General features: G+C 37.5%; 1 protein-coding gene across 4 annotated transcripts; it reads left to right on the top strand.

Annotated features, from left to right (window-relative positions):
- The first annotated feature begins 25632 nt into the window (after positions 1-25632).
- LOC127791452 (receptor-like protein 13) lies at positions 25633-52584 on the top strand. 4 transcript variants are annotated; one of them, XM_052321343.1, is made up of 4 exons: positions 25633-26166; positions 26746-26901; positions 50234-52003; positions 52090-52254. In XM_052321343.1, exons 1-4 carry the CDS (start codon positions 25773-25775, stop codon positions 52113-52115), a joined length of 2346 nt encoding a protein of 781 aa, XP_052177303.1. In that variant the 5' UTR covers positions 25633-25772; the 3' UTR covers positions 52116-52254. The 4 variants fall into 4 exon arrangements, with proteins under 4 accessions (XP_052177303.1, XP_052177299.1, XP_052177300.1 ...); XM_052321340.1 differs by lacking the exons at positions 25633-26166; positions 26746-26901 and adding exons at positions 41138-41374; positions 43312-43473; positions 44177-44335 and having other exon boundaries at positions 50234-52584; XM_052321339.1 differs by having other exon boundaries at positions 50234-52584.
- Positions 52585-72089: the final 19505 nt, after the last annotated feature.

Below are 72089 nucleotides of genomic sequence, written 5' to 3'. Positions count from 1 at the left end.
CCAGTGAACTTATACTCACCAACAAGCACCCGTGTACTAAGTTAGATATCCCATAGCCATAGTCTCTAAGATCAACTACACCTTTCCCAAAGGTAACAACATAGCACACACTGTTCTGTTTGTGTCATTGATGTCCTGTCTCAATAACACTTTTTACCAGGGACAGATTTAAGGTTGTACTCTTAGGTGTATCAAGTACCTTACAATTGAAGTCACGCCTCAATTCCTTTCTACACAGAGTAAACCTAGCTACTTTGTCTTTAGGTGATCTGTCACAGGTGTCACATTCAATGGATGTTATCTAACACCCATCCACATGTCTACTATATGCATCCCATGCAATGTGGCATGTGACTCACCACCCGATTCCTATTAGCATCCCATGCTAACAATTATAGTAGCCTATGTGTTGATCCACTAATTGATGTACCATATTCCCCTTATGATAAATCTAAGGACCGGGAATTGATGGTTTACACTTGTGTTTAATTTTGATGATGAAAAACATCAATTGGTTTTGATCCCCAAGTCATGAGTCAAGTTATCAGTTGGAGATTTGCAAAGTCAAGTATTTAGTCTTAGAAGAATCTCCTAAAATGATTTCCAAAATAGCTTTGAAGTTGTTGGTCAACATAGATGTGTTTGATGAAAAGTATGAAAAATCATTTATGTTAATCTCATATTTCAAAATAAGCTTTTCATATTTTGAAACATGCCTGAAAGGTTTTGGCTCGAAATTTAAATGTTTGAAAAATCCTTTAGTTCATGCATCATGTTTTGAAACTTCTTTTGATAAGGTTTTAATATTTTTCTAAGTCTAGAAGATTAGTATCTTATAAGGAGACATATAAGAAAATATTTTCTTTTTAAAAAACTATCTCCTTGTATTTCAATAACTAATATCCATTAGTGTTAAAATGATTTTTAACGAATTTTTCAAGAAATAGAAAGTGTATATTTTGGAGGTGGTAAAATTGCAAAATCCTAAGTTTATACTAAAACCCAAACTCTACTTTTTTATTGTTATGGATTTTGATTTTCTAGATATTTTTATTGAATCCAAATGGGGGCTACTTGAACTAAAGAAATAGAAATAAGTTGTGATGCATACATGCTATGAATTGTATCCTCAAGCAATTCTAATATATATATTCTAATTTGTCGACCGTTTGTTCCTACATATCGATCGACTATATGAACCTACCGACCGGTTGCTTGACATGCTCTCAGTTGTATGCTATCGACTGCCTCTACATCACAACCTATCGACCAGTATTATGAACCTATCGACTGATTAGATGAAGCTGTCAATCGGTTCATCGCAAATAGCATGTAAAGGCTAGTTTTTCCACTCACCTAAAGTGGCTTTTCCACTACCAACAGCAAGATTCGTGAATGGGCTCTCAAGGCACTATAAATACAAGACAAATGGGTGATTCAAATTAATCAAGAGGATTGATTTCAAGCTTACAAGTGTTCATCCTTTCAAGAGCTTAATTGTTTCATTTCTGCTTCATTTTTCTCTCTAAAAGCTTTGATTATCATTTGTATTATTTTGTTCAAGTCTTGTATTTATATTGATAGATCTTGTAACTAAGAGTGTCTACTCTTAGATCCTCTCCTTTTGTATTATTCTTGGTTTTCCTAGCTTGTTGTGCTAGAGGATTTGCTTGTTGAAGCAAGGGGTTAAAATACCTAACTTGGTGCTAGAGGGCTTGCTTGTCTAAGCAAGAGGTTGTAATCTCCTAGTTTATTGCTAGAGGGCCTATCCGGAGAGATAGAAGGCTTTTAGTGGATTGATTGAAAAATTCTTAGTGAGAAGCTAAGGTAGTAGATCAGGCTTAGTTTAAGCTGAACCACTATATATAGTTGTGTCTCTTATTTGCTTGTGCTTTTTGTTTCATTTATTGTTCCAAGCATTTCATTAATCCTCACTTTCACTAAAATCTCATTTTTCATCAAAAGGATTTTCAAGTTCAATCAAATTTTTTAAAACAACCCAATTCACCCTCCTCTTGGTGTTAATGTCATTGCTATTCTAATCTAACAGGAATACCTTTAAAAAATCCTGAACTAGATATCCATGTCACACAGTCTCAACACCTTGAGAGTGGGAACTCTATCAAGAAGTCTAGGGACTCATTCATTAAGATGAAAGGGAGAGATATGACCTTATATTAATATCAAGAATAATTAATAGTGTCATTCACATACATCCAATGTAATGTAAATCTAGCATCTAGGGCACTATCTGTAATGCCCCACTTTTCTTTTTCCAAGGTACACATACAAAGATGCATGATGACGCTAGCAACCACATGGTAATCAAAGGGCATTTATGGAAGCCTTTGCCAACAGAAGCAAAGGATCAAACCCGAAAGCTTTATAAAAACTATAAGCTAGATATTTAAAACTTCCACTATATGCTTTTAACACAAAAATCACCTGATAATCCATAATACAACTTGGGAATCTAGGGATCATTTAGGCTCCCTTTTTACAACAATTAAAACTCACACTAAAGGCACAATACAATACTTTTACAATTAAAACGTAAAAAAGCTAGCTATCCGAGAACTATTTCCTTTCCTTTCCTTTCCTCTGACTTGATTCCGAGGAACCTGTCACGACTAACCCACCTGGAACGTTGAATGTTCCATGGGTATGAGACACGCAAGTTAGATAGTTATATCTAAATGAGTGCAACAAGAAGAGATAGCATGTATGTAATGAGATATGCAAAATGATATGAAACTGCCTGTGTGGTAGTGACGCCGAGGTGTTGCAATCACCCCCGCTGATTAATCATGTTCTCACATCTCCATGAATTTTCACCAGTCTAACATGAGATCCTGATTTCAGCTAGCCACACACACCAAGTGATGCATGACAAAGAAAGAGAAAATGCTTGGTTTAAAGGAAAGTCATGCTTATGCAAGTAATCACCCTTACCCATGTGAAGACAACATGTTCGGTATGTAACATAAAGATGCAAGAAGCACTCACCTTGTTGGTTTGGAAGCACTAAGGTACTGTTCACAGGGTTCGGGAAAGCTTTTCTACAAAAATAACATAACTTCGAAACTCAAACGTAAAATATTTTTATATGGGGTCCTAGGGAAAAATTTAAGGACCAAGTATACAAAATTTGAGCCCAAGAGGGCCCCTCACGCGCCCTTATGCGCTGGGGGAAGGACCCCATGCGCTGCACTCGCACCAGTCAGGTGGCGCATGAGCTGCACGCGCCACCCCTCCAGCTTTGACCTCTTATGGATTTTTGGCCCGTTCTCCCTCGTCTGGACTCCGATTTGACTTCCATTTGAACCCACGCGACCCTTATTCAATTATCTATCGAACTACAGAAAGAAATTAGAATTACCTTGCTGTTTTGATGATGTTTAACTCCTTTTATGGTGGCAGTCCAACTTTTCCAACGAAGTGTTTTACCACTCTATTTTTGGGCAAAGTTTCTCCTCTCAACTCACCTCCTCTTTTCCTCTTGATTAATGGTGATATTTTCCCTTCCAAGGCCTTGGTATTTATTGGCATTTATGGCCAATCCAATAGTGCCATGTGTCACTTGCCATGTGTTACTTAGATAAGGTTGTAATCATTACTTTTTGTAGGATCACGCCACGTGTCCCTTGTGATTCGTGCCATTTCTCCCTCTTGAGACACGTGTCCTTTGAAACATGTGCCACCACATGTTAATTAGGTTTTTCAAGATTCCTCATGATTATGTCTCCTAACTAAGTTAGCTTATTTGGTTCCTTTAACTAACTAGTCACAAGATATTTTTAACTTCTTACAAATAACTCTTTAACCCAACACTACTTTGCACTTATATCCCTTGAGCCCTATAACTTCTTAAACTTCTCCAAAATACCTTAAGATGATGCCCCATTGCGGTAGTTTTCATGATTTTTCGAAAAACCCTTCATTCGTTCCTCGGCGATTACCTCGGAACTTCACATGCATCCTTCGATTTCCAAGGAAATGTTTTATTTCTTGAACAACAATGCCTAGGAAAACTTCGGGTATTACACTATCACTAACAAACTCCCACTTTCACTGATGTTAATCTACAAACTACAACTACTGAATCATCGCATGGTATCTAATACTCATTTTTTGAAGATGGCAATCCAATTGATCCTGCGTTAAAGCCTTTGTCAGTGGATCGACAATATTCTCCAATAATGCCACCTTCTATACGAATGAGGTGGAAGCAACACTCAATGTGCTTGGACTTCTAGTGAGATGCAGTGGTCCCCTTGTTGTTGCAATACAAAGGTATAGGCAACTCGATGGTTGGAACCACACCTAGTTTAGAAACGAACCTCCTCATCCAAATAGCCTCATTGGTTACATCACACGCTACCACATACTCCGCCTCCATGGTGGAATCCGTAGTTATATCCTGCTTGGAACATTTCCAGCTAACTGCTCCACTATTCATAACAAAAACAAACCTAAATGTGGATTTCTTATCATCTACATCAAACTAAAAGTCTGAATCTGTGAATCCATTTACATGGAGATCACCTCCTCCATATGTCAGAACCATATCAATAGTCTTTCTCAAGTACTTCATGATATGTTTCACGGCTGTCTAGTGCTCATCACATGGGTTGGATTGATGACACTCACCGTATAGGCTATATCAGGCCTCGTATATAGCATAGCGTACATGAGGCTTCCCACTGCCAAAGCATAAGGGACTCTTTCCATACACTGCCTCTCTTCTAGAGTCTATGGAGACATCCTCCTAGAAAGTGAAACTCCATGTTGAATAAGTATCAACCATTTCTTGGAGTTCTCCACGCTAAACTTATTTAACATCGTGTTTATGTACTAGTTTTGGGAGAGGCCTATCCATCTCCTTGCTCTATCTCTATAGACGTGGATTCCTAAGAAAAATGTCACATCTCCCAAATATTTCATGGAAAATTTACTGGATAACTAAACCTTAGTCGACATCAACATGCCAACATTGTTCTCCATAAGGAGAATGTCATCCACATACAAGATAATATAGGTTGTTGCATTCCCACTTTCCTTCCTTTTATATACAAGGCTCATTCGGATTCTTTATGAAACCAAACTCTTTGATTTCAGAATCAAAACAAATATTCCATGAGTGCGATGTCTGCTTGAGTCTATATATGGATCTCTTAAGCTGTCAAATCTAATTAGGATAAGCTGATTAGAATCCCTACTACTATTCCATGAATATATCTTCCTTAATATAACCATTCAAGAACGTTGTCTTAACATCCACTTGTCAGATCTCATAATCATAATGTGCGACAATGGTTAGCATCACCCTAATGGACTTAAGCATAGCGAACGACAAGAAGGTATCATCATAATCAACACCTTGGCATTAGCAATATCCTTTCACCACTAGTCTTGCTTTAAAGGTTTGTACCTTCCTATCAGCACCAATCTTTCTCTTATAGATCCACTTACAACCTATGAGAAGTATTTCCTCAGGGGGATCTACCAGAGTCCAAATCCGGTTGGAATACCTAGATTCCATTTCCAACTGCATAGCCTCCAACCATTTCTTGGAATTGATATGACATATCAATTATTCATAGTTGGTAGGATGAACCATTAGATTACCCTCACCATACATGAACATATCTTGTATCACCTCCATATAAATCCATATCGTTTTGGAAGGTAAGGTACTCTACCAGACCTACAAAGTGCCTCAAGGATGACATTTGATATATTGACCAGCTCAACCTCCTAATTAGGTACGATTTGTGCCTGGGAAGATTTCGCTTCCAAATCTATCTTCCTCCCGACGCTATCTTATTGAAGAAACTCTTTCTCCAAGAACATAGCATCTTTACTAACCAAAATTCTATGATTACTAAGAAAATAGAATTGGTACCCCATTAAACCCTTGGGATACCCCACACACCTACTTCTGTCAGAGCGGGCCTCCAACTTATATGATTTAAGCTTCTTTACAAAAGCTGAACAACCCCAGACCTTAACATGCTCAAGACTGGGAGGTTTCCCGTACCATATCTCATATGGCTTCATCTTAATAGATTTAGTTGGAGCTCGATTTAGAAGATAAATTACAATCTGAAGCGCATAACCCCACTAGAAAATAGGCAAATCTGTATAAGTGATCATCGAAATCACCATGTCCAACAAGGTACGATTCCTACACTTATAAATTCCATTTAATTGTGGTGTGGCATGAGGTGTCAATCGAGAGATTATACCATAAGACTTGAGGTAGTCACCAAACTCTGTACTCAAGTATTCCCCACCCCGATCCAATCAGAGTGTCTTAATACTCTTTCTAGTTTGGTTTTCCATATCAGCCTTAAACTCCTTGAACTTCTTAAAGGCCTTGAACTTGTGTTTCTGAAGATACACATATCCATACCTTGAAAAGTCGTCAGTAAAAGTGATGACGTAAGAGTACCCACCTCTAGCCATTACCGAGAATGGCCCACATACATCAGTATGAGTCAGACCTAGCAAGTCATGGGTCCTTCCACTTTGTCTAACAAAGGGCTGCTTAGCAATTTTCCTAAGTAGGCAAGATTCGCAAGTTGTCCTTGGTTCAGAACCTACTGGATTGATAAATCCTCTTTTGGCTAACTCATTAATCCTCCTTTCACCAATATTACCCAGCCTAAGGTGCCACAAATGCTTAAGATTCATACCTATATCGCAAGAATGCTTCCCATTGCTTGTGGTTACAATATTTGCATTTCCATCTCTCATTGACTCATGTATTTCTAAGACATAAATGTACCCATTCCAACACTTTCATTTCAAATATGAATATAAAACATATTGTTGGAAAATAAAAATTCATAGTTTTCTTCTACAAGCTTAGGAATGGAAATAACATTTTGGATAGCTTTTGGTACGTACAAATAGTCTTTAAGTCTTAATACATGCCTAGTAGACAAAGTAATAGAAGAAGTTCATATAGCTACTGGATCAATAGATGCTCTATTCCCCACTCTAAGGATGACATTTCAAATATGTCGACAGATCCGCCATTTGGATTATGACGATTCAACTTTCCATTCAAAGAATGATCATCTTTGCTCCACCGAGACCTTAGCCGCTAACTAAGAGGTGGCTAAGGTCGATATTGAGAAATGGAAGGTGGAGCTAGAGAGCAACAATAAGACTTATCAGGAGTTGGTGATTTCTTTTTGAGACAAGGAAAATGAAGTGTTGCGCCTTCAAACGGAGTTGGCCATAGCCGAGAAACAAGCAGTAGATGCACTTCATGAGGTGGCACAGGTTAGAGTGGCAGTTGACAAGGTCGAAGAGAGAAATCACAGAGAAATCAAAGAGGCAATGATGAAAGCAGTCAAAGAGTACTTCCACTCAGAAGATTGCTTTCGTCGCAAGGACGATTATGCCTCTTTCTACTCTAAGTATGGCTTCTATCTTTCCAGAAGCTTCTTGGAATCCTGATGACCCAACAAATCCTTCCTGAAGCTAATTTTTGGAGATGTTACCTCCTCCATCATTCCTCCAGACTGGCATAAGTACGAACCAAACGATATCGGGCCTAACGAGTGCGTTAAGCAAGCTTTGCAAGATGACCTTAGCAATATGCTAAGTCCTTGGGATCCTTATGCCCCTAATGGGGAAGATGGAGAGGGCACACTGGAAATGACTAATAAAGCGGGGCTTGGAGGAAGACCTTCATGCTAGCACCCTCAGGCTTCATTTCTAAGGGATTCAAGGGTGCTAGATCAATTATCCACCGATAACGAAAGTCGATGAGTTTCTTTGTAAATGATTTTTCCAATCTTGGTTATGTAAGATGACAACTTTTTTTATGTTGGTATAGATGTTGGACCCTTGAAACATTATCTCTATGTGTATAAAAGTTTAGATTTGCTTATGCATTATGCTTATGCTTATGTTGTGATCGCCCTTTTTTTTTTTTTTCTCAATATCTTATGTACTTGTTTGTCTGTCTAAGTTGAATGTACTTGTTATCTTTCCTTCTAGGTCAATCATTTAAGCACGAACATTTGAACTATACATTGTGGAGTCAACTTGTTTAAATTTAGGCTTTTCTTTAACCACTTTTGCGATCTAACATCTTCCGCTCTCCCTCACAACCCATATTCAATAGCCATTCAACACGAATTTAGGATGAGCATTGCGTCCCCGATTTGACTGTGAAACCCATGATATAGCATCGGGTTCTCTAGTTGCTCAGAGTCGAGGGGAGGGGTGCCTTATCATCAAACCTTCGTGAGGCGTCTTGAGGGAAAAAATGAAATTTCTGAGTGGGCTACTTTCTGGAGGCGCCTGCCTTCTTCTTATAGGCTCATCTACCATAGGTAATCTAGGTTTGGCCCAAGGTTCGACACTAGATTCTTGTCAAGCAATCGAGTGTGCTGGGAGGCCTAGGCGTAGGATCGACCAAGGAGTCGGGTCTAACTTGGGGACATAGCATCAGACTCAATTGAGGGATCCAGGTGAGCCTATCGGCATGAGCGTCAAAATACCCAAAGATCCTACGCTAGTCCGAGGTCATAGGCACTAGATTATCTCTAGGCGACCAGATCCTCAGGGGCAGAGTCACCACCATTCATTATTTATTTGCCATTTTTTTTATTTTTTACTAAGGGTCCAATGTAGGATTCCTGTTGGGGGTCCGAGTTTGTTGGGAGTTCTAGGCGCCAGATCAACAAAGGAGTTAGGTCTAGCTTGGCGGCATAATACTAGACTCAACCGAGGGATAGGGGTAAGCATTCGATTATAACTGAACCGAATCCCCTAAAAATTCTTAACCAAATCGAACCATTTGAAAGAGAGTAACTGAAACAGATTTAACCGACCACTATTGTCGCCAGTCAGGGATTTCGATAATCAGAATCGATCATCAGATTCCCATAACAACGATGTCTCATGTATTAAAAAATAAGGTTGATCCAAAGGCTAATTTGTTTATAGATCTAAAAATTAATTTTATAGTGAAAAATATACAAAATAAAGTTTTTGGAGAATTTACCTGACAAAGGGCTGAGGTGGAGTGACTGGAGTCCACAGCGTCAGTGTCTTCATTGGAGAGAGCAATGGCAGCCGCCTCTACCGTTGCGCCAGTGAGTTTGTGATGAAGTGATGAAGAATAGAAGGGGAAGGGGAAGGCGACAGTCGAAGGGAAAGAAAGGGTAGGGAAAGAGAGATGTGGTGGGGGGTGTGGTGGGGGGCTAGTTGCTGCCGTGGAGGGGAGAGAACCAGAGAAGGGGAAGGGAGGGCCGAATGGGGAAGGAAGGGGAGAGAAAGAGAGATGGAGGTTTCTGGGGGTTTGTGATAGGTTTCTGGGGGGATGGGTTTCTGGTCGTGGCAGATAGGGGGTGTTGGCAGAGAGAGTGAGAAAGAGGGTTGTTTAGGAGTTTGTGTTTGGGGGTAAGGGGTAATGCCGCGTGCAGTTCGGTTAACCAATTTAACTAATTCTTTTATAAATTAATAACCAAACTGAACTGGTTATTAAAAGTAACTGAACCGAACCAATCAAATCGGTCGGTTCGATTCAGGTAATTCGGTTAATATGAACATTTGCTCACCCCTACCGAGGGATACAAGTAAGCTTGAGGGCATAGGCGTCAGAGCATTTGATGATCCTGAGACGGGTCATGGCACGCTGGCTACTGCGTCCTTCACGTTCATTTTTCAAGGTTAGTCTACCTTAGGGAACCTAGGTTTGGCCCACAGCCCGATCTGGGATTCCTGTCGGGTATTCAAGTTTACTAAGAGGCCTAGGTGCTAAATCGACCAGAGAGTCAAGTCTAGCTGAAAGATATAGCACTAAACTCAAATGAGGGATCTGGGTGAGCTTGCGGGCATAGGCATCGGATCATCCGATGATCCTGGGTCGATCCGAGGTTATCGACGCCAGATTACAATCTAGCAATTCAACCCTGGTGGGTGGAGCCATGCCAGAATTATCATATGGTCACTCTTTCTTTTTCCATGCCTTCCTAGGGCTAATGTAACTCAAGAAATCTAGGTTTGACCAGTGGTTCGACATGGGATTCTTGCCAGACATCCGAGTTTGTCGAGAGGCCTAGGCGCCAAATTGACTAGGGAGTTGGGTCTCGCCAAAAGGCATAGCATCGGACTCAAATAAGGGATCTGGGTGAGCTTGCGGGCATAGGCGTTGGATCTTCTGGTGATCTTAGGCTGGCTTGTGGCCATTAGCACTGGATTGCACTAGCTGACTTGACCTTCGAGAGCGGGTTGTGCTAAAGCCGTTGTACCTGCATCACATTCCATAGCGCATTCAAATAATCGAGACGCATTGAGATTTTATGTGGCTCGACTTATAGTTTTTCCTACTCCACATAAATACAGGGGTGCATTCTTTTATTCGCTGGGGGATATTATTATAATGGAAAATTTAAAAAGAATCTTGACCCTTGGCCTGATCGAGTAATGCTTCTGGTGATAGGGTCGCCCTCGTGTCTCGTGCTTTCCACTAGCAACCATGATGGGTAAATCTAGGAAGTACCTCTTGAGGTGCATGGTGTTTCAAGTTTTGCCTATTATCTCGCCTTGTAGTGTCTTTAGTATGCATGTATTTGCCTTTACATCTTCTAGATTTTGAAGGCCCCTTCCCAATTCAGCCTGAGTTTGCCTTTCTCCCTGAGGGTATTTGTGATGGTCATTTTTTTTAGCACCAAATCTCCTTCTTCGAGTTTACGAGGGCAAACCTATTTGTTGTAATAATTGGAGACCCTACTCTAATAAGCTGCTAGCTGCACAACTATTTTCTTTATTAACTCATCCTATAGTTCTAGATTCTCTCTTCGGTGATTAGAACTTTCATCCTCTTGGAAGGCAATGACCCGAGGTGAGTGGAGATCCACTTCTACAAGTATTAGTGCTTCTATCCCATAAACCAAGCTGAATGGTGTCTCGCCAGTAGGCACCCGGCTGGTTGTTCGGTAGGCCAGCAAGATGCTGGGGAGTTCATTGACGCATCAACCTTTTGCCTTTTCTAGATGGCTCTTTAGCCTTCCCATTAGCTTGGGGGTGTGCTACGGATGCCATTCTTAGACTGATCCCTTACCTTTGACAAAAGGCTCTGAAGGCATCAGAGTCGAATTGCATCCCGTGGTCTGTGTTGAGTATGCAAGGAATATTGAAGCAGCAAATTATGTCCTTCCATACCATCCCCTTAACCTTCTTGTTGGTTATGGTTGCTAGAGGCTTTGCTTTAACCTGCTTCATCAAGTAATCTGTGGCCACCAATAGAAATTTCCTTTGAGATGATGTCATAGGAAATGAATCTAGTATGTCTAGCCCACTATGCGAATGCCAACAATTGGAATATTGGCTAGATGGACGAGGGAGGCCATGCTATCATGGGAGCGTGCTTCTAGCATTTGTCACATGTTCGTACTTTTTGGCTTGCATCTTGTCTCAAGGTTGGCTAAAGAAACCAACGCCATATGATTTTTTTGGCTAACACCTTCTCTTCGAGGTGTTCACCACAATTTTCTTCATGAACCTCTTCTAAGGCAAGCTATGCTTCCTTAGGCCCCAGGCAGTTTAGCAGTGACATGGAGTGTCCTCTCTTATACAACTCCTAGCCAATTACTGTGAAACGAGCTGCACTGGTTTTCAACCTCTTAGCTTCCGTGGGGACTTCTAGAAGCTCTTGGTTGAGCAAGTACTTCAACAAAGGTGTTCTCTAATCTTCTGGCCTTATGACACAGTGTACCACAACGTTCCTATTCCCCTCATCTATACTCGGCCATTGCAAGACCTCCATATGAATCAACCACCCCGGGATGTCTTGGGTGGAGGCTAGCTTACACAATGCATTAGCATATTGGTTGAGAGATCTGTTAATCTGGATCTGCTCAAAGCATATGAATTTGTGTGATAATTCTTTCCCCTTCTGCAAATACCGGGACAACACTGGTTCTCTCACCTCATAAGTTTCCTAAAACTGTTGCACGACTAGTTGCGAATCACTGTGGGCGGTCAGGTTAGTCACCTCCAGCTTCCCTGCCAACTTTATCCCTGCCAACAATGCTTTTGTAACACCCCAAATTTTTCGAACGTGTTATAACATAGGATTTTTGAAATATAAAATTTTTTCCATATCACAATAGCTGACATACATCACACAAATTTCCAAAAACCATAATTTCACCTTTTTAGTCTAACAAACCCGATGATCATACAGCTAAAACAAGTGATATCATTATAAATGTGGAAGCTAAATCGAACCTAATATGATACATAACCATAATGATTTATTTATCATATTGAAAACTATTCAAGACGTCTGCAAAATACATTACAAGGATATCATCTCTCGCAAGTGATAACCGAACGTCTTAAACATATTCAAAACATACACAGGTTTGCAAATAAATAAAGATATGTTAAACATGCTACAGGCAAGAAATTAAGCTTATTCTTCAGCTACCTCCTTTCTCTTAGAGCTATTTGTCAAATCTGGAACGTCGAATATTCCAGGGACATAGTCCAATTAGAAGATGAATCTTCTAGTGAGAAACTCCAAAACAGTTTATATAAATGCATGAACATGTATAAAATGTATGAGGAAATAACGAGGACTACTCCGAAGTGCCTTGTGAACATGTCAGCCTTCTCCAACGAGAGCTTTCTCAATAGCGCATGCATAGCGCCTCTCGAGAGGTCCCTAACCATGTCACATCGGCCCGACCTTATAGAACTCATGCAAACACCATATCCGTTGTTCCTTAGACTCACGGTCTTCCCTATGAAAGCTTTCTCGATGGCACATGCATAGCTCCTCTTGGGGGATATTCGACTTTTTTCCTCGGCTAACAATAAATAGATGCAACATTATGACCACACAAATTTTATAAATGCAACAGTTAAAAAAACTAACAGCATATATTTTTAGAAAAATATATTTCATATATGCAACATGATTTCACGTAAGAGAATAACAAAAATTTACATATTGGAACTTCACAAGACACGTTTCATGCAATAGAAGTCTCTCATAAGAGAACAAAAATAGGATTTGGAGTATAGAAGTCTCACCTTGAAGGTTTATCTCTTGGAAGATACAATTTCACAGCAAACGGCCTAGGTTTCTATAAAAAACACACGTTTTGGTAAACCTAACCTCCAATATTTTTATATAGGGTTGAAGGGCATTAAATTAGGGACAAGATTGGAAAATTTGAAGAAAAATGGGCCCCTCACGTGCCCTGGGAAGGTGGCCCATGCGCCTTCACGTGCAACCACTTCTCAGCGTGTGTATCTTACGCGCGGCCCCCCAGTTTCAGACAGCTTTGCCTTCTTTTTGTTTTTCGATCATAACTTCCTCATTTTAACTCCGATTCGACCCCCGTTTGAACCTATGCGACCTTCTCTTCCCCCTCTATAGGATTATCAAAAAAAAGGGACTTACCTCACTTTTTTTTTTTTACTGTTTGCGACTAGCTTTGGCAGAGAACCGAAACTCCGACGATGCTTGTTCTCCCTCGCTTTTGCTCCGATTTCTTTTCCTCCCCTCTCTCAAGAGCAAGCTCCTCAACTTAGAATGCCTCAATCCTCAAACTCCCTTGAATGATTTGAGAACAACCCATGGTCTCTATTTATAGATTATTTGAACCAATCACATGGTGTCACTTGTCTCAAGATAAGCTTTGGACTCCAAAGACTCAAAGCTATAATTGAATGGGTTTTCAAATCCAAAGCTAGAATGGATTTACTTTTGAAATCCAAAGCTAATACCCTAAACTTCTTCCAAATGTCATTTTAGCCCTTATTTCAAGTTTTCAAACTTTGATATTTTACCACATGAACTCCTAATTTCATCCTTATTTCATTTGGATAATTCTCTAATTATAATTACACCCTCAAATATCAAATTAATTGTCATCGAGATACTTAAAATCTAAAATTAATAATTTAAAATTACTCGATAAGTATGATTTCATCCCAGTGCCCTCACAGGACCTTTGTTTCATCCCGAAACCATCTCAAGGTTGTTTTATTTACAAAATTAGAGCCTCCTCAAGCTTCCATCGCTTTTTTGGAAGCCCCTTACCATCATTCAATCTTTTAGACTTCAACTTAGCTGAATCGAAAATCGTTTCTGATTTGATTTCTTTTAGCGTCATAAATCTTGCCTCAAGACGCCCGTCAAAGACATACCTTTATCCTTAGGTATCTAAGCTTCGGGGCTCTCCTTGCAGCTGATTCGATCACTTATTGCCATTTCAAGCATATTTTTTGATATTTTAAATTCACTTAAAATACGTGGCAACTTCACGAAAATATGGGGTATTACAGCTTTGTAGTTCTTTGTATTATTGGAGCTAGGGAAGGTGAAGCGGAAGGAATATTGCAAGATTTCCTTCTTGGAGGATATTAGGAGCACCCCAGCTCCACTCCCTTTAACATTTGACACCCCATCAACGAACAACATTCATTCTTCACTAGGGGGGGTTGCCTACTACGGGCGAGTGAGTGAATTCCCCTATGAAGTCTGCTAGCGCCTGGCCCTTTATCGCCTTCCTAGGCTTAAAACTAATGTTGTACTCGCTAAGCTCAATGGCCTATTTGGTCAACCTCTTCAAACATTTAGGCTTCTACAAAATTTGTCTCAATGGTTGGTCAGTCAATACTGTCATAGGCTTGGAAATAGGGTCTCAACTTCCTCGTTGCTGTGATCAATGCCAAAGCCACCTTTTCAGCTTAAGGATATCGTGACTTGGCCCCTTGCAATACCTTAGTCACGTAGTAAACTAGTTGATCAACTTGCCCCATCTGCTTGATCAAAACTATATTGACAGCTTGGTGATTGATCCCCAGGTATAGATATAGAGGCTCATTTTCTTCTGGTCGGGTCAGTAAAGGTATTTCTTTTAAGTAAGTCTTCAATTCCTAGAAGGCCTCCTCACACTCTTCAATCCATTGAAAGTTATTTCCCCCTTTGAGAGCTTTGAAAAATGGGAGCCCTCGTTTGACCAGTTTAGAGAGAAAATGCCCCAGAGCTGCCAAACGCCAGGTCAACCTTTATAGTTTTTTCACTGACGAGGGTGCATGTCAATCACAGCCTGCACCTTCTCTGGGTTTTCTTCAATCCCTCGATGTGTGATCATGTAACTCAATAATTTGCCAGACTTCACTCCGAATGTGCACTTGCTAGGGTTTAATCACATTTGGTTTTCTCAGAGTACTATGAAGACTCTTACCAATTTTTCAGCGTGTCGTTCCCCAAGCTTGCTCTTCACGATCATATCATCCACATATGCCTCCATCCACATCTACATTTTTGGGCAAGGAGGCCTCCCTACGTTAGCCCTTCTTGGTTCTTCTTTCCTGCCTTACTGATTCTTGAGCTTATCTGGTATGAATCTATCCAACTTTCCTTACTTGATCAATTTCTCAATCTGATTCTAGAGTTCTTAACACTATTATGTAGTATGCCCTGGGGACTCATGGAATTTGTAAAAAGCGTCTATGTTCCTGCCCATAGGCTGGTTGGAGTAAGGGGGAAAGTTAATAAGCCCTATGTGCGCGATGGATGAAAGGATAGCGGCACTCACTTCATTAAGGGGGGTGAAGCTTCGAAATTGCGTTTTTGGGGGTTTTTCTCTTTGTTGTATCTTTACTGCCCTTTCCGACCCAGCATCACTCGACCTTCCTATTCTTTTACCCTCCCATGCATCTAAAATTTTCATTTGGACAATAAACTGTTCTGCATAGGCAAACAATTCAGCTATAGAATTCAGCTCGAAAAAGGTTTAGGATCTTCTAAGTGGGGCGTAAGTAGTTCCATTGAGCAGAGATGACACTGCCAGTCCGACTAGGAGATCCCTTACTTCCTGTGTCATAGCTTTGAATCGCTCTATATATTGCTTTAGGAATTCATTAGGCTTTTGCTGTAAGCTCATCAGATACACGGCACTCTTTTTCTTCGGGATGTAGGAGGAGAACGCCTCTAGGAATTCCTTCTTCAATTGTTTGAATGATCGTATTTGCCCTCCTAGCAATTTTGTGAACCACTATTGAGCCTGCCCTGTTAGGGAGAGAGGGAAAGTTCAACAGTTAGTGACCTTGTTCCGCCCATGTAACACGGTCACGACAATGAAATGTTGTAGATGCTTCTTTGGGTCCTCTATTCCAAAATATATCAACAATTGTGGCAGCTTGAACCCCGATTGCACTAGCTGCCTTTGGATAAGGGGAACCCTTTTGTGGGTGTATCCTTTGGCACCATCATCACTTGCTTATGCTCCAACACTTCTTCTATGAGGCGTTTAATGTTGGATGCCTTGAGTGTTTTTTGTTTCGCTTAATTTCTATCGGGAGGCAGGATGTAAAGAGCTCTCGAGGGGATGTTTTCTAGTGTCTCTTTATACATGGGAGCTTTCCCTACCTGCCTGTCATATTCCTTTCTCGAGTCTGCTATTTTTCGAACTTGGTTATTCAGCCTTGGAGTCCCAATCCTTATCCCCTGTTGTGCAATCATTGGAGGGTTGTCTTAGAATCTCCGGTGCTCTACCCATGTGCCTGTTTGTCCCATGTGGGGAATGTGAATGTTAGATATTAGTTCATGTAGTAAAGCAGTAATTCCCTATAGTCTTCTCATGCTCTTCTCATTATTCATCCTGAGCTCATTGTTCTGGTGCTTCAACTCCTCAAAATTCTTCTGTAATTGTTCATAATCCAAGAATGGGACTATAAATGGAGCTATCCCAAAGGGTCTAGGAGGTACTGATGTTGTCACAAGGTTCCTCATTAGAATTAAAGACTGTCCAAGGAAGTGTTGTTCCTGACTTGCAGGCGTTGGGTCTCTCCGAGACAAGATAATCCTTCCAGAAAGGCTACAAAAACAACAAGAAGGTTAAAGGCTTGCGGGGAATGACCACCCATGAAAGTCCTCTGATGCTCAAGTTAGAATCCCGAAAGAAATGTGTTACGAAAAGGAAATTCGAAAGAAATTGCTTAAAGAAAAGAGAAGGTTAGGTGTACCAATCAAGTTGAGGTCCCATTTCCATGCATTGTAGCTCGATTTATATAGGCTTGAATCTAGAGGGTGACACATGTCAGCTTCCCAAAAGGTTGCTTCGAGATAGACTCGGGAACTATCGTTTATGTTGGCTTGAACCCGAAAGACCTTTTTCGGGGAGCCTTGCTGGAAGACACCGTTTGGGATGGATTCAATCCCAAAAGAATTCTTTCGAGGAACCTTGTCGGAAGACACCGTTTGGGATGGCTTCAATACCAAAAGAATCCTTTCGGGGAACCTTCTCGAAAGGGACTTGTCAGCATCTTGGATCCTAAAAGACTTCTTTCGGGCGTACCCCAAAAAGACATCATTCTGGTCTTCCTTATATTTTGGTTGTGCCCCAACATAAATCAAACAACAGATCTTTAGGGAGAGAGAAGAAAGCCTCAACTAGGAATTTGAAAATGGCAATGATGTATGTATATGTATGTGGTTGTGAAAAAATTGCATGATCAAATGAGAGAGAGGGGCAAGGAGAAGAGAGAAAGAGATGACGATGGAAAGGAAGACAACAATGGTGGAGAAGATGAGAAATTGAAAAAGATTTCCTTCATCAATATATGGCTCGAGAACTCTTTTCATCAACGAAGAAGATTCCACCAAGAGAATCGTCACTAGGTTTCTAACGATGATTTGTTGGAATGACATAAAAAAATCTACCACACCAATTTTTTGTTTCTTTTCATTTTCTCTAATTAGCTATGGGTGTCAAACTTAATGGCCTCAACCATAAACGATCCTCATAGATAACAATGAAAAGAGAAGCTAAAATCTATTATGTATTAATAGAGCCATTTATTTGCCATTTCCTAGTGTGTTTTTCAATTTTTATTGTGGTAACGAACCCTTTTCTTATGAAGACAACATGAAAAATCCCTTATATGCATCATGAACACGTAAAAGCAGCACATTAGGAAATATATAGATTAATTTGAATGTTTAGATTATACACTAGCACATTAGGAAATATAAGTCATTTTACTTATTTATTTATTTTTTAAAATAATAAAATTAGTATATATATGATTACTAGACATAACAATATTGGAATAGAATTAAGAGTGTCATCAAAAAGAACGACACCAAAATGAGTAGAAATGCATTGTAAAGACAAGTTGTGCTCACTTTAGTCCTAAACTTAAAACTCTATTTTTTGCCTTGTTTTCCAGCATATAGATCTAAGAAAAAAAATCCTAGACCCCAATGGGGAATGAGAGTCCCCGAATTTGGCCCAAACTTTTAAGTTTGCATCTTCTTGCTTCTTTCTTGTTATTTTTAATCAACAATAAGATGAAGCAATTTTTTAATTGGGATCGATGGTGGATAAAACATTTAAATATAAGCTTTGTCCTATCTTGGTGGCTAATTTGAGCAAAAACCCATGAACCAATTTAGCCCAAACTTTCAAGTTTGCATCTTCTTTCTTGTTATTTTTAATTAACAATAATATGAGCAATTTTTTAATTGAGATGGAGAGTAGATGAGACATTTAAATAAAAGCTTTGTTCTATTTTTTTTTTATTGACCCAAGTTTTTAAATTTTGCCCAATTAATTTTGAAGAAGAGCAGTCTTCTTTTCTGATTCGTCCCTTAAAAAAATCCAAATACGATTATAATCTATACACACTTAGAATGGACTTTCAAGAAGCAAAAACTTTGTTCTATCTTGAGCCACTTGATGGTAGTTAATTTGGGCAAAAACCCATGAATGTGAGGTCAAAATTGTCATCACTAGACACGGTAACCAATTCCATTTCCTTATGCTCCCTTAACCTTATGTTCAGACCATTTCAAATTACCCCACTTGTGTGAATCTTGATTTGCCATATTAGGTGTTACATATTTGTTGATTTATTTTCAAAATGAAAGGACGCCCTTCTAGAATTTACATTGACGAATATTTTTATAAAAATACATTAATTATGAACGTAAATATTAACACATCAATTTATATTAATAAAAATTTATTGGTATTTTAGTGCAGAGATGCTTAAACAGTTCAATAAAAAATAAAATAAATTGTTATCAAAAAAATAAAATAGAATAAAATAAAATGCTTAAATATCAATCTCTGACTTTAGATGTACCGTTTTTTGTTACAAATTTCTTTTTAAGTGGACAGCACTTATAATAATTGTATATCATTGATTAAAAGTTAAGAAAAACCCTAATTAAGCAAATAATTGTTTTAATTTATTTCTGTATATATTTTCTTATTATTATTTTAGTTAAGGGGTTAATATCATATTTCTCAATCTTGTAAATGCTTTATCCAACCCATGTAGTTGCATCAAGTCCATTCAAGAAATTAAATGATCAATAACTAATATAATTATTATATAAAATTATCTTACAAAGTTGAATTAAAATGTCATATTATCTCTCTAGAATTAAGAGTTAAAACCTCATTTTCATTTGAAGAACTTAGGGTGCATTTGATTGTAAGGTAGAATTTGGGTGGAAAGAAAATGAATTTTAGATAATTGAATTGCAGGGAAAATGAATTCTTGAAAATTAGAAGTTTAAGCTGTTTGATTCGTATAATTTTCTACCTAGAAAATGATGTTATTTTCCATCTTTTATTGTTTGATTGGTAATATTTTCTATAGAATTTGATAATTTTTATTTTTCATTTCTATACATTTTATTTATCACAAAAAATTAAAAATAATAATAAACACTCTATTTATTCATTTGTGATGAAATATAGCAATAAAATAAAATAAAAATAAACCCAAAAATTACAAAACCCACGATCTCACATTCTCTCACCCCCAAACCCACTTTCTCACTCTCTTTGTCTCCCTCCCGCGTCTCCCTTCCGCCATCACCGTTGCTAGGCGTTTCTAAAGGTACAGAAGATCGGGCCGACAACCCCATCATCAATCTTCTGGGTCAGCATCGATCTCCCGCGACCATGGCCAACAACCAGATCCTTGCCATCGGCTCCTCCAACCCCATTGTCAATCTGCTGCACCATCAGCTCCTCCAACCCTATCGTCGCCATCTGGGTCTGCCCTCAACGTTGCCGCCGTCACTGTGAGTCTCTCTTTCTTTCTTTCTCCCTCTCTCTTCTGTGGAGATGGCGACGAAGCCCAATACAGAGCTCGTCTTCAGCGATGGATGGCGACTAACAAGAAATTGGAGATGGCAACGAAGCCCGAGTCGGGGCTCGACTTTGGCGATGGATGGCAAGAAAGAGGAAGGGGATGAAGCCGACTCAAATAGGAGAGGAACTAGAGAAATCGAGGTGGACAGAAACGAATGTGCTATGCGCGCAGTGATTGAATTGCTTGGAAATGGAAAACAAGCCCTCCAAAGGAAAATCATTTCCCACAAAAGCTAGAAAAGAGCATCACGCGATCAAAAATGGAAACTTAATTTCCCTAGAAAATAAGTGCAATCAAATACTGCCAAAGTGACAACTTGGATGGAAAATACTCATTTTTTATAGAAAATAAGTACAATCAAACAGGCACTTATTGTGATTTGAATTGGAATTTTGAAATAATATAGATATTTTCAATTAAAATGTCTTAGGTGGGAATTTATTAATTGATTAGTTCTATCATTAATCAGCTTATTGCACAGGTTTTGAAAGATTTTCAAGGCTGCACAATCTTGAATTCCTTAATTAATCTCTCTGGCAGCCGTTGCAATAATAGTATTTTAAGATATCTTGGTGGCCTTTCAAGCTTAAGTCTTTAGATGTTTTATATAATGATATGACAAAATGAATTCATTGTACGATAATGATATAATTAAAGAGATGACATATCTATATTCGTCATAGAATAAAATTATAAATAATTCAATCTCACACTGATACGAACGTGAATTTTATATCAAAATAAATCTACGATTGATCAGATCTTCTTTTCACTACTTTCCAGGCAGACAACTTTTTAATGAGATAAGCATATAATAGTTGGGCATACAAAACCATGACCTTACATTACTATTTAAAGTAGTAGAGAGATAATCTAGTCACACATAAAATATTTATCTAATTAATAACTCTCCCATCACGAGTTAATTAGATAATGGTCTACGCTCTCTCTCAAGCCACACTTAAATTCAAAATTGATGTATGCATCCCACTAACAATTAGATAGACCCACTAGACATTTTATTGTTCTTAGAAAAGAACACAGCAATAATATTGTCGTTCACAATAAAAGAAATTGTTACGAAATTAGATCAAAAACAAATCACAATCAACTACACACGAACACAAAATTTTATGTCAAAAACTCAAATCAAGAAAATCATGAGCAAAAAGAATAAAAATATCACTAAACAAATAATAATAGGACAAAAAGTGATATTGTCACATTCAAAATATCACTAAGTAAATATTATTACAACAAGAATAATATAGTTGTTATTAATTCTACAGCAATTTGCATATTATTAGATGATGTATACGTTATCTATGAAGCAATATATCTATGAAAGAACATAAGTTAAACTTTCTACTCCCTTGGAAATGAAGAACTGAGTCTGAGCTTAGGGAGGAGGTTTAGTAAAATCTTGAAAATTCGGCCCTATGATAAACAATGAAGAGAATAAGGGGTCAAAATCAATGATCAATGTCAAACGGGTCAACAAACTTGGGTTTTGAGCTGACCTAAGGGATGCCACAACTAGGCTAGACCCAACCCAACATGTTGGGCTAGCCCATGATCCAGCTGGGCCCCCACCAACTTGGACGAACCCCAAAAAAATACTCTAAACCAGCCATAACTATCACCATCAGCGACCACGATGACAGTCATTGTCGCCTGCAATTTTCATGATCGAAGTCTACCGTTTGAAACACCAAATCAAGAGAGTTAATATATTAAAAATGGGCCAGATCTAACTATTGGATTTTTGTAGATATAATTGTTAATTTTCGGCCAAAATAGAAGAACACTGCAAATCAGCATCAGCCCCGGTGATACCAATGAATTAGCCAAACCCAACTTGACCAGCAAGCCCAGGTGAGGCCAACTCGTTTGACGTGCTTAGTGGAATTAGTGGTTTTTGTGTAAGATTGATGCCCACGACTAGCAAGTTTTGTATAGGCTCGTGTCTTACGTCTTTTGAATGACTTGGCTTGGCCTAAGTTGTCTTGAAAGACTTGACCCAACCTAACTATAGTATCTTTAGAGTCAATGAATGAATATGGCCAAATCAACTTATTTGACCTGGTTAGTGAAATTAGTGGTTGTGGCATAAAAGGGTTGTCCGTGATATCTTAAAATAATATTTTAAGATAAGCACGTTTGTGAAATGAAGTGATATTTTCCCATGCCCACCAAACACAGATCCCTCCAAGTAATGCCTACGCATTCACACACGTCGCTGTTCCATCGTCCGCGCTCTCTCTCTCTCTCTCTCTCTCTCTCTCTCTCTCCATCTGTATCTTCTGATTCTCGCAAAAAATAGGCGTCTCTGAAGAAAGTTCATTGCATCAGGACCATTATGGTTTCCCACAGAGACAGTGATCGTTGTCCAGTTTGTGGAATTGAGCGTTTGGTAGGCGGAGCCAGCATAGGCCCAGTGCAGGCCATGGCCCTCATTGGGTCTTTGCCCTCCATTAATTTGGCCCATACTGGGCCTTGGGCCTCCATTAACCTTGGTCTTCCATTAATTTGGCCCTCACTGGACCTTGGCCCTCCATTAATGATGAGAAAATTTTGATTGGCTTTGTGGTTTATACTAATTTTTAATATATTTATATTATTTATTTTTTTTTCTTTAAATAAATTTTGCCCTCACTGAAAATATCTTTTGGCTCCGCCCTGTTGGTACGTAATTATTGTTACGACAGCTTGCATTTTACTTTTTAGCTGAAAGACTTTTGCTTGTGTTCTCATGTCTGTATTCTTTCCTCTCCAATATTTCTCTTTGAACTTACAAATTCCTTTGAATATATTTCAAATAACTAAAATGAAAATGATACAAATCCACATCTTCTTATATCCTACAATATATATATATATATATATATTTTGTCATGTATGTTGATTGTGCTTGATTATTGAGATTATTGCAGTTACTCATTTATCAAAAAATTAAACGCTAAACTTATTTTAAAAATTACTAATTTGATTAAAAAAATCATTTTAAAACTTAAGGGACCCATTTTAAATTATTTTTATGAGCAACATCTCTATATTTATTTACTAAATGGACTACTGTTTTATTCAGTTGAACCACTAATTGGATCTAATTCTTCAGCAATGACATAAAGTGTGGAATAAAGCAACTTTAAAAGACTAATTTGAATCATGGGCAGGCTTGTCAAAGGACAATAATTATTATTATTATTTTTAATTTTATTTAAAGTCAAGTCCCTAGTTATCCTTAATAATTACTAATAAATTTTTTTATGCATATTTCTCTTTAAAGAGAGTGAAAGAGGGTTGTATAGTTTTTACAATAATATTATTTTCTCGCTATCATATTATAAAGGGTTTAACTCTAAAAGTCAAGTATTCCATGCATTAAAAAAATAAAAAGGAAAAAGAAATCAAGTCTTCGTGACCACTTTGCACATGAAATATTTATTCAATGGCCTCAAATGGGTGCTCAATCTCTTTCATTAATGTATTTCTACCCTCTATCAAACTGTTAATTATTTTTAAAATTGCTTTATCAATTACATGTTCCTTTCATAATTAAATTCTCCTTCAAATATAACTTTAGCTTTTCGTCTCAGCCATAGAAAACCAAAATAGATAACAATGGAAAAAAATAAAATAGATGAAATTATTAGTATTTTTGTGCTAAAGTGTTACATTTTAGAATATGAAAAATGAAAATCCTCCTTCATGAGTTATACAATAGATCTCCACTTATATATATATGAAGTTGAACACGTGCAAAAAGCTTTGTTATATTAGATAATTATGGATATCAAATCACATTCAATTATAAATATAAATATTTATATTTAAGAAAACGTGGTTATTTTGTGTTTTTTTCAATTCAAATGATTTTGATAGAATATTGAACTTTGTTCATGTATGTTTCAAAGCATAGTACCATTATATTCACATGAATGACTTAGGTGATTTAGGTGATGATAGATCCCTCCTAAGAAAATATAACACTATAATTATGAATCTTTTCATGTTAATTTCTCAATGTGAACATTATATATATATATATATTTGTGTTAATTGTGACTCAAAGTTTAAATTCATCTGTGATTGAAATTTTTAATTTATTGTAATTAAGACTTTAAATTTGACTGTGATTTGGTTGGTATTTGATGAAATTGTCATATTTCGTTGTTTGTCTCTAAAAGATTTTAACCCTACATGTTAGTAGAGTTTTGACATTCAAGTGGAGCTTACAGGTCAGTAGAGTTCTGATATTCGGGTGGAGTTTAAAATTAATACTAGCCACACATCTGAGTGCTTGTTGCATATTAAGTTAAGCCTAAAAGAAAATACCGATCCATTATAGTATTGTATTGAAAAAGACAAAATAAAAAGAAATATCAAACTTTCTCAAAGGTATGTTGAGGCTGACCTAATTGTTGCATATGCTTTGATTATGCCTAAACATATGTACTACAGTGAGTGTTGTATGGATTTGGATTTTGCTAAAGGAATGAATCATGAATAATTCTATATTTGAATTTTGTGTTAAGGTGGAGATTGTGATAATTGTGACCCAAAATTCAAATTCGTCTATGATTCAAACTTCTAATTTGATCGTGATTAACACTTCAAATTTGACTAGGATTAGGACGTTAAATTTAACTTTTATTATGATACATTTACAAGTGAAGATTTATCTTTTCCGTGGCTCATCTTTTGAATAGAATATGGATTTTTTTAAAATTATTTTTTATGTACATCTATAAATGAGTGGTAAATTTATAAATAAGACAATTATTAGCAGTCATATTATATCACTATTAGGTATCAATATTATTTTAGTGATATTTTTTTCTTTCTCCTCGTGATTTTTTTCGATTAAATTTTTCAAATTAAAATTTTGCATTCATTAGTGTGATTGATGGTTTGAAAATAGTTTATATTCAATCCTAAATGCTAACATTTTTTCATATAAAAGTAGAAGAAAATATTCTAACAATATCTATACTTAAAAGTTTTGAGTTACACTTACTAGTTATGTATAAAAACCCAAGTAAATAAAAAGAAAAATCCCTCCAAATTTTAACGTGGAACTTCTATTATTTGTAACGCACGTCTTCAACATAAAAATCAACCCTACCATTTCCAAACGTATGGAATAAGTTGCAATTCATGACAAAATTTCAAGTCTTCTCTTACATATCCTAGCTAGTCAATGCAAGCCAAGCCTCCGACCTATCTGTTTATATAATTTTGTAAGTCATGCCATATTTCGAAGTCTTCTCTTACATAACCTAGTCAATGGAAGTCTCCTCCACCTGTCTCTTTATATAATTTTGTAAGGCATGCCATATTTCCAGTCATGTCAAATTTCCAATCTTCTTTTACATATCCTAGTCAATGGAAGTCTCCTTCACTTGTCTCTTTATATAATTTTGTAAGGCATGCCATATTTCCAAGTCTTCCCTAACATATCCTAGTCAATGCAAGTCTCCAGCACTTAGTTTCTTTATATAATGAAGATTGAGATCAATTTTGTATATAAAAGGCTTTCCAGTAGAGATACAAGTGTAGCTTGCTTCTTGAAAAAAGAGGAGAAAAAACAGTAGAAAGAATGAGAGATGTATTCCCTCATGAAAAGCATAGGAAGTACTACTCGTCATTCATGGCTTAGGACGATAATAATGATAGTGTTGGTGTTGGTAAATGGGATGTGTTGTTATGGGTGTTGGGAGCAAGAGAGGATTGCCCTGCTGCACCTTAAAGCTTCCATCAACTACCCAAATGGTAGCTCTTTGTCTTCTTGGGTGGATGATCGATACGCCAACTGTTGTCAATGGGAAGCAGTTGAATGTAGCAATAATTCAAAAAGAGTGATCCAAATCTCTCTTGCTAGGGTTATGAGATTAAGAAATTATGAGTGGGATTTCAATGCTTCACTATTTCTTCCTTTTGAAGAGCTCAAGACTCTTAACTTGAGTGGAAATGATTTAGTTGGTTGGGTTGATAATGAAGGTATTTTTATTTATATGTTTCTTTTGTATTTTATTTATATTATTAATTTTTGTTATTTGAATTGCACACAAGAGTATTTATTTATTCAATTTTTTTAAGTTTTGAAAGACTTTCCATGCTAACCAATCTTAGAATTCTTAATTTGAGTTACAACAAATTAAATTACACTATTTTTTATATTTGTTAGTGAAATTTCTTCTTTGAAATCCCTGTATCTACACTTTAACGTCATCGCAATACCAGATAACTTGAGTAAGTATACTTGGATGCAAAATGGGATGTGACGTCATGGGTGTTGGGAGCAAGAGAGGATTGCCTTGTTATGCCTCAAAACTTTCATCATCTATCCAAATGGTGACTCTTCAATTACTTTCTTAATTATACAAGAGATTGGAGATTAGAAAATTATGGGTGGTGTTTCAATTCTTCACTATTTCTTCTCTTTAAAGAGTTCAAGACCCTTGACTTGAGAATGAAGGTTTTTTCATTTATAGTTTATTATTTATTTTATTTATGTTTTTTGTTTTTATTTTTGAAATTATAGATGAAAATACTTACTAATTCAATTTTTTTTTATAGGTTTTGAAAGACTTTCGGCGTTGATCAATCTTGAAGTTCTTGATTTGACTGATAACCAATTCAATGATACCATTTTGAAATTTGTTGGTCAAATATCATCTTTGAGATCTCTATCTCTTGCATTAAATTTCATCGGACCATCAATTGATTTGAATGGTAAGTTCACTTTTATATATGCTAGACTTACTTTTGCAAAACAATAAGTTCACTTACTTTTGCATACAATGACAAGGTGAAAACATTCGATGTTGATTAATTTTGAAATTCTTGATTTGAGTTATAACTTGTTCAATGGTACCGTTTTGGAATTTGTTGGTGAAATTTTATCTTTGAGATCCCTATCTCTTGCAAGCAATGACATGGGAAGATCAACTAATTTGAATAGTAAGTTCACTTCTACGAAAGACTAATTTTTGCAAAACAATTGCCTTCAAGAATTGAAAAGGAATTAGTTATAGAACTTTCAGTTATAAAATATAAAAGGAAAAAAATCACTTTTGTGATTAGATTACTCATCTTCCAAAGTGCAATCCAAAGGGGGATGGATAGAATCATGGCCCAAGTTGCCTATAGTAAAAAATGTATCCTTAATTACAAAATGACAGAAAATAAAATCATTTAATTGCAATATACACATAAAATAGTTCATATAATTCAAATTCATCTCACATATTTTCACATTTCTCTCATGCTCTTTATGCAACATAACAATGCATTTTGGAATCTATTTGAATGATTATTTAATTTGAAATTTTCAAAATAATTCACTTCCAAATGTCACTTTAAAGTTTAATCAGAGTTTATTATTTTTAAATTAAGAAAAAAATTCATCTATCTAAACACCCCATTATAAGCATTCCTCCGGTTCCTAAGCAAAAATTGAGAATCTATACATGTACCAGTTGCTAGAATATAGCAAGATAAACAAACTTAAACAAAAATCACAAACCTACAAAAAATAAATTTAAAAGTACAAAAATTTTAATGTGATCTTAAAGTTTGTGAATATATTAAATTTTAATATATAAAAGGTATCTGTTAATTAAAAACATAAGAAATAAGTTTTCCTAGAAAACTACTCATCCTTAATGGGCATATTGTCTTCAAAAATTAAAGAGGAAAATGTAGAAACTTTAGGGAAAGCATCCAGCTTGGCCCTTGCTTGGCTAACTTATATCTCAGGTCTGTTATCAAATTTATGAACACAATTTTAAAGAATTAATGTTGACAATTTTTTCAAAGCAATCAATCCTTTCATTTATATTTGTCTCTGTAACTGAGATTCATCTCATTTTTTATGGTGTATTTTGTTGGGAATGTGGATAGAATGGAGAAGACACAGTAATAATAAGGACGGAATAATAAAATATGGATATTAGAATTTTACATAATTTGGAAAACTGCTCTACGTCCACGAATGTGAAAAAAATATATTATGTTTTTACAAAACACTCTTTACTCGCAAACCCCAACTCAAAATTATAACCAGAAAATTTTTCCCAGATGGACACAAAGGATGTGAAATTGGCATCCCCTGCGCGCGTTTTACTACACATTTCTTTAGCTGCAATTTTGAATTCCTCCTTTCAATTTGGCTGCTCATTTTCCAATTTCGGCGCTACAACTTCCTTCAATTACGTAGCTGTAATTTCCTTCTTTTCCACTCTGCTGCTGTCCCTTAGCTTCTTCTTTCATTTTTTCTTCTTTCCTTTTCTTTTTTTTTTTCTTTGCTAGCGGCTGCACGTGTTGTCCTCTCACAGCTGCAAAATAGAAAAATCTTTTGTCAAAAATAAAGCCTCTCCTTTCTGACTTCTAACATATTTATCCTCTATTTTATGCATCACGATGCTTCAGGCTAGTCAATGCAAGTTTCCAGCACTCAGTTTCTTTATATAACGAAGATTGAGACCAATTCCGTATATAAATGGTTTTCTAGTAGAGATACAAGTGCATCTTGCTTCTTGAAAAAAGACGAGAAAAAAACAGTAGGAGTAAGGAGAGATGTATTCCCTCGTGAAAAGCATAGAAAGTACTACTCGTCATCCATGGCTTAGGATGATAACAATGATAGTACTGTTGGTGTTGGTAGTTGGGATGTGTTGTCATGGGTGTTGGGAGCAAGAGAGGATTGCCTTGTTGCACCTTAAAGCTTCCATCAACTACCCAAATGGTAGCTCTTTGCCTTCTTAGGTGGACGATCGATACGCTAACTGTTGTCAATGGGAAGGAGTTTAATGTAGCAATAATTTGAAAGGAGTGACCCAAATCTCTCTTGCTCGTATAATGGATATGAGATTAGGAAATTATGAGTGTCATTTCAATGCTTCACTATTCCTTACTTTTGAAAAGCTCATGTAAGTACCCCTGTCTGTATATCCCAATCACCTGGACTACCCGAATGAGAGCGTCTACGGAAGGAAAAAGAATGAAACAAAAGACATAAACCACCATAGCATGCATACACGAGAATAGAAACAACGGAAGCCTAGCTATACACATGCATGCACGACGGGTACTCCGCTAGCATAGGGGTCACAAGATAAATAAATACATACAGACACCTGTGCCAACATACAAGAGACACGGGGCATGATCTGGCACAGTAAAAAATAATAGAGAGTAAATCCTTCTTAACATCAGAGTTGACGAGAACTAACGGAACTGCCTGTACACCATACCGACTCTACCGCTAGAAGCTGACTCCCTTACCCTTAACTTACGCTGCTACTACTTGAAATGATGAAAAGTAAGGTGAGTTGAGAGACTCAACAAGCATAAGAAAATGAAGGCTGTAGGCTGAATATATCAAGTAAACTCTCTCCCCAAAACACCAGCCCCCATGTACACACAAGCCATGAGATGCTCAACACAGTATAAAAGTATAATGAAAACACATATCGGACCTTGGGGCTCACACAAGACATATGGCACTCAAGTCCCATACCAACCTGCTGTTGCCCTGATAGGCAACAAATATCTCCAACAAACATGTGCGCGCCATCTCGGGTTGGTTCTCCTGACACCCGTGTGCCCGCGTCGGTCCTCCCAACACTCGAGCTGTAGAATAACCGACCCATAGGCTCCCTCGGAACGATCCTTCTGTCCGAGACTAGTGAACTCTTGGTAACCGTGCAATGCATATAAAAATGCAATGGCGTAGTGAACATCAACATGATACACCGGTGCCCAAGCATCAGGCTATGCTCCGCCCACATAATAAACCACACGAGATGCATATGCCCGTGCTAGATGCAATCTAACCATGCTTGAGTGTCCGTGTCCAAGCATACTCAAGACATGAATACCCCAATATACATCCCATACCCATCTGCATATCAAACCATGAATGGTAATATAATATATTAAATCATGCAGTAAATCACATAATCCACATAATGACAGAGCTGGTCAGTAGTGTTCAGCACCGGTCAATGGTCAGTGAGTAGGAGTGTTCGCCCAATAGTCTATGTTAGGGCTGTACAGTAGTCTACTCTAACGTCACCAAACAGCTGACCTCTGCCCCACTACTCGATAGCTCTAGCTGATCCAGACCCAAGATATCCATAATTAAACCCGTACCATTAAGAACCTAATCCCAAGTTGGGTTCAATATCATTCCCAAGAGGAGTGGGGGCAGTACAAATCCCCATAGGCTTCCAACAATTAAAAGTCTAGTAGTCTCGGATTTAATTTAAATTAAATCAAATGAATAATAATCAATAAATAATGATAGGCGCTGACTAGAGTAAGAGAGGGGGTAAAATATGAGAAACCACGGAGACTCTTATGGGAATTAAGGAACATGAGAAGAGAGTTAGGAACTTGCCTGTAATCGACTAATTCCTACCTCTTTTGTGCTCCCATTGCAATTAACGTGTTTCCTAGTAATTAATGAAATTGTGACTTCAATTAATTAAATTTAACCGTGTAAAATTCATAATTTAGCCGTATAAAATCTATAACTTATACATATCATGCTTATACTACTTTTTACCCATGTAGGCACACCGCAAATAAAACCCCAATGAGACTCATATTTAACTTAGATTAAATCACGCTAATAAAATTCTCGATTCGTATAATTACTACGCGAAACCGAAACGAATTAAGGAAAGACATGGGGTTCGCAAAATGGAAGGAGTTCACAAAGGTATTTAACCTCAAAAGTCTCGTAATTAAATTAATTAAGCAAAATTCGCATAGTAACTGTCTATAATGAACCACTACAAGAAAAATTAGTTTTAGTGACGGGTTTTGTGACGGAGATGCTCCTATCACTAATTTGTGACGGATTTAGTGATGGAAAGCCGTCACTAAAGTGGTTTAGTGACGATTTGAAATTATCGTCACAAAATTGCGACGGGATCGCTATTTCCGTCTCAAATCAGTGATGGGATGGCGTATCCCGTCACAAAATAGCGACGGGATGTTCATCTCGTCGCATTTCTGTGACGGGACCAAGCTGTCCCGTCGTAGAACTGCGACGAGACTAACGCCCGTCGCAGGTCTGCAACGGGACATGTTAAACCCGTCGCAGATCTGCGACGAGTACTGAAAGTCATGAAGGGAGGGTAAAAACTTCACAAATCAAATGAGAGTCATGAAGGGAGTAATGAGCTTGCCTCGTTTTAGCAGATTACAGCGTTTTTATGCTTGCATGCCATCAAATTAATACAAGCTACAAATTAATATAAACTCCCAAAATTAATAAAACTAGACCCAAAATAAAATTTCAACCATATAGAATGTTTAACACACATTTCTCTATTTACCTGACTAATTAAATCTCGATTAAACCAAGTTTAATCTTTAATTTTTCCCTCAAATTTCCCATTTTCGCGCCATCTATTTCTCCTTATTTTTCCTTGCTGCTCGATACTCGAAGATGCCCGATTTCACCCTCAATTTACTGCCTTAAAAGGAAAAAAGGACACCATAGGAAGCTGCTGCGTGGCAGCTTAATTGAACCCACTGCCTTGCCCAAAACGACGCCGTTTTGGGCAAGGTTTTGGTTGAAAAATCAGCCAAAACTCTCTCTAGCGAGGGTTCGATTTCGCATCTGGCCCCTGGGTCCCTAACGTGTGCTGCTCGCGCTGCTTGCCTTCTTCAACATATATATGCAGCACATAAATTATATAATGAATCCCGGTCACTTCTGCAATTTACATAAGCGCCCCAACACTTCCAGAAATCTCATATACACCCCAACTCTCATTTTCCTTTATTACACTTATACCCTAACTCTTTCCAAATAATACCTACCCACCAAAAATAAAATAATTAAATATTTTTCCTTAAATTAACCCAATGAATAATTATTTCCACATACCATTAAATAATTCAACATTTCCTATTTCCTCAAAACAACATACACTTTTATTTATTTATTTTTTCCATAAATCTCCACTAATCACTTATCCAACTCCTTAATACATAAATAAATTTACAATCCTCTTAAACTCACAAATATTTTATAACCACCTTATACGCCATAATTAATAATTATCAACTATCCATTAAATAAAAAATTACTTCAAATAATTAATAATTATTCAATCCCAAATAAAAAATTACTTCAAATGCAATATTAATAATTATTAACTACCCCCAAATTATCGGGGTGTTACAGCTCAAGACTCTTAACTTGAGAGGAAATGGTTTAGTTGGTTGGGCTGATAATGAAGGGATTTTTATTCATATGTTTCTTATGTATTTTATTTATATTATTAATTTTTGTTTTTTGAATTTCTCACAAGAGTATTTATTTATTCAAAATTTTTCAGGTTTTGAAAGACTTTCCATGCTAACCAATCTTAGAATTCTTAATTTGAGTTGCAACAAATTAAATTACACTATTTTTTATATTTGTTAGTGAAATTTTTTCTTTGAAATCCCTGGATCTATCATTTAACGTCATCGCAATACCGGATAACTTGAGTAAGTAATCCCGACGTCATGGGTGTTGGGAGCAAGAAAGGTGTTAGAATTGCGGTTACATTGGGATAAGTTTTCTAGTGATAAAGATAAATGTTATGAATTTGAATTTGTTTCAAATTCATTAACATTTGAATTTTAACAATATAATGGGATAAGTAATTAGAATTTAAATTAGATTCAAATTCCTATAAAGATATGTCTATCTGTATCTTTGTGATACCTATAAATAGACATAGAGTCTAATGGAAAAATAACGATAATCAGAATCAATTTTTGATTGCTCATATACTGTCTTTGGGATCACCATTCGAGCCTTGGACGGTCAGGGGGTGGACGGATAAGAAAGTTTTTATAGTTTTCTTCTACAATTGTTAGGCAAATCAGATTCGAGTATTCCGCTATGATTCAGGTATTTTACATATCGCTTTGCTATTTATTTAAAAGTTCTACAGTGATTTCAGAGCCATTGTTTATTTACCTACACCGTTGTAGTTGATAGTCACAATTTTAGTAACTCGTGATATTTTTCTGTGTGAAATAATTTGGTCTCTCTAATTGCTACGTTCAGTCACGATTTTGAATGTAACTCGTGATTAATTTTTGCGAAAAATTTTCTGCCCATTGCCTGTGATTTAGACGTGACCGAGGCAGTTGCTGGCGGCCATGTTCGTCATAGCCGCTGGGCTTGCAGCTCCTCGGTCAACCTCACGATGGCTGAGGCACCGTCGGAGGCGGTCGTGTTCGTCACGACAGGTGGCTGAGGCCAACCCCAGCGATCGGGTAAGTTGCAGCCATTGGAGAACCGTTGTTGGAGGTTGAAATCGGCCATGGCCACGACCCTTTACCTTCTGCAAAGCCGAAGGTCGGTCATTTTTGCTTGAGGGTTGCGGCCCTCTACTGTTTTCTGCCATAGCTGACGTTTCAAGCTTGGTGCTTGACATGGGTTCGGTCGATTGCATCGTTGTGGGTTCGCTGTGTCCAACCGCTTATGCCGTTTCTTCTCGTCGTGGCCGCCTTCCTCTCGGCCATGGGCCGATCGATTTTACAATAGCCATGGCCGACGGTTTGCCATGGTTGCAGCCTCTTCTTGCTGTCAATGGGCAGCCTCTGTGGTTGCCATTAGAGATGGAGATGAGAGGAGAAGAAAGAGAAAAAGGTGGCTGGTAACGATGAGAGGCAAAGAGGAGAGAGAGGCGGCCGACGGCGAAGCATGGCAGAGGAGAAGCTGGCAGCGGCGGTGCTGGTTCATGCCCAACAAACCCTAAATCTTTGGAGAAGAAGATGACCCAGTTGAGTGCTGGGTTAACCTATTGGGTTAGATCTGATTCTTGACCCGCTTTATTTAAAGATCCAGATGAGTTCTAGTGGATTTGTTTTAATTCCATCTGGGCTTGGGCTTGGACATATTCTTGGGCCATTTGTTTTATTAATTAATGGACCAGTTTTTCAATTTAAAATCTTTTAGGCCTCAATTTGTTTTGGGCCATTCTCTTGGGTTTTTATTTAATTATTTGGATTATGCTTTAGGCTATTAATTAATTTGTTTAATTTAGTGCCTAAAGTTATAAATTAAATAATAAATTCAATTTTGAAAAAAAAAATCAGAATTATTTTAGGGATGTTTAATTCTGGAATATTAATTTTTGTAGTTAATAAAATTATTTTCATGACTTTTGTTATGTGTTTTAATATTGTCATGATAATTGTTTGGTTTATTCTTTTAGACCATAAATTAATAAGTTTAATTTTTGAGTCTAAAATTATAAATAAATGTGATGTGGCATTTTTGCTAACTTAATTAATTATCTATTGTCTGTAAATATTTAGTTTTATTTGCTTATTGATAATTAATTTCGATTTAGTACCGATCTCAGGCCTTGTGTGGGTCCTAATATATTGTTGTATATTGTGGATTAGTTCCACATAAACAATTAAGTCATAATATTTTAGTTGTGCATTAAGGGTGATGACTTTGAAGCCTAGCGATCTGTTGATCTCGAAATGCATAGTTAAATGTTTGATTTAATTGTTTGCTTTGAACATGTGCATTGAATGTCTTTTGTTGTCCCCGATTCAGTGATCAATGGCCACCAGTTTAGTTGCTGGAAGCATGATCAAGATAGATAAGTTGGATGGGTCCAACTACTCCACATAGGAGAAGCAGATTCAATATCTACTTTAGATTGAGAAAGTATGGGACGTTTTGGAGACTTCACATCTCATGCCGCAAGGGGAAAATGTTTCCTTGGCGACACAGCGGGCCTATGACAAATGGCTTGAGAAGGACCATTATGCTCATCTTGCGATGCTTGTTAGCATGCGGGCCAATCTCATGGGCCAATTTGAGTCTTGCCAGACTGCCATGGAAATGTGGCAAAAGTTGAAGATCACTTTTGATTAGACATCTGCATCAAAGCTTCGTGTTTTACAGTTAAAATTTCAACAGCATGTCAAAGACCCGAGGCACAGCATGGCTAAGCATTTGAGAGTGATGGGTTCACTTATCAGAGATCTTCAGAGTGCGGGAGTAGCGCTTACTGATGAGCAGCAACTCCTAGGGGTGATCAGATCCTTGCCTGACCCTAAGTGGTCTCAAATAAAGCTCCTTATGACACACAATGAAAATATCAAAATTTTTTATGATATTTCACGTCACGTGGAGCTTGAGTCGAAGCGCGTTGAAACGAACCGTGCCGCGGCTTTTGTAGCCAAGGTCGACAGACGTTAGGGCTTCAGGCCCGAACGCAAGAGATAAGGATCGAAGGCATCAGGGCCTACACCTAATATTAGCAAGAGCAAGAAGGCCAAAAGAGGGACATGTGGAAAGAAAGACTTGTCCAAATTGAAATGCTATAATTGTAAGAAGAAGGGTCACTTCGCTCGGGATTGTCCAGAGCCGAAGAAGGTATATTTCTCTTCTTATTCCTCTTTCATTCATGTTTGCTCGCATGCATTAGTTGCATACTCACGTCCTGAGTGGATTGTGGATACAGAAGCAACACAACACATAAGTGTTGAGAAAGAAGGGTTTGTGAATTACCATCGGGTGCCAGTGAGAACTCAGTACGTCACGCTTGGGAATGGCACACAAGAAGAAGTTCTTGGAGTTGGTTCATTCCTGCTTAAGATGAAGAATGGCAAGATTCTACTCCTGAAGGACGTTATGTATGCTCTTGAAGTCTGGTGTAATATATTATCAGTAGCATGTTTATTAGGACAAGGTTATTCTTTTCTTTTCCGTGATACTGGCGTGAACATCTATTTGGATGATACATTCTTTGGAGGTGGTTTCTTAGTAGATGGTTTTTTCAAACTTAATTTGGATCATGTTTTTAATAACCATTCTATTGCTTTAGTTTCTTCTACTTCTTCTAACATAAATGTTGATTGTGATTTATGGCACAAAAGACTTGGCCATGTGGGTTAAGAAAGGATGGCAAAGCTGGCGAGAGAAGGTCTATTGGGATCTCTTAGTAAAGTGAGACTCACTATGTGTGAGCCTTGCTTAGCTGGTAAGGCCAAGAGGAAACCTTTTGGTAAGGCTTCCCGTGCATCCTGTCCTTTGGAGTTAGTACACTCCGACATATGCGATCCTATGAATATGAGGGCACGTCATGGTGCATCATACTTTATTACCTTCATAGACGATTATTCACGTTTCGGTTACGTGTATCTGATTTCTCACAAGTCAGAAGCTTTAGATTGCTTCAGACGCTTTGTGCATGAGGTTGAAAATCAGATGAATAATAGCTTAAAAACTCTTCGAATTGATAGAGGCCATGAATATCTTTCTGATCAGTTTAGAAGTCTATGTGAGGAAAAAGGTATAATTCGACACCTAACCATTCCTGGCACTCCGCAACAAAATGGTGTTATAGAACGCCAGAACAGGACTTTGTTGGAAATGATTAGATCGATGTTGGCGCAGGCGAATCTCCCGATTAGTTTCTGGGGAGATATGTTGTTGACTGCAGCCTACATTCTTAATCGTGTTCCACGTAAGTCCATGCCTTCTACCCCTTATGAGTTATGGACTGGAAGAAGTCCAAACTTGGATCACTTGCGGCCTTGGGGATCAGCTAGATATGTTCATAACACGTCCCACAAGTATGGAAAACTTGGACCAAGAGCTAGCAAGAAGGTGTTCATTCGGTATCCTGCGGGTTCAAAAGGATATGTCATGTATGGTGAACATCCTAATGGGGGTTTGACTGAGACAAAATCTCAGGATGTAGAGTTTCTTGAGGATGAGTTCCCAAGAATTGGTGAGGTTGATAAGGACTCCAAATTGTATGAATTACAAGAGGAAGTTCCTTTTGTCAGTGGGAGAATTCCTGTAGATAGTGAGAGTGAACCCATAGATAGTACTTCGGAGACTCAAGTAATTCGACGTAGCCAACGTGGGCTTATCCCTCGTCATCATTTCGATGATATTGAGGGAAGGGTACTTTTGTGTGCCATGTCGGATGACAGTGAGCCAATTTCTTATGAAAAAGTCTTAACCTCCCCAAATCGAGATCAATGGTTGATCGCTATGAAAGAGGAAATGGACTCGATGGATAAGAACAAGGTGTGGGAACTTGTTGATCTTCCACCAAATAGAAAGGCGTTTGGTAACAAGTGGGTCTTGAAAATCAAACGCCGACCTGATGGATCGATTGACAAGTATAAAGCCCGGTTAGTCGCAAAGGGCTACACCCAAATGGAGTATGTAGATTTCTTAGAGACATTTTCTCCTGTGGTGAGATTTGACTCTATTCACATGATTCTAGCCATTGTCGCTCATTTAGATCTTGAGCTACACCAGATGGATGTCAGGATAACATTTCTCAATAGAGAACTAGACGAGGAGATATATATGGATCAACCCATCGATTTTGTTACTGAATGGCAAGAGGGCAAAGTGTGCCGTCTCAAACGATCCATATATAGTCTCAAGCAGTTGTCTAGACAATGGTATCTACAGTTTCATGAAGCCGTTACCTCTATTGGTTTGACCATGATGGAGGAAGATCATTGTGTGTATATCCAACGGACAACAGATGGGTTCTTGATTTTGTCCTTATATGTAGATGACATCTTATTGGTTGGAAACAACTTGGAGATGATCAACACCATTAAGGAATGGCTATCCTTTGTCTTTGAGATGAAGGATTTAAGGGAAGCGAGTTATATCCTTGGAGTTAAGATCTCGAGGGATCGCTTAAGGAAGCTTTTGAGTTTGTCTCAAGAAACTTACCTTCGTAAGATCCTTGAATGGTTTAATATGGATAGCTCAAAACCTATTGATACTGCAGTTGATAAGGGTTGCACCTTGAGTACTAGTCAGTACCCTAAAACAGAGGAAGAAAGGAAACTAATGGAAAAGAAACCATACGCCAGTGCTGTTGGGAGTCTCATATACCTTATGAAGTGTACTCGTCCTGATATTTGCTTCGTCATTGGGCTAGTAAGCAGATACCAAAGTAATCCTGGTGAGAAACATTGGAAAGTTGTCAAGAGAATCATGAGGTATCTACGTGGTACTCATGATTATGCCCTAACTTTCCAAGGTGGAGATATGAAAGTACATGGTTACACTGATGCTGATTTTGGCGGAGATAAAGATGATAGCGTTTCCACATCAACATATGTTTTCACTCTTGGTGGAGGCTCTATTTCTTGGCGAAGTAAGAAGCAAGATTGTGTTGCTCATACGACCATGGAAGTAGAGTATGTGGCTAGCTCATAAGCTGGAAGACATGCATCTTGGCTTAGTGCTTTCTTTCGAGAGCTCGGGGTAACAGCTCAAGCTGATGAACCTGTCGAAATTCGTATCGACAACACAGTTGCGATGTAGTTCGCACATGACCCCAAATTCCATGATAGAGGAAAGCACATAAGAAGAAGATATCACTATATTAGAGGATTGATCAGAGACGACGAAATGATTTTAAGTTATATTCCTAGCGCTGAAATGTTGGTTGACCCATTGACAAAGCCACTAAGCAGGAATATATTTGAATCCCATGTGAGACGTATGGGATTACGTAGAATTTGAGTTCTACATTTGATCACTGTTTACGACATTCATTTTGATTTATTTTGTTGGATATTTGTTATCTTCTTTCTATTTTTCATTATATGACATTATGTTGTTGATATGGAAAATATGAAAATAATTGCACATGTTCGTGAATGTCACCAGGCTTGGATCGATCCACTCACGCGGACGATCGCCCTGACACCTATATGGTGTGCAAGATGAGACAACTTACTCTTGGACTTATGTGGTCAATGTAAGTGCCTTGATACGTGAGGGGTATTCAAGGTTGTTATTGTCGCCTTAGTACGACTAAGATGAGACTTATTTGAAGAAGTCAAATATGGATATTCTTTGAATTCCATATCAAGCTTGAGAATAGCAAGATGTGAGTACTCATGAGTTGAGTGACTCAGGCTATTGCCTATGTGGTGACTAGGCCGACATTTGTACGTTGTTTTCAGTGTGACATCCTCGATTAGTGGGAGCTCCATCGTAGCATGCACATCACACAGCATGCGCTTGTACGACCACTATAGGGAAGTGACAAGATTGCTCTCTCTCTTTGTCACTGCGTGGGACCCTATTCACATATGCCTTATGACCTAAAATTGTTTCATAAAGTTGAGGTTCAATTACACTACTTTAGCATGTCACCCAAATGGCCAACAAGAAAGTAGCTAGGCGGGCTGTAGCATCCCGCATCGACCGATAGGAAGGTCCGTGACAACTTACCCTGATGGGTCTAAGCGAACTTCCCAAGGGGGTCACCCATCATTGGATTACCTCAGGTCAAGCACGCTTAACTTGGGAGTTCTTTGCCAACATTCAGCTCAAAATGTATCCAGCTGGTGTTGTTTCTTTCCTTACCTATCCTCAATATATACTATTCTCCTTTGGGCTCCCGAGGTATTACATTCTCCCCTCTTGAGCACATGACATCCTCGTCATGCGACCTTACAACTGGTCCCAGATTTTCTCCCCTTGGGAGGTTGCCATCCTAGAAGCCTGCCGGGAGCCGCTCCTTGATCAGGTCTCGCGCCCCAGCGCCACTCCCCGCCCTCATTGGACTGCCTTCTCCAAGGGTTGACTCTGATACCACCTGTAACATCCCATATCGACTGATAGGAAAGTTCGTGACAACTTACCCTGATGGGTCTACGCGAACTTCCCAGGGGGTCACCCATCATTGGATTACCCCTGGTCAAGCACGCTTAACATGGGAGTTTTTTGCCAACATTCAGCCCAAAAGGTATCCAGCTGGTGTTGTTTCATTCCTTACCTATCCTCGATATATACTATTCTCCTTTGGGCTCCCAGGGTATTACACAGGCCATGTCTAGGCAAGTGGTTGAACCAAGAGATGGATTGTTTCGAATTTTGGGAAAGATAATTTATACCACATCATGTAAGTTTTGCAACTTATAGTCCGGACGATCATCTGTGTGATGATCATGAGTGCAAGAACTTCGATTGATGATCAAATGCTGTTCAGAGTTACTCTTGAGAGATTGGAAGCATTTGATCGATGTGTTATTTATTATCTAAGGCATAGATGGCATTGCCCTCGTTTATTTCTTTTTGCAGCAATACTATGTTGGCATTGGTGATTGTTTGATATAGTACTCTTATCATTGTCATCAAGGTCGCACCCCTTGACGTCCTGTATGAGGAGATGAGTTGAGCATTATTCCATGTACCCGAGTGGGAGATTGTTAGAATTGCGGTTACATTGGGATAAGTTCCCTAGTGTTAAAGATAAATGTTATGAATTTAAATTTGTTTCAAATTCATTAACATTTGAATTTTAACAATATAATGGGATAAGTAATTGGAATTTGAATTAGATTCAAATTTCTATAAAGATATGTCTATCTGTATCTTTATGATACCTATAAATAGACATAGAATCTAATGAAAAAATAACGACAATCAGAATCAGTTTCTGATTGCTCATATACTGTATTCGGCATCACCATTCGAGCCTTGGGCGGTCAAGGGGTGGACGGATAAGAAAGCTTTTATAATTTTCTTCTACGGTTGTTAGGTAAATTAGATTTGAGTATTCCGCTGCGATTCAGGTATTTTACATATCGCTTTGCTATTTATTTAAAAGTTCTACAAGAGGATTGCCTTATTGCACCTCAAAGCTTTCATCATCTATCCAAATGGTGACTCTTTAATTACTTTCTTAGGTGGATAATCAATCTAGCAACTGCTACTAATGGGAAGTAGTTGAGTGTAGCAACACTTCAAAGAGAGTGAACCAATTCTCTCTTAATTTTACAAGAGATTGGAGATTAGAAAATTATGGGTGGTATTTCAATTCTTCACTATTTTTTTTCTTTAAAGAGTTCAAGACCCTTAACTTGAATAACATTTATTTAACTGAGTTGGGTTGAGAATGGAGGTTTTTTCATTTATAGTTTATTATGTATTTTATTTATGTTTTTATTTTTATTTATGAAATTATATACGAGAATACTTACTAATTCAATATTTTTTTTTTTATAGATTTTGAAAGACTTTCGATGTTGATCAATCTTGAAGATCTTGATTTGAGTCATAACCAATTCAATGATACCATTTTGAAATTTATTGGTGAAATATCATCTTTGAGATCTCTATCTCTTGCATTGAATTTAATGGGACTATCAATTGATTTGAATGGTAAGTTCACTTTTATATATGCTAGACTTACAATGACAAGGTGAAAACATTTGATATTGATTAATATTGAAGTTCTTGATTTAACTTATAACTATTTCAATGGTACTATTTTGAAATTTGTTAGTGGAATTTCATCTTTGAGATCTCTATCTCTCACATACAATGATAATTTTTGCAATCTGAATATCAATTTGAATAGTAAGTTCACTATTATGCTAGACTAATTTTTGCAAAACAATAATCTTCGAGAATTGAGAAGGAATTAGTTATGGAACTTTTAATTATAAAATATAAAAAAAGAAATCACTTTTGTGATTAGATTATTCATCTTCCAAAGTGCAATCCAAAGGGGGATGGATAGAATCATGGCCCAAGTTGCATACAATTAAAATTGTTTCCTTAATTAAAAAATGAGAGAAAATAAAATAATTTATTTGTAATATACACATAAAATAGTTCATATAATTCAAATTAATCTCAAATATTTTCACATTTCTCTCATGCTCTTTATGCAACATAACAATGCATTTAGGAATCTATTTGAATGATTATTTAATTTAAAATTTTCAAAATAATTCACTTCCAACTGTCACTTTAAAATGCCTCTCCCTCGTGTATTAATCAGATGGACAGAAGGGATGTGAAATGGGCCTCCCCTACGCATTTTAATACGCATTTTTTCAGCTGCAATTTTGACTTCCTCCTTTCAATTTGGCTGCTCTTTTTCCAATTTCGGCGCTACAGTTTCCTTCAATTGCGCAGTCGCAATTTCCTTCTTTTCCACTTTGCTGCTGTCCCTTTGCTTCTTTCATTTTTTCTTCTTGGCTTTTCCTTCTTTTTTTTTTTTTCTTTGCTAGCGGCTGCATGTGTTGTCCTCTCACAGCTGCAAAAAAAATTCTTTTGTCAAAAATGGAGCCTCTCCTTTTTGACTTCCAACATATTTATCCTCTGCTTTATGCATCAGGATGCTTGTTAATTTTAATTTTTTCATAGATTTTAAAGGACTTTCTAATTGGAAAGAAACGAATTTTAGTAGTAATGCTTTGATTATTATACAACATCTTAATTAACTACTAGATTACTCGTCTAAAATGTGCAATATAGTAGTAATGCTCATGTTTATAGATTATTCATGTTTTTCCTAATGTTTATAGATTTTTTGTGTATCAAAAAAGAGAAAAAAAAATATCTCATGAATAAAGAAGGATCAGTATTCTTGTTTCCTTAACTAATTGTAACATAAAATCTAGTATTACCATTTACAAACGAATAAAAAATTGTAAAACATGCCAAATTCAAGTCTTTTATATAACTAATTATATCTCGTTTACGTGACTCTCTCTATATAATTAAGATCAAAATACCATGACCAATTCCCTATATAAATAATTTTAGAATTGAAACGAAAGTGGTAGCTTGTTTTTTGAAAAACGTTGGTGAAAAATATCAGAAGTGCCATTCCTTATGCATGGCTTTGGATGATAACAACGGTAGTATTGGTGTTGGTAAATGCGATGTGATGTCATGGGGGTGTTAGGAGGAAAAGGGGATAGTCCTGCTGCACAAGCTTCTATCAACTACCCAAATAGGACTATTTAATTACGTACCTTCTTGGGTGGATAATCAATCTGCCAATTACTATTAATGGGTGGAAAGTAGTTGAGTGTAGCTAACACTTCAAAAAGAGTGATCCAATTCCATCTTAATCATACAAGGGATTGGAGATTAGAAGATTATGGTGGTATGTCAATATGCTTCATTATTTCTTTCCTTTAAAAGAGCTCAAGACTCTTGATTTGAGTGTCAATTATTTAGCTGGGTTAGGTTAAGAATGAAGGTTTTTCTATTTATAGTTTATTATGTATTTTATTTATATTTTTAGTTTTTCTTTTTTGAATTTTATAAGAGAATATTAATTAATTCAATTTTTTTTACAGGTTTTAAAAAACTTTCGACATTGACCAATCTTGAAGTTCTTGATTTGAGTGATAACTACTTCAATGATACTATTTTGAAATTTATTAGTGAAATTTCATCTTTGAGGTTTCTAAATCTCTCATCTAATTACATGCGGGGAAGATTATCATCTGATTTGAATAGTAAGTTCAGTTCTATGCTAGACTTATTGTAGCTAAATAATAGCCCTTCAAGAAGAAGGGAATTAGTTATGGAGCTTTTAGTTATTGGATGTAAAAAAAAAAATCATTTTTGCTATTAATTAGATTACTCATCCTCCAAAGTTCAAGAAAGAATTTCACAAACTTAAGAAAGGGGGGAACGACAGAATCATAGCCCAGATTGCTTACAATTAAAATTATACTCCTAATAATAAAAGGACAGAAAATAAGATCTTTTTATATATAATATACTCATAAGGGATTTCATATAATTCAAATTCATCTCAAATATTTTCACGTTTCTCTCCTCTTGCACTTTGTGCAACATAACATTGCATTTAGGAATGTATTTGAATGATTATTTAATTTGAAAATTTCAAAATAATTCACTTCCAACTATCACTTTAAGTGCCTCTCTCATATATTTAATTAGAATTCAATTATTTGTAAATCACAAAAAAAGTTCATCTAACTAAACACTGCATTATAAGAATTCCTCCAGTTTCTGTGAAAAAATTGGGAATCTCTATGTGTACCAGTTGCTAGAATATAGCAAGGTACACAGAATTAAACAAAAGTCAAACCTATAAAAACTAAATTTTAAAATTCAAAAATTTTAATGTGATCTATTTTTAGTCTCTCAACTTATGAGTTTTAGCGCTATATTAAGCAATCCCTTTCACAGGTTTTAGAAGACTTACCAGACTGAGCAATCTTGAACTTCTCGATCTTAGTTACAACAATTTAAATAGCAGTGGTATTCTAACATCTATCGGTGGCATTTCAAGCCTAAAGTTTCTGGATCTTTCATATAATTATTTTGAAGGATCAATTGGCATCAGCAGTAAGTGATCTCTGCTCCTTTCCTTCCACACCAACTTGGTATGTTTTTTTGGATAGATGCACAATATCATGGCATTATTGTTAAACGAAGGAGATGATCTTCTAGAAACCAATCTTCATAGAGACTAACATCATATAGCCTTCTCTAAGATCTGCATTAAAGAAATACTTCCATATGTAAAAGTAGGCTTTTGACGTAAAACTAGGCTTCAATGACTTATAGGTTCTTAACTGGTCTTTGAGTGGAATGGATAACATCATATAGCCTTCTCTAAGATTATTTCAATCGGTCAAGACATTGATTCTTATGGAGAACCATTACTACATCAATGTGACAATTTATTTCATTGCTTATCTGTTTCTTCCTTTTGAGGAGGTGCAAACTCTTGCCTTATAAGGAAATTTATTGTTTGGTTGGGTTAACCATGAAGGTCTATGACACTACAAGAGTTTTGTTTTTTCCCGACGGTGAAAAAATCGCCGGAAAAACTAAAAAAATCGTCAAAAATACCTCCGTCAGAAACGTTTGCCGGCGGTTGAAAATCGCCGGAAAAAACTATTTACCGACGATTTTTAAAAACCGTCGGTAATGATAGTTTTTTCTGACGGTTTTTAAAAACCGCCGGCAAAGGTTTTACTTTTACCGGTAGTTTATAAACTGTAGGGAAAAGTATTTGCTGGCGGTTAAAAAATCACCGGCAAAAGTCCAAACTTTGCCGGCGATTTTAAAAACCGCCGGCAAATTAATAAATCTCTCTATTGTGTCCATATATGTAGGCCTTCGAGCATCATCAAGGGCACAAAATAAACACTTGAGCTCTGTCATGCACCTACATATTATAAATACTCCACATCAAGTCAGCAACACACTTCAATTATTGTGCAAAACTTCTAGTTGTTGAATGAATTAGGATTAAAAGTTAATATATTGAGTAGCTTCCTTTCAGGGTGCAAAATGAAGGCAACACAATGGGATATGGGATAAAAATTTGTAGTCAAGAAAAACAACAAATATACTTGTAAAATAATGCAGCCCTAAGCCACATGAACCATATTTCAAACAACCCTCTCTGGTTTTGCAAATAGCAAAACTGGCATGATGAAGAGCTCTGTATCACATTTCCTTGTCCAAAACTAGTAGAAGGTTTAAATTCAAACATATAATTAAGCTTGATGTAGCCAACTTAACAACGCTTTTTGAACATTACTGTTTTTTTTGGTTAGTATAGTAATATTAATCTTACTAGTAATTGATTGAACTTGATAGGAATCACTTCTCAGTCAAATACATGAGTTCTACTATGAGATAGGAACAAATTCAACTTCTACAGTTGTGTAGCATGCATAGTCATCATAGACTATAGTAGGTTAGTTATTGATGGGGTATTAGACTCGAATGTAGAAAATCTAGTAGTCCTCGTAACACATATCTTAATCTTGACAGATTATATAAATTTCCAGAAATACAGACTTTTAGATTTAAAAATACAAATATAAAACAATATACAGGTATATAAGTAATTCAAAAAAAAGTGAATTACACCCAGATCATAAGGCATTTGGCGTTTGGACACCTTGACCCCAGACCCACTAGGTTCAGTAAATGAACAGGGATGATGCCTTCAATTATTCTATCAAATCAATTATCCTATCATCTGAGGTTATAATATGTCACAGCTACACCCCTTGCCATTAGTTTCATCCTCTTTTTGATGTTAGGTGACTAGGTTGGCAATGAAAAGACAATAATGCCAACAATTATTCTATCAAATCAGAACTGTGAATAATGGGTAGCACTTTCAAATTTGGGCCATAAAAAAAATTTGAAAATTTTCCCATATCTGAAAACCAAACCACCATAACTAAGTTTTGAGTACACATAGGGCAAAGAGAGGCTGGGTTATTAGTATAGCTCTTCTTCTACCCTCCGGCAACTAAATTCACTGTGAAGGAAATTCAAGCAAGTGCATGAGATGCCCTTCCACCTATCTTTCGCCTTCTTTGAACCATTTAAGTAGGTTCTATTATTTGGCAGGTTCAATGATGCAAGACAACAATGAAGAATTGCATAAAATGGGGAAGAAAGAGAAGAGATTAAGAAGAGAAGAAGAAAGAAAGAACAGCCAGGAGAGGAAATCAATATTAATGTATTCAATAATCAAAGTTGAATAAAAAGTTACATCGAGAGCCTTATTTATAGGCCAAAAGTAAACCTAACTATAGTTTGATTAGGAATCTAAATCCTAACATAATTCCAATCCAAATCCTATAATATCTATAATCATCTGACAAAAATGAAAACAAACCAAACTAACAAGGTAACAAATAAACCTTAATCTAAATCTAATTTCTAAATCCAAAATAAAATCAAAATAGGAAACATATCCCTATCGTAATCTAAATCTAAATCTATTTTTGTGTTACTATTGCCAATACGTGCAGTAGATTGAGGCCTTCAGTAAGCATTCACCTGCCAAAGTACCTGCTTCACACAATCAAACGAGTGGTTTTTAGCTTTATCACTCGAGCTATTTTTCAGATCCGAATTCGGATGCTACACAATTTTAAAAACAAGATAAATTCATCGATAGTAGATTAGTGACATGATTGCTACAAAGATACAATATTTTTGCCGTGAGTTGCCTAACTGTGTTGTCTCTTCAGTCAATGCCATCATTTGATTTGTCAAATTTTACCGCAAAATTAGGTGGAAATGCAGGAAAGATAAATTAAACTAGAAGTCTAGAAATTATCTAGGCACAAAGTACAGCAAGATTTGTATTGAAACTCACCCAATAAACAATCAACAGAGACATCAAAGAGGGATAATTCAACTCGACATCAATTTCATGTAAAATCAACTAATTCAGGGAAAAAATACTGCATAAATCGCGACAGAAAATTCCCAATTGAACCTCTTTGGAGAAGGAGGTGAGAGAGAGGGAGTACCTGAAACGTCGGAAGAAAAGGAATTGCAGAAGAGATGCGAAGCCTTCCGTCTGGCCAAGCTTGCCATTGCCATACTCGCTTCGATTTCGAATTCGATTCGTTCAGAACCCAAAAGATAATCAAAAATCAAAAAACCACAGAAAGCGAAGCGTAATTGACCTTGCCAAGGAGGATCTCGTTGGTGTGAGGGCCAAAGATCTCAGAGGCGTCGAGGAACATGATGCCGGTATCGACGTCATGCTTAAACTTACAGTCGCTATTATGAAGCAGCAGGCAGAAACGATCGAGCGAGACGAGAGCGAGGGTGAGCGAGGGTGAGGCGAGCAAATGAGGGTGAGCGAGGGCGAGGGAGGAAGCGACTCAGCAGCGAGAGTGAGGGACAAAGACACGGAGAGGCACGAGTGAGGGACAAAGACACGGCGAGGCATAAGCGAGAGAGGGTTAGGGTTTGCGCGCAGGGGGGATTTTGGAAGAGAAGGAGGTGAGGGGAAGATTTGGGCGGGGGCAGGAGGGAATTTTGGGGGTTTTATATAAATCATATCCCTGCCTAAACCGCCGGGGATGGATTAACATAATCAGTGGTTTTTCAAAATCGCCGGATATGTATATGCTATAGCCGGCGGTTTACAAAACCGTCGGGGATTATTGTGTTTTTCTGACGGTTCTTTAAACCGCCGGGAAAATTTTGCCTGTAATACCCATTTTTCTTGTAGTGTGAGGATTTCAATCACTCAAAATACTGAATCTTCTGTACAACTACATGAATGTGACATTTACCGATGGAGGTAAAGTTAGGATAACTCTTTTAAGTAATTTAATATCCTTATTGAGAAGTACTTCCTTCTAAATACTCACAACCTAGTGTTTTCTTAAACATATAATTGATTATATGCCATATTTACAGACATACAAAATAAAATCAAATTTAAAGACGAATAATAGAGACAGATTTTGATACTAATGAACAAAATAATTGAAATTTCTTTTAGAGACAGCTTTAGAGACAAAATAAAGTCTATCTTTGAAAGTTTTTTCACCAGAGAAAGAATCAGAGATGAAAATTTACCATCTCTAAATTCATCTGAAGGATTTTTTTCGAACTCCAAAATGAAATTTTTTTGTCTATGAATTTTGCATGCCCTCAAAGACGGAATCTAGAAATTATTTCAGAATTTGAGTTTTTTCATTAGAAACAGAATTAGAAATGGAAAATTTTTGTCTCTCTCTCTCTCTCTATATATATATATATATGTTTGTATGTGTGTCTGTGGCTACCTTCATTGTTTCTCCTCTTCTCTTATGCCTTTGCTTTTTTCCTCTCCCTCTCGCTTGTCTTCTCTTATTTTTCTCCAGCCAACAGCTGCCATCCATTGGCTCACCTTCGCTTTCATTTGTTTCTCCTCCTCTTTCTCTTTTCCTCCGCCTTCACCTATTCCTATTCCTCTCCCTCTCGCCTATGTCACCTTCTCATTTTCCTTTTCGACCAGCATCCATCAGTCGTCAGCTCGCATTTACGTTCATTTTTTTCTCCTCCTCCTCTTCTTCTCCTCTAACTTCACTTGTTCCTCTCCCTTTTGTATGTGTCTTCTTCTCCTCTTCTTCCCCAACCAGCAGCTGTCGGTCGTTGGCTTGCGTCCTCTTCCTCTAATCCGATAGTCCCTTATTTCTCCTCTGTGTTGTCCCAAATGCGGACAATCGAAGTTTCTCCAATTTAAGATAAGAATTTAAAGTTCCCCTATTTTAATGTTTAGATCCAGTAAGATCCAACCATTGGATCGTTTTGATTTTTGGGTATGTTGGTTACCAGACTAAGGTGATTCTGATGATCTATTTCAATCATTGGAAAATACCATGGATGGTGGCCGGCGATGCCCTTCGAAAAACGAATAACATTTTTAAAAAAAATTAATTTTTAGATCTATTAAAATTCGACTGTTGGATCATTTTGGTTTTTGGGTATGTTGACCACCAGACCAAGACCATTCTGATAATCAGTTTCGATCGTTAGAATTTGCCATGGACCATGGCTAGCGATGCCCTTCCAGAAATAGATAACCTTTTTTCAAAGAATTAATTTCTAGATCTATTGAGATTTGATCGTTGGATCATCTTGGTTATTGGGTATCTTGGTCACTAGACCAATGTTGAAATTTTCCATGGACGGTGGCTAGCGACCAACTGCAAGACTAGAAATTAATTTTTTTTTCTCCATAGCTGATTTAGAGACAAAATTATTTTTATCTTTAAATTGTTTTGAATCCATACCTCATCTTAGAGATAATTTTTTTTTTTATCTTTAATCCAAAATAAAGATGAAAAAAATTCAATCTATAACTTTAGATACAGAAAAAATTCCGTTTCTAAATGTAAATTTTGATTGATTTTAAGACCGATCACACAACCAAATCAGAGATGAAATTTTGTTTTTTGAGATGAAAAAATTTTTGTCTCTAAATTAGAGAAAAAAACTATCTCTAATTGGTTAGCCCGTCGCCTTTTAGAGATGGATTGAAATCTGTTTCTATCCAGTGAGAGATAAAATTTTTGGGGTTTGGAGACGAATTTTTTCCATCTCTAAACTCGATATTTTTTGTAGCTAGATTTGGAGAGCTTGAGTAGCTTGGAAAATTTGTTCTTAGATAAAAATATTATTAACAATAACTTTCCTTCAAGCATAAGAGTGATGACTTCCCTTTTAAGTGTTGTTAATGCAAGAATGCGATCTCACTAGCAGTCTCGAAAGGTAAAATAAAAAAGTCCCCTGTTAATGATGGCCAAGGTACAAGTAAACCATCCCTCTTAGTAAACACAAGGTTATAAGTTCAAATCTTCTTATGTCCCTTAGTGTGGACATTTCTTGTTATTTACTATATATCAAAAAGTAAAAAAATTATTCTTTTAGTTATAAATCATCAACTAACACTTCTTCAATATGTTGTGTATTTTCCAGGTTTGTGCAAATTGAAGACTCTTCAAGAACTCAACATTAGGGAAAATGATCTTCAGGGCACCTTACCTTGGTGCTTAGCCAACTTGACATCAGTTCGTTTGCTAGATATTTCTTCCAATTATTTCGATGGAAATATTGCTTTTTCTCCTCTTATCAATCTAACATCCTTGAAATACCTTGCACTTTCAGATAATCACTTTGATGTTCCAGTCTCATTCAAGTCATTTTTAAACCATTCCAAACTTAAGGTCCTTGAAAGCCTTAACAACAAGTTCGTGGAGGAAGGGGAATGTCATTCCTCAACCCCAAGTTTCCAATTAACAGTTATCCGTCTATCTGATTCGGAATCCAAAAACTGCTCCATATGTTTTCCCCATTTCCTTTACCATCAAAATGAACTTCAAGTGATTGAGCTATCTGGAATTGATTTTAACGGGAAGTGGCCGGATTGGTTGTTGGAGAATAATTCAAGATTGAAAAGTCTTGTTATGCCAGACAATTCATTACATGGATCAGTTTTACGGTTGCCTTTGAATCCCATAATAGGGCTTTTTGCTTTGGATATATCCAACAATCATATTGAAGGCTACATCCCTTACAAACTTGGTAGTATCTTTCCAGCTTTAGAATATTTAAACATGTCTACAAATGGCTTCAAAGGTGACATTCCTTCCTCGTTGGGAGACCTGGGCTCTTTACGATTTCTAGATTTATCAAACAATCAATTATCTGGAAAAATACCGGTGCATTTGGCCGTGGCTTGTGAGACCTTGATATTGTTGAGCCTATCAAACAACAACTTAACAGGTCCTATACTACCCCCTCAAACAAACTCAAGCACAATTCAATATTTACTTCTAGACAACAATCACTTCACACAAATTCCAGATATCTTGTCAATAAACTCTTTGAGTGTGTTGAATTTGGGTCACAATGAATTAGCAGGAAAGATTCCAAGACGGATTTTGAATATCTCGTTATGGATCCTTTCCTTGCGTAATAATAATTTTGAAGGACCAATCCCAATTGAATTTTGTGAGCTTCATAATCTGCTTGAGTTAGACCTCTCAAATAATTATTTCACAGGAATTGTGTCATCTTGTTTTTCAAACCTGTCAGTGGTAGAATTCGTTTGGTTGTCAAATAATAGGCTAAGTGGTTCTTTCCCAGAGGGCTTCCAGAACAACTCTGCTTTGAAGGTGCTTGATCTTTCTAATAACCGCCTAAGCAATGATATTCCAAAGTGGATTGACAATCTCTCCCAGCTGCAAACGCTTCTCTTGAAAAATAACAGTTTTGAGGGAAATATTCCAAATCAAATATGCCACTTGTCCAACTTGATCGTCATTGATCTTTCTTGGAACAACTTCTTTGGTGGTATTCCACATTGCTTACATACCACCAAAGTAATAAGTTATAACCATGAACAATCTGTTAGGTTTTTGGATCCAGAAGACATATCATCATTAGATGTTAAGAAAACCATTGTAGAAACGTACCATGACCCTTTTGCTTTCCTGTTGGAGAAACAAATGGAGTTCACAACAAAAGGAATATCTCTCATGTACAGGGGAGTTCCTCTAGACCTCTTCTCGGCAATTGATCTCTCCAACAACAAATTAACTGGCTATATACCACCTGGAATTGGCAGTCTTAGCCATATCAAGTCATTGAACTTGTCCCACAACAACTTGACTGGACCAATCCCTGCAACTTTCTCCAACTTGGAGAACATAGAGAGCTTGGATCTTTCCTACAACAACTTGCAAGGTAATATCCCCTATGAACTCATAGGTTTACACTATCTGGAAAGCTTCAACGTGTCTTACAACAACTTAAGTGGAAGAATACCTCAGGGATCAAACCAATTTCAAACTTTTGATGGGAGTAGCTACATTGGAAATCCACTCCTTTGTGGAGAAGAAGTTGCAAATAGTTGCAATACGCCCCTGCCAACAGCATCACCCAACAATGGCAGTGAAATGGAATTTAGTTTTATTGACATGGGCATTTTCTATATGAGCTTTACAGGGTCTTACTTGACTGTGTTACTAGCTATTGTAGGAATTTTGTACATAAATCCTCATTGGAGACGAGTATGGTTCCACTTCGTTGAGGTTTTCATCACCTCTTGCTACTACTTCGTTATGGATAACCTTTGGAAGATCAAAGCCAGGTTCCTACATAAGCGATCACCCATCTAAAGAAGGTTCAATGTACATACCAAGTTTGTTCTACTTGATAGATACATGTTAATTGTATTTTCTAAATTTTGTTGTCATGCACTTGTGAATGATTAACATATATTTGATGCCTAATGCCCAAATATCATAGCTCTGTTTTGAACACTACATTAATATTTCTCATCTCCTTTTTATGAATTTTATTTTTCCCTCAATCTAGCAATGAGTTAACTAAATTGCTTGCTCTCCATTTTTATATATATATTTTTTATGTATTATGGTTTCTCACACCTATGTAAAGGATGACTTCAAAAAATTGGTTTTGGGTTATTAAGAACAACTAATTCCATCTAAGAAGTGAAGATAAAATAATAAAAAGATTAAAAGAAACAAAGTCCTCCTTTCTTTTTAAATATACATCCTAGGTGTATAACAATTATAAAATTTGTTGGAGCACTTATTATTTGTAACAATGTGAAAGACAACAAATAAACATCCAACTGTTATTCTAGACAATTGCAAAGTATAGACCAATCATCACTTGAAATCCTTGTCAGCTCTGTAGAAATTTTGTGTTATAAATTCTTATCAAGCCTTAAACATATTGAGTGTGGTCAATTATATAAATTTTAACTCGCCAAGCATCTCTATCTATAATAATATCTTTTTTAAGGCCCTAAGTCCTATGGTTCCTATATATAATCAGAGAATTGAAACAAAATGATATCTTCACCACTAACTTAAGCAACCTACAACATCTTATATAAAAAATAACCAATTAATCCTACTATTATTCAAACTAAAAGATAGAAAAGCGCCTAGAAATTGCGAACACATGATCCCTCAATTTGTGGGATCTCATAAATTGTGGATCATTTGTCCCTAGTTCTTGCACTCTCCTTCAAGGTAGAGAATAAATGTCAGTCATTTCCAACTTGTAAATACAGATATCAAAACTTAATTTTTGAAGTGCTTTGGTTAGAACATCAGCCTCCTGAACTTGGTAGGAATGTAGGACAAGGTGATAGTCTCATTCTTAATCTCGGTCTCGATGAAGTATTTGTCAATTCTCGCATGTTTTATTCGATTATGTTGAACTGAATTATGGACTACATTGATAGCTAATTTGCTGTCTCTAAAGATGTTCATAGGACTTGATACTAGCATGTTTAAATCTATCATCAACCTTTGTATCTAAATGAGTTCACGTGTTCCTTGAGCTATGGCTCTATACTCTGATTTTGCACTATTTCCAACAACTACTGATTGTTTTTTGTTTCTCCATATCACTAGATTATCCCAAACTTTTGTGTAATACTCGGTTGTTAACTTGCTATCATCAACAACTCTTGCCCAGTTTGCATTTGAAAAACCAACAATATCCCTAACTTTAGTTTTTTCAAACAATAACCATTTGCTAGGACTTACCTTTAAATACCTTAAGATCTCCTTTTGTGGGAGAATGTATGAACTGGCTTACCACGCTCACACTAAAGGCAATATTTGGTCTCATGAGTGATAGGTAGATGAGTTTTTCTACCAAATATTGATAGTTCTCTTTATTCATTGGAGAATCACTATCTGACACCTTGCGCTTCCAGTTATGTTCCAAGGGCAAAATAAAAGGTTTACTATAACGACCCGCCTCTTGGAGCCCTCGCTAGCATAGAAGATCCGTGAGAGGGTAATTAGTAGAATGAATAAAAATAGCTTAAACCAAACCACCATAACATGCCACATAAATTCTCATATGAAAACACTATAACAAATCATTAAGCATACACATTCAACCGGAACAAAAGAAACATACTCTGAATATAATACATCAGGTCATAACCACAAAACATACATTCACTCTCGTGGCACAAGAGTCTAACTAGCTCTAGCAGTACATCATAAGACACCCAAAGACCTTTTTCTTTAGGTGAACTCTGTACACATCTATAGACACATGATCAGCCCCTACTAGACTCGCCCTCAGCCTTGTCATTGCCTTTACTTGGAATGATGCAAAGTAAAAGAATGAGCCACAAGGCTCAGCAAGTATAACAACGAATAGAGAAGACATGATCCCATATGAACAAGCCATAATAACCCAACATAGGCAACCCAATAGGAAAGAAGAAAGTAAGCTAATGAATCATGCCTATGCCATTGACTGCACTCTCACCATGCAATTAAAACACAAAACAAAACACAATAAAAATTTTATATTTTTTTTTATTTATTTAGGCGAGAGGTTTATACTCGTCAGTGTACGAGTGCAGTTGTAGTTCAAATTTAAATTTATACTTTCTGGATAAGTCCAGGTCGTCCACTGAGAGATTTATTTATGGCAAAAGAAAAAAAAGAATGTCACACACACGCACACGCATTTAGATGGATTGATAACATGATTTTTTATGATTTTTTTAGATAACAAATACTAGAAAATAAAGCAAGACAGAAGTTGAAATAAATACTGAACGTGAGAATATGAAATTGGAAAGTACTTGAGTTAAGACAATTTCAGTGCCAACCCGTTGATTCCCAAATATTAGCATAAAAGATTAGCAACATTAATTTAATTTCAGATATGAGGATTTGTTATTAAATGCAATTAAAGATAATGATAGCTCTAGTTTAAGCAATCCCCATACATGATATGCGGGATTCTAATTTAAGAAACTACCATAAATTTAATTACAATTAATACACAAAACAACTAAATTAATCATCCGGGTTTGGGTGTGATAGCGTTTCCAGTTCTAGTAACTCTCATGCGTGACATGAAAGCTCTAAGTTAGGCTTACGCTCCAATCCAAACCTAGTGATTTTTCAATAATCAAAACACACTCATATTGAAGTTTAAACCAATGTTACTCATTTAAAGCGTAGCTTTCTTTGGGAATCATTGGCGTTGGACACTGTCCTTGCCTTAACCCAAGATTAAATTTAGCTACTCATCTCCATTAAATTAATTGACAGGAATTTAAATGACATAATTTAAATAACTGAATTTAAATGACAAGAATTAAAATAGAAGAAACTAACCGGCCATTTAGGCGGTAGATAATTAAAATACAAGAATTAAAATTGCAAGAATTTAAAGGCATAAACTAACCGTCCATTTAGGCGGTGAACAATTAAATGACAAGAATGTAAAATTGCAAGAATTTAAAGGCAAAAACTAACCGTCCATTTAGGCGGTGAATAATAAAGTAATAATAAATGACATAAGAATTTAAAAGAAGAAAGGAAGGAAGTAAGATCACAAGAGAAAATACTAAAGAAAATGAGAGAGAACAAAAGCAATTCTCAAAGAGAGAATTCTAAGGAAATAACTAAACTTTGATTCAAGAATAATAATCACACTTACAAATGCAATCAAGTGAGCTATTTATAGGCCACAAGATGCAATACAAACCACACAATTTCAATTATTCAATTAGACATAATTATATCTAATGGGCACTCACACACTTAAAGTTAAATGGATTTTAGTTATAATATCCACCTAATAGTTAAATGGATTTTAGCTAAAAAACACACCTAATAAAGCTCTCACATAAAAAATAAAAATAGATTTCTATAAATTGGTTTTTAATCTTCATTAGGATTAAAAATAATCCTTGGGCCTTCTCCAAATAATATCTTCCATGGGTTGCTCAAATTGGGCCTTAATTCTTCATGGACTTTAATTTTTCATGGGCTTGAATTCTTCATGGACTTGAATTCTTCATGGATTTGATTTCTTCATGGACTTGAATTCTTCATGGGCTTGAATTCTTCATGGGTTTGATTTCTTCATGGCTAAAAATAAAAAAAAATAATTTAATATTATTAATAAATTATAGATTATATATATGTATTACACATAGCACACATATATATTAGATTATATTATATATATATAGTACATGCATGCATATAATGATGTATATGTATTATATATAATTTTATATATTATTATTATTTACTTTAGAACTTCATTTCATTCATCTTTCAATTTAAACTTGCATATAACCATAAAATATATATTAATATCTAATTTAAACCATATTTAAGATCGAAAGAAGGGTATAATTATAACAAAATTTTTACAAAATTAACCACTAATCAGCCATGCATACAAGATCCCATGAGTAGATATAAACATAAGCAACACTGTGACATTTCGTGTCCTACACCCACTAACACAACTGACACTTGGGGACAGAAAGCTCACTCCTAGGGTTGGGCTTGCTCGCCACACAACCCTTGAGGATAATTAGTTGCCACCCAAGGTCATAATCACATCACAAACCACAAGGTCATTGGGGCCAAAAAGCTCACTCCCAGGGTTATGCTCATGAGTACATACACCCTTAAGGACATTTCGCTCCCCCCCAATGCCTAGGTCCACCTATGTTATGCCTATAAGAAAGCACATAGATAAGGACATGCTCACAAAATGTTCTTCCAAACCAAGCCCCACATGCACGCAAACTTGCTAAATGCCATGCCAATGAATGCATAATCACTCCCCTAAAAACATTTAAACATGCTTTAGAACTGATAGGAATCATTAGAGTTGGGACTTAAACTCTCTTTAAAAAAACCAAAAGAAACGGTCTATAGTTGCCCCCAAAACTGTCAACAGTTGCCTCACCCGAAGCAAACTGTCGACAGCCTCGGGCCTTCGGTCGATAGGCTCTGCAAACTTTCGACAACTTCCTCCTAAACTTTCGATAGGTAGTAGAATAGAATTTCTCCCGAGACATACCAAATGCAAACCAATTGAAAGAAAGCTCACACAAACAACTCCCTAATCCAAAAACACCTTTCTTGTTAGGATTGTAGGGTGAAACTAACCCTACTTTGAAACCCAAAGGAGACCAACAAGATTAAATAAGAAACATAGGAGATTTACAAAGGTTTCTACATAACCTTTCACAAACGCAAACTTTTAGGAAAACATGGGATTTTTATGCTTAAATCCCCAAATACATTTATCAAAAAGCTTTAAAGAGATAGGATGGATTGGAACTTGCCTTAAAAATCCCTTCTTGATGATCCTACTTGAGATAATAAGCTTCCAAGAACCTTTAATTCTAACTCTCAACAAGTGAACTAGCAAGAAGAGAAAGAGAAGAAGAAGATGAAGATATATCTAGCTTCCACACCACTTTTGGATCATAAGCAAGCAACAAAGAGAGAAGAGAAGAAAACCCTACCTTCTTGCTCTCTCTCTTGATGGCCACTCCTCCTCCTTTCTTTCCTAAGCTAGAAATTCTTCTTCACATGCAAAAATTGAGCCTTTCTCTTATATATATATATATATTCATATTTTCACTAAATTACTTAAATGCCCTTATTGCATCATAACCGCTTAAATGAAAATTCCTTATATTCAATTAAATTCTTTATATTCGTATAATAGCTTAGGCATTAATTAAACCCCACCAAATAATATTTCTTCCCTTACCTTGATTTATTTTGTGTCCCATTTCCATTTAAGTCAACCCTTTGACTTTTCCACTTTCTTGCACCACACCTAAAAATATCACATATAATTTACCAAAAATTATTACTCTAATAAAATAAATGTCTCATTTGTCCCATTCCAAGATATATCACTCAGACCCATTAATGGGTCGTTACATTTACGCCCAAATTTTCCTGTCTCTTTAAGCAAGTCAAGTGTGTACTTTTTTTTGGTAAAATGAAGATCCCTTTGTGACTTCTTGCAACCTCAATTCCAAGAAAGTATCTAAGTTCCCCAAAATCATTTTACCATAGGAATTCAACTTGAAGTCTCTTTTTAAGATTTTCAATCTCCATTTCATCATTACCTATGATCACCATATCATCTACATATACAATGAGTATTGCTTGTTGTCCTAACTTGTTCTTCTTTACAAACAAAGTGTGATTAGTTTACCTTTGGTTGTATCCAAGATCCTTCATTATAGTGTAAAACCATGTAAACCAAGCCCGGGGTGACTGTTTCAAACCAAAAAGGGCCTTTTTTTAGCTTACATACCTTGTCTGGATTTCCCTTTGCTTCAAATTCAGGAGGAACTCTCATATATACCTCCTCCTCTAATATGCCATTGAGAAAAGCATTATTAATGTCTAGTTAGTGTAGTCTCTAATCTAAATTAGCAGCAATAGTCAATAGAACTTTGATTGCATTAAGCTTGGTAACTGGTGCAAAGGTTTCTTCATAATCAATTCCATAGATTTGAGTAAAACCTTGTGTTACTAGTCTTGCCTTATATCGTTCTATAGTTCCATCTGGTTTATACTTCACTGAGAAGATCCATTTACTGCCAACTGTTTTCTTCCCTTCTGGTAACTTTACCATCTCCCAAGTCTAAATATCGTTCAATGCTTTCATCTTTTCTAGCACATTTTTCTTCCAATTTAGATCTTGAAGTTCCTTTTGAACATTTCTAGGAATATGAATCTCATCAATCTTTGCAACAAAGGTTTTGAAATTTTTTGATAACTTAGTATATGCAACATAATCTAATATATGATACTTGAAATTTCTCATACAAGACCTTACATGTAATACCCTGGGATACCGTAAATATCCTAATTTTAGGCCCTAGAAAAATTTAGTGAGTATGTATAAATTTAGTAGCGAAATTTATTTAATGATATAAGGTATGTGACCCTAAAGAAATTATTAGCGTTTTAAATGTTTATTAAGTATAAATTTATTTTTTAGTTGTATATAATTAATTTATTTAGTTTAAATCATATAGTATAATTAAAATATGCTTATAAATAGTGCTTATGCCAGAAATTATAGTATGTACTGTTATATGTATAAGTATGTAAATAAGTATAAATGTATATGTATATGTATATGTATATATATATATATATATATAAAATCAAAAAAATCGCTGAAAATCTGGAGCAGGCGCACGGCCAGAGCATGGTCGCGCCTGCAATCGGCCACCAGAGGCAAGGGGAGCCTTAAATGCTCCAAAGGACGTCGGGATGGTCTTCTAGGGCACGTGGGTGCCTCGATGGGACATTTCGCGGCGGAGTTTTGGCTATAAATAGCCGAGTTTGAGCAAGGCCATTCATCCAAAAATTTCTTTGCTTAGATCGAGAATTTGGGGCAGTGTTGAGAGGATTTGAGAGTGGGGTTTTGATCCTTACTTCGTGGGCAACATTTCTGGAGCGTTTGGTGGCCAACGGAGCAGCGGAGAAGGAGGAATCAAGCTCGCCGAAAAATCGCACCATTCGCCAGATCCGAGACTTCATCGCACGGTTAACATATTTTTGCTATTTTTTTTTCTCATTTTTAAGGCTGTTTTTAGGATCGGGAGGTCGAATATAGGGGGGAGGCAAGCTTCTTTTGAAGCTTTAAGGTCGGGCAGCGTCACTGGTGGCGAGAAGGCCGCCGGAGAAGACAACCTGAAGGGGGGGTCAGGCGCGTGGTCGCACGCACCTGGAAGTGAGGTGAAGGCGCGTGGCCCGCACGCGCCTGCCAGAAAGGAACAAAAAAAATGGAAAAGAAAAGAAAAGAAAAGAAAGGAAAAGAAAATAAAATAAAAGAAATAAAATTTTTGCAAAATATTTTATTAAATCTGGAATATTGTTTATGTCTTGTTTTGTGAAAATATTCTAAAAAAATGCTAAATTAGTCATTTATTTAAATAGTTTTTCTATTATGGAAATAAGGAAAAAATAGGAATTTAATTTGAAAAATTCCAAGAAAATTTCAGAATGCTTGAAATATTAATTAAGGAATATTAGTAAAGAGAAATTGGATTATATAAAAACCTAGATAATTATTATGTAATTTTAAAGAAATAAGGCTTAGAAATAAAGAGAAATTGTAGAAAATATGAAAAATGGTAAAGTAATATTTGGAAAAATAAATTTAATGTTCTAGGAGTCCTTGAGAGCAAGAAGATTGAGAAATAACCGCTCGACATGATTTTCGAGGCTGACACGCTTTTCGAGGCAACTTAGAAGTAAATGTACTGTTTCAAGCTTAGTACGGTCATAAATATTTGTTTTCGAGAATGTTTTTATTATATTGACATACTATGATATGTACCCATCATGTAGACTGCATCCATGACATGATTATGAAATGCATAAATACTTGTCGATATCATTGATCACACGCATTTGAGGCCGTAGGGAGTATGAACTGGCACTGCTGCCTTACCAAGGGTGCACCCATACACCACAGATTCAAAAGAAGTGGCGGCTAAAATGGTAGGTAGCATGAGGGGTGTAGTTGACACCTACGAGAAAAAACATTGCATACACACATGACATAACATTATGTACCTTTACTTAGATGGTTCATCATCTAACTTGGGTTCGCCCCTGGAACATTCGACGTTCCAGTCGGGATTTGCAGTGATGATACAGAGGATGAGGATGTGTAGTGATGCGAGACGTCAAGAAATGAGTAAATGTGCCATGTTATGTTGTAATATTAATAGTTCAAGATTTATGTACATTTTAATTTATTTTCAGAAGGCCATATGTATTAACTTTGTAATGAATGCCATGTTCAGTTATTTATATATATAATGCCATGAGCAGGTTCGATTCAGCTTTCGCTCTATACGATTGTATTTATTTCTAGTATATAAAATATTTCGTCAAGCACTAGATAGGTCTTAGGGAATTTCAGGAGTAATGTAAATAATAATAATAAAAAAGAATAAGACCCAAATTTCCTAAGGCATAACACGCCCAGGGCAAGTGGGGTGTTAGAGTTGGTATCAGAGCTCAACCAAGTAGAGAACCTAGAAAGAAAAATTTAGCACTTATATCAAGGATCTAAGAAGGTTAGAAGTACCAACTCGAGGGCAGTTAGGGGTTCTAACGAAAGTTGTGATGATGGGATGGCTGGAAACTTCTCAGAGCAAATCTTAGTCGATCATTGGGCACATCGTCTGGAGAACCGAATCCCGGAACCAAATAAGGGTATCATGGAACACCTAGTTCAAATAGAGGAAATCCTCGACGACGTACCCTCGAGTTATCGACTCTGGCCTGAACTAGTCCAGCTCCAGATAGACATGATGGTTGGTGTTTTGGAAGGTGACTTGCAGGACTTCGCAGATTGGGTTCGGCAGGGCGAGCAGTTCCCTGAATTCCGTCTTTACTGCGCACGAATTCTTGAGCTTCTAGTGGAGCTATACAAGCCGGTGCTAGCGGATGAGCTCGACGAAGAAATGGGGGACCCGCTCAAGGAGGAAGAGGAAGAAGGAATGGAGAATCCGATCGAGGCAGGAGAAGCAGGAGAGATGGGAGATCCGATTGAAGTAGAAGAAGAAGACAACATACCTATATTCTGGGACGAAGATGACCTTTTCGAGTTCGAGGACACGGACTCCGAGGATGAGGAAGAAATTGAAGAAGTGATGGATAATCCCGACGCACCACCATACGAGTCTGAAGATGAGAAGAACGTTTGGATATAGAGGTCATCAGGACTAAAGTAGATCTAGTTAGAAATATTCTAACTATCTAAGTGACTTGTGTAATGTGTTGTCTACGATCCATGTGACTTATGTAGTGTGTACCTATGGCATTTTGCGATCGAATGTATAATATCGATAGAATTAATGAAGGATTAACCTTATCGAATGGTAAGACCTTGTTGTCTGATCCAGAATGCTATTTCTTTTTCAGATGGTAAACACTCAAAGGAGGTTAACAGTGGGACCTAGGACACCCAACCAACAAGCTGGCAATACAGAGGGAAATGCAAGTGGCCTCCCGGAAGGCGACTCTAGCCAGGAGACTGAGAGCAGTCAATTGGATCAAATGGAACGAATACTAGGGAGCATGGTGGGATTCATGCAAGGGACTCACTCCCGGGACAGCCATACAGTCAACATGCTCGACCTCTACCATCGATAGAACCCTCCCCCATCTTTCAAGGGAAACTTGGCGCAAATCCCAGCGAGGGGGAATTTTGGATCGAACAAAAAGAAAAGCTACTAGACCACCTACATTACGGAGAAAAAGAAAAAGTCAACTGTGCCACCTTCATGCTGCAAGATGAGGCAAATCGATGGTGGAAAGGAGTCAAGAGGGCAATGACCCCTTGAGCTAGGGCACCCTACATCACCTGAGAGCGATTCAAGGAACTCTTCAATGAGAAGTACTTCCCCCTGAATTTAAGAATAAGAAAGGAAAGAGAATTCATGGAGTTAAAGCAAACCGGGGACATGACTGTTGCCCAGTACGAGGATGCTTTTAGCTGATAGCTCAAGTACATGCCTATTTATGAAGGGGACGAAAGGATCAAAGCTCAGAAGTTTTTGGGTGGGCTGAATCTGAAGCTTCGAAGGGCGTTGAGTAGTATAAGTACTCAGTCTCATACAGAAGTGGTGTTGCAAGCCTTTACTACTGAGGCTAACCTAAGCCGAATCGAAGATATCCAAGGAGAAAGTCAGCAAGGGGCGGTCACAAAGCAGGCAAAAAGCTGGATCTCTAGAGGCCGAATTGCAAGCCTGGTACTCCGTGCACAAGATGCTAGAAGCAACACCCTGGAAGGCCGTGCCGGCTTGGAACAAAAGGTTGCTACAACTGTGGAGAAGTGGAACATCTCAACCAGAACTGCCCAAAGAGAGGAATCACTTGTTTCAACTGCCAGCAGATGGGTCATTTTGCAAAGGACTATCCCAAGCCGCGACTGATGAGTCAACCTTAGGGGACGTCAGGAAATGCTAGAGTGCAGTAGGGAAGGGTGATTCATCTAACGCGGCAAGATGCGGCAGAAGACCCAGTAGTAATCAAAGGTACCGTGTCTATGTCTGGTATTCCCATGCATGTTTTGATTGATTCAGGAGCAACTCATTCATTCATTTCACATGCATGTGCTGAAGTACTAGGAGAAAAATCGAAAAACTTGAACTGTCGTATGATTGTGGCAACCCCAATGGGGAAGTCTCTAGAAACCTCTTTAGGATACAAAAAAAGGAAAATTCAGATAGGAGAAGTTGAGTTCCTGGTGGATCTGATCCTTCTGAAATTTCAAGATTTTGACGTGATTCTAGGAATGGACTTCCTAACCAAATACAACGCTACATTGGACTGTAAAGTTAAGACAGTTTGTTTCAAGAATGGAGACTCGAACGTCAAGTTTCGAGGGCAAGTGAACGAAAGTGGATCTCGGCTCTAAAAGTTGAGAAATTATTACGTCAAGGGGCTCAGGGATACTTGGCTTGTGTCCAAGGGAAAAGCGAGGAACCATTAAAGATCGAAGAAGTGCGAATCGTTAGAGAGTTCAGGGATGTCTTTCCAGAAGAATTACCTAGATTGCCACCCCAAAGAGAAATCGAGTTTTCGATAGAAATCGTCCCAGGGGCAAGTCCGGTTTCAATACCCCCATATAAAATGGCCCTTGCAAAATTAAGAGAATTAAAGACCCAACTTCAAGAGTTGTTGGACAAGGGGTTCATCAGACCAAGTATGTCGCTATGGGGAGCACCAGTACTCTTTGTTAAGAAAAATGATGGGAGTTTGAGGATGTGTATAGACTACCGACAGTTGAATAAGATAACTATCGAGAATAAGTACCCATTCCCTAGAATAGAATAGTTGTTTGACCAATTACAAGGAGCCAAGGTCTTCTCAAAAATCGACTTGAGATCAGGATATTACCAATTGAGGATCAAGGCAGGAGATGTGCGCAAGACAACTTTTCATTCTCGATATGGGTACTACGAATTTTTGGTGATGCCGTTCGGACTAACCAATGCCCTAGCAGCTTTTATGGATACTATGAATCGAGTCTTCAGACCATTTTTGAACAAGTTTGTGATCGTGTTTATAGACGACATACTGATATACTCTCCCTCGGAAGAAGAGCACGAATCGCATTTAAGGGTAATATTACAAATGTTGCAAAAACATAAGTTGTATGCCAAATTCTCAAAATGTGAATTCTGGTTATACCAAGTGGCATTTTTAGGGCATGTTATATCGGCCGAATGAATATCGGTCGACCCGACCAAGATAGCAGCTATGAAGAATTGGAAGCAACCTCAATCGGTTACCGAAGTTAAGAGTTTCTTGGGATTAGCTAGATATTATAGAAAGTTCATGGAAGGATTTTCCAGGATTGCAACGCCCCTCACCAAGTTAACTTAGAAAGGGGTAAAGTTCGATTGGAGCAAGCGTTGCGAAGAAAGTTTTCAGGCCCTTAAGGATAAGCTGACAACCGCTCTAATACTGGCTATGCCAAATGGATTAGGAGGATTTATGGTATACACCGACGCCTTAAGAAACGGGTTAGGGTATGTGCTGATGCAACACGGTAGGGTCATCGCCTATGGGTCCCGACAGCTCAAGAACCACAGGAGGAACTACCTGACTCACGATTTGGAGTTGGCTGCAGTGGTGTTTGCCTTAAAGATTTGGAGACATTATTTATACGGCGAGAAGTTCAAAATTTTTACTGATCATAAGAGTCTACAATATGTCTTCTCACAGAAAGAATTAAACATGAGGCAACAGAGATGGATGGAACTGTTAAAAGATTACGACTGCACTATCCAATACCATCCAAGTAAAGCTAACGTTGTGGCTGATGCCCTAAGTAGGAAAGAAACCACTTGTGTGGCTGGGATGATGGTGGCAGAGTGGAAGCTAGTGGAAGCGTTTAGTCTGATGATGGTAGGAGTAGTTTCTCAAGGAAACTCTGCCTAAGCAACTAGTCTCACGCTACAACCAGAATTAATGGATCGGATACAACAAGCTTACTCAGAAGACTCTCAAATAAAAACGTGGGTTGACGAGCATGGGCGAGCAAAGAAACCAGAATTTGAGGTAAGAGAAAACATCCTTCGATTTCAAGGAAGAATATATGTACCTCGTGTGAGGGAATTGCGACAGGTAATTTTGGAAGAAGCCCACTGATCCAGGTACTCGATACACCCTGGTGCCACCAAGATGCACTAAGACTTGAAGGCTGTGTATTGGTGGCCATGAATGAAGAAAAGCGTGGCAAGGTACGTTAGTCAATGTGACACGTGCCAAACAATCAAGATTGAGCATCAGAAACTGGGTGAAAGTTTGCAACCACTAGAAATCCCATAATGGAAGTGAGAACATATTACAATGGATTTCGTGACTGGATTGCCAAGAAGCCCTAAAGGAAACGATGCTATTTGGGTGATAATTAACAAATTGTCTAAGTCTGCTCATTTTCTGGCAATGAAAGACAGCCAACCGATCAGCAAATTGGCCCAGTAGTATTTGAACGAGATTGTCAGATTGCATGGAGTGCCTGTAAGTATTGTATCGCACTGCGACCCGAGGTTCACTTCTAGGTTTTAAGAAAGTCTGCAAAAGAGTTTAGGAACTCAGCTTAGGCTAAGTACAACCTATCATCCCCAAACTGATAGTCCATAAAAAAAGACCATTCAAACCCTAGAAGATATATTGCGAGCCTGTGCTATTGACTTCCCAGGTAGTTGGGAAGAACACTTACCACTGGTAGAGTTCGCTTACAATAACAGCTACAACAGCAGCATTGGAATGGCTCCATATGAAGCTTTGTACAAACAAAAATGTAGATCCCCAGTATGCTGGACTAAGGTAGGAGAACGTCAAATCTTAATACCCGAGATAGTTCAAGAGACAACAGAAAAGATAAAGATCATTCGAGAAAGAATCAAGGAAGCCCAGGATCGTCAGAAATCCTACGCGGATGAGAGAAGAAGGAATTTAGAGTTCCAAGGGGGTGACAAAATATATCTAAAGATATCTCCACTAAGAATGGTGACCTGAAGCAATAAGAAAAATGGCAAGTTAATGGAAAGATATATAGGTCCGTATGATATAATGGAAAGAATTGGACCAGTCACTTATCGACTTGCTCTACCCTTGGCCCTATCAAACCTCCACGATGTGTTTCATGTATCACAACTTCGTAAGCATGAGTCAGATCCCTCCCAGGTAATGCCAGCTGAACCTATCGAGATTTAAGAAAATCTTTTGTACGTTGAGAAACCGGTCGAAATTTTGGATCATAGGGATCAGGTCATAAGAAACAAGTCAATTCCTCTTGTACAAGTTTTGTGGAGAAACCCGGTGAGCGAAGAGATAACTTGGGAGCAAGAAAAAGACATGAAGCTCAATTTTCCATACCTTTTTCAAAACCCTATAAGTGAGGAGTGATCAAATTTCGAGGATGAAATTTTTGTAAGGAGAGGAGAATGTAATACCCTGGGATACCGTAAATATCCTAATTTTAGGCCCTAGAAAAATTTAGTGAGTATATATAAATTTAGTAGCGAAATTTATTTAATGATATAAGGTATGTGACCCTAAAGAAATTATTAGAGTTTTAAATGTTTATTAAGTATAAATTTATTTTTTAGTTGTATGTAATTAATTTATTTAGTTTAAATCATATAGTATAATTAAAATATGCTTATAAATAGTGCTTATGCCAGAAATTATAGTATGTACTGTTATATGTATAAGTATGTAAATAAGTATAAATGTATATGTATATGTATATATATATATATAAAAAATCAAAAAAATCACTGAAAATCTGGACAAGCGCACAGCCAAAGCATGGCCGCGCCTGCAATCGGCCACCAGAGGCAAGGGGAGCCTTAAATGCTCCAAAGGACGTCGGGATGGCATTCTAGGGGACGTGGGTGCCTCAATGGGACGTTTCGCGGCAAAGTTTTGGCTATAAATAGCCGAGTTTGAGCAAGGCCATTCATCCGAAAATTTCTTTGCTTAGATCGGGAATTTAGGGCAGCGTTGAGAGGATTTGAGAGTGGGGTTTTGATCATTGCTTTGTGGGAAACATTTCTAGAGCGTTTGGTGGCCAACGAAGCAGCAGAGAATGAGGAATCAAGCTTGCCGGAAAATTGCGCCATTCGCCAAAGCCGAGAGTTTATCGCATGATTAACATATTTTTGCTACTTTTTTCTCATTTTTAAGGCTGTTTTTAGGATTAGGAAGTCGAATATAGGGGGGAGGCAAGCTTCTTTTGAAGCTTTAAGGTCGAGCAGCGTCACCAGCGACGAGAAGACCGTCGGAGAAGACGACTAGAAGGGGGGGTCAGGCGCGTGGTCGCACGCGCCCGCAAGTGAGGCGAAGGCACGTGGCCCGCATGCGCCCGCCAGAAAGGAATTAAAAAAATGAAAAAGAAAAGAAAAGAAAAGAAAGGAAAAGAAAAGAAAAGAAAATAAAATAAAATAAAATAAAGAAAATAAAAGAAATAAAAATTTTGCAAAATTTTTTATTAAATCTGGAATATCGTTTATGTCTTGTTTTGTGAAAATATTCTGGAAAATGCTAAATTAGTCATTTATTTAAATAGTTTTTCTATTATGGAAATAAGGAAAAAATAGGAATTTAATTTGAAAAATTTCAAGAAAATTCCAGAATGCTAGAAATATTAATTAAGGAATATTAGTAAAGAGAAATTGGATTATATGAAAATCTAGATAATTATTATGTAATTTTAAAGAAATAAGGCTTAGAAATAAAGAGAAATTGTAGAAAATATGAAAAATGGTAAAGTAATATTCTGAAAAATAAATTTAATGTTCTAGGAGCCCTTGAGAGCAAGAAGATTGAGAAATAGCCACTCGACACGATTTTCGAGGCTGACGTGCTTTTCGAGGCAACTTAGAAGTAAGTGTACTGTTTCAAGCTTAGTACGATTATAAATGTTTGTCTTCGAGAATGTTTTTATCATATTGACATACTATGATATATACCCATCATGTAGACTGCATCCATGACATGATTATGAAATGCATAAATACACGTCGATATCATTGATCACATGCATTTGAGGCCGTAAGAAGTACGAACTGGCACTGCTGCCTTACCAAGGGTACACCCATACACCCCGACTTCGAAAGAGGTGGCCGCTAAAATGGTAGGTAGCATGAGGGGTGCAGTTGATACCTACGAGGAAAGACATTGCATACACACATGACATAGCATTATGTACCCTTACTCAGACGGTTCATCATCTAACTTGGGTTCACCCCTAGAACATTCGACATTCCAGACGGGATTTGCAATGATGATACAAAGGTTGAGGATGTGTAGTGACGCGAGACGTCAAGAAACGAGTAAATGTGCCACGTTATGTTGTAATATTAATAGTTCAAGATTTATGTACGTTTTAATTTATTTTCAGAAGCCTATGTATTAACTTTGTAATGAATGCCATGTTCAGTTATTTATATATATAATGCCATGAGCAGGTTCGATTCAGCTTCCGCTCTATACGATTGTATTTATTTCTAGTGTATAAAATATTTCGTCAAGAACTAGATAGGTTTTAGGGAATTTCGGGAGTAATGTAAATAAAAAAAAAAAATAAGACCCAAATTTCCTAAGGCATAACACGCCTAGGGCAAGTGGGGTGTTACATTACACCCTTCCTTATGGAAATCGAAAGATCAATGTTATTGATAGGTTCTTCATCCTCACAACATAGCTAATTTTTCTCATCATCTTCTTAGTTATTCGTCGTAATGGGATCTTCCATCAATTCATACTCTTGAGTTTGCATTGGAGTTTGTGATCTCCTAAAGTAAACCATAATTGGTTTTGGGTCTATAGTGTTAGATTCTCCCCCTTGACCTATATCACCATTTTTTTTGGACACAGAATCGGATTAGGAAGGAAAGGATGAGGAGATCAAAGGAAAAGGCTCATAGCAGCAAGAAGGTTTGTGAATTGAGAGGGTGATATCTTATGGTGTGATATCAAGATGTGTGGTGATGCTCCTTGTTAAAGGATGCTAACATAGCTGTGGTTATTTTTTATCAAAGTTGATCTGGTAAATGGAGATGATGGACCCTGTGTGACCTTGCGGTGATGCAAGAAGAAGGATAGATTGGTAGAGTTGGTAAATGGCTCGAGAATGTTACGTAAGTGTCGTCGAGGGCAAGACTTACGAGTTGAAAGCCAACCATGAGATGGGAATATTGAAGCGCGTGAAGGCTTAAAAAAAAAAGAGATCTCTAATCCAGTGAAGTGAGTTGTGGCAGGCTGAACTCGTGGCTAAGGCACGGTTCAAAATTCGTGAAGGCTCGTAATGGCAGTTCGGTGTTAGTCTTGGTTGTGTTGATGCGAAATGAGGAAGTGTCCTCATGTGGTACTGGAAGGTTTCCAGTTGACGACACATGATCAGTTGCCAAGTGGTAGCACTTGATGGCAATGATTGGGAGCGTGAGGCTCAAGGACTATGAGGTAAAGCCTTGTTGGTTGCCGTGTATGCAACATAAAGGTTCAGCGGGTCCTGGTGGTTAGACTAAGTGAATTTTGAGAAAAAGATCCAGGGTGATAAAAGATGGTTGGTCAAGGCAAAATTGTGCCGCTTAAGGGAGTGTGGCTTAGGAGTGAGAGCTATCAATGGTAGTGTGAAATGTGTCCTGGGAAGAACTTGAGATGTTCTCCTAAGAGAAGTTGAGCATGAGGCAACAGCGTGGGATGAACTTCCTAAGGCGCTACAACTTCATCAGGAAAGATCACCCGGGGAAAAGCTAGCGAAATGGCGAGTGCCTGAGTAGGAAGGTGAGTCCTACGGCATCAAGTGGAAGTGTGAATTCCACAGGAGTAGCGGGGGTGATTTCCAATGGGTGTAGTTTATATCGAAACGATAGTCGATTAGTGCAAGTGTAGTGCCTGGAAGAAGGTTGTGCTGGTTGTAAGTCGGGCGGTCCGGCAGATGCTAATCTGGTTGGTTAGTCGAAAAATAAGGGTGAATTTAAGATGTCGCCAATGGGTGACGAGAGCTCGAAGGAAGAGCTTATGAGACGAGATTGACTTCCAAGAATGGTGTTAAGGTGATGAAATCACCTAATGGCTGTGAGTGATACAGCTAGAGGGATGCCTTAGTGTGTGGGCAATTGATGAGAGTTAACCTCGTGTCTAAGGTTAATGGTTGTGAAAGGAAATCGGCTAGTGAAGCTATTGAGGTATTAGAGCCATGTGGTCGCTCGCCGAGTGGTGTGAGCTGGCTGTAACAAAGTGTATAAGAAATCCGAGAGAAGCCAGAGTCTCTCAGGGATTTAGCTAGCAGCTATAAGTATAGAAAGTGATATGAGAAAGGCGACCTAAGAGTGGGGTCGTGCTGGTTGAAATGACCAGTGAGATTCATGGAGCAGCGAGTCTTTTGAGATGACTTGGTGGTGTCATCGACGTGATTAGGGAAAAGATGTTGTCAGGAAGGTTAAAGGTAGCCATTGTGCATGGTAGGACCTCAAGGCCGAGTGTGAATTGCCATGAAGGCTGGTGCCTGTGAAGTTTGAGATGCAACGACCATGGGGGGAGAATTCGTTGCTGTGGTGGTGTTTTCCTTACTGAGGAGGACAAAGGGAACCATTATGAATGGTTGAAATCAGTTGTGGATTGAAAATGAACCTGATTTAGGAGGGCTGGAAGTGTCATACCTCAAGAGTAAGAGGCTCTGTTGAGAAATGGTGAGGTTTGTAAGTCCCAATGAAATTGAGGCTGGGTGAGTGAATTTGGCTGAAGACCGCTACAAGAGTGGGGGTGTAACCATGATAGCTTGTTGTGGTGTGGACTAAAGGCACGAGTCATCCTACAGGTGCGATGCATAAGTGATTGTGCAGATGGTAACAAGCCATTCACTTGTGCCACGCACCGTGGGTGATGACGAGGGCCGATTAATGGTCCTGCGACCTAAAGCGCAATGGTAGGATCCTGGACTCGTGGTAGGGTAAATAGCCAAGGTAAGATCTAGCATAGGGACATAATTGTAAAAGCTGAATTGGGTAAGGTATCGAAGGGGGTTGCTCAATGAAGAGTTCCTTGGTATGGGTATGAGACCCCTACTAGCATGTGATATTGGCTAGTAAGTACCTTGTGTGCTTAATGCGAAGAACTCCTAGTTGGGAGAAGGATGTGACCCGAGCATGTTTAAGCTCGAGGTGAAATTGTAAGGGTGCATGCATCGCCAAGCTTGAGATGAACTCGAGTAATGCGCATATAGTTGAAATGTGGGATAGCCTGGCATGGTGTTAGGTATATCGATTGTGCGTAATCGTATCAACAAATGAGGGTCGGCTGGTCAAGGTAGAAGACCATGTATGAAATGGTCGAAGTTGGCAAGGTGGGCCAAATGGGTGCTTCCCATGTAGTACTAGCACGATAAGTTGATCGATAATGAGAGGTTGCCATAAGGATCAACTCAAGCTAAGCATGCGTGTGATTAATGGCGGTATGCCATGGCGGATGGGTGTCCGAGTGTCTTATGGGCACTAAAAGAAACATTGCGGTGGATGATCAGTGCTAAGACGTTGCTGGCTGGACCAGCGTAAAATCGTGGCCATGTGTGATTGGCAGTGAGAAACGTTGCCGTGTGTGATCGGCGTAAAATCGTGGTAGACTGATCAGTTAAGCAATGTTAGTGAGAGTTGTTTGATTGATGGAAAATGGGAAGTGGATAGCAAAGTGATGCTACGCGGCAGAGAAAAAATCCATTTGTAGATGGACAGCGTTGCAATAAGCGAGACCAGCGACCAAAGGTGCGGTTTGGCGGGAGGCCAAAGCGGTATTCGATCGGTGAATGTCCTCGAGAGTCAGAGGATCAAAAGCCTAAAGCGAAGCCTTGAGGTAGGTGTAACCCAAGGTAAATGTGAGAGATGAATAGGCTATGAGGTTCTCGAGCACGAGAATTTGCCATGTAGCCTGAG

This window comes from Diospyros lotus, chromosome 15, assembly GCF_014633365.1.
Source record: "Diospyros lotus cultivar Yz01 chromosome 15, ASM1463336v1, whole genome shotgun sequence".
In the NCBI taxonomy this organism is placed as follows: Eukaryota; Viridiplantae; Streptophyta; class Magnoliopsida; order Ericales; family Ebenaceae; genus Diospyros; species Diospyros lotus.
This window is presented reverse-complemented; position numbering and strand designations above follow the sequence as displayed.

Coding starts and splice junctions, on each gene's coding strand:
- LOC127791452 (XM_052321339.1), top strand. CDS start 25,773: ATGTATTCCCTCATGAAAAGCATAGGAAGTACTACTCGTCATTCATGG. Junction 26,167..26,745: donor TGGTTGGGTTGATAATGAAG/GTATTTTTATTT, acceptor TTTTTTTTATAG/GTTTTGAAAGACTTTCGGCG. Junction 26,902..50,233: donor ACCATCAATTGATTTGAATG/GTAAGTTCACTT, acceptor TGTATTTTCCAG/GTTTGTGCAAATTGAAGACT.